The 58791-nt window shown below is 41.7% G+C and overlaps 1 protein-coding gene and 1 pseudogene across 2 annotated transcripts in view; both read left to right on the forward strand.

Annotated features, from left to right (window-relative positions):
- The first annotated feature begins 18007 nt into the window (after positions 1-18007).
- On the forward strand, positions 18008-42642 carry LOC148879392 (uncharacterized; annotated as a pseudogene). The gene is made up of 12 exons (XR_016108881.1): positions 18008-18062; positions 18231-18476; positions 18737-18829; positions 19725-19891; positions 20047-20317; positions 20807-21045; positions 29931-30174; positions 39691-39748; positions 39962-40165; positions 41262-41428; positions 41664-41937; positions 42378-42642. The product of XR_016108881.1 is annotated as an uncharacterized LOC148879392 (transcript).
- Positions 42643-57895: 15253 nt separating this feature from the next.
- LOC148879393 (GDSL esterase/lipase At1g54790-like) overlaps positions 57896-58791 on the forward strand; it is a 4332-nt gene continuing 3436 nt past the window's right edge. Inside the window, exon 1 of the mRNA XM_088960919.1 lies at positions 57896-58536. Coding sequence (XP_088817045.1) covers positions 58302-58536 — 235 coding nt within the window. The 5' untranslated portion in view covers positions 57896-58301. The remainder of the gene's footprint in view (positions 58537-58791) is intronic.

Genomic DNA, 58791 nt, shown 5'->3' on the forward strand with positions numbered 1-58791 from the left:
CATAGCCATTACAGGCAGCGCTGAGGTGGCATGGGCGGGGCCGTCAATAATCTCTTAGCCGAATGGGTAAAGTAATTGTGTGGGAAAATTAAATAACTAAAATTAAAAGAATAACAAACTAAGAGAAAAATCAGTCTTACCGAATTCTTGTTCAAGGGTTCAGGTTGAATCGATTGACCATCGATCCTAGGTACACTTCATCATTCTTGCAATTTAGACATTTAACCTTAGATTTATTAGGATAGTCATAATAAACCTTGTGTTTTCCTAATTCAGTTGACCAAACCCAGCATTCGATCAACACTTATCACCACTCAACTGGGTACGACAGCGTTCCATGTTAAACAATGATAGCATTAAGATTTGTGAAAACAGTTAAACCAAAATAACAATAATTGAGATAGCTGCAATTACTGAATTTTGTTCCATCGATTCTTTTAGGTTGAACCATGTTAAAACATTGGTCAAAGGCTGTCACGAACAATTGACCCAAAAAGATATCAACCTAATTGCTACTTGTACCATTATTCGTGACAATTACGGATCACCGAAATCATGGATAGTAGTAGGAAAATCAACATTAATTCAGTTTGTCAGACTAATTAACATTAACATCCAATAAAAATGTGCACAAGAACCAATGAATACTTGAATTAAAAAGAAAGGAAATAAAGTAACTACAGAACCTCACAATGGCACAATCGAACCTCCCCCCTTGAACCAGAAAAAGAAGCTTAGCTGCTCATGATCTACGCAATCTCCATGCTTTGCTTCTCCATGGCCGAACTAATTTTCTTGAGTTGCTTGATGCTTGATTGCTGGATGATTGAGTGATTTCTAGAGCTGGTCTGCCCCCTCTTTATATATCCAACGGAGATGGCTGTTTTCCAACTCCTTCTAGGAGATCATCTTATCTTTAGGGTGTTTTGATCTTATCTTGAACTAATCCTATCCTATCTCTTATCTAATGCTCTAATCTCAATCTTCTTATCTCTCTAGGATTACATTCAAGACTTTAAATCTGATAAAACTCTCTCCTTGAAGATTACATTCGAAATTCAGACTCTTAACTCTTGAATTCGAGTTGGGCTGCTTTAAGGTACTTCTGCGAGTTGGGCTTGAGTTGTGAAATGGGCCTGGCTGCGAACTTGCTCCGACTTTGGGCTCGCTTTCGTGCTCGATGCGGGCCGAATCTGTCAAAACCCAAAACATAAAAGTTGTGGGTATTCCTTTTATCTTTCTAATGCTTCTTGAATTGTCCAATTCGGTGTCCAGAATTGAGAGTTAGGCCCAGATTACTGACTATCGCCGAAACTGTGCAAAATCACCCGATTTGCCCTGTTTTCTTCCAATTGTCTTCTTTATTGCCCTGAATCGAAATACAAGAGTAATGAGTCTATTTAAGTGCTAAATAAACGTAAAAGAGTGAATATTAGGGGATAAAATTAGGGTTCGTTTTGGTCTCATCACACGGGCGGGGCCGTCGTGCAAGGTACGTGTTTGTCAGGTGTGGGACGCCTTCCTAAAGGTGGCAGGCGCGACGATGGGACATGCTTGCAATTCGCAGGTTTGTTAGGTACGGCGGTCGGGCAGGAAGCACTCCTATGGTATACCGAGTTGTTCTCCTATGAATTGCCCTGAACTGGGTCGTCCCTTAAGTGACGGGCTGCCTGCAGCTGGTTATGCCGAAATAGCCGACCCGAGGTCTTTGTGCCTCGGGGCGTCCAAAGAAGAATCGGTGCGTTCTTGCTTAGGAGTGGCCCGAGGTCCATTGGGAAGAGCTCGGATCTCAAAAGGGGTCAGGGTGCCCCGAACTCGGGACTCCTCGAAGTCCCTTGACCCCAGCGAGGAGGTGCGGGCGAGGCGGCTTTCGGCAAGTAGTTTACCTGCCAAGTTGTCGTGCTGAACTCGGTGGAACTTCCCCACCGAGTTGTGCTCTTGTCCGTTGTGCTGTCATGCTGAGTCACTGTTTGAGCTAGGTCACGCCTACGTGTACCTGAGCTACGAGGTCGAGCCAAATCACCCTCCATCAATTGCCCCCCACTCCCTGCACTGGCGGCGGTGACCCAACGTGGGGAGGTCATGGCATGCCGGGTGGATTTGGCTTCGGTGTTTGTGCTGCGTCATCGTGCGATCCGTCCAGCTGTACCGGTCTAGCGCCTAGCTCGACCGAATAGAGATTCGGGTCGTGTCCGGGTTACGCGCAGACTTCACGCGACTTGGACTTTGCGGACGTCAAAAGCACGCTAAATCATTTTTGCCTCGAAAAGCCCGTGGTTGCGGCTATAAATAAGGGGTCCCTTGGCCATTTTCTTCACCACAAAACCTTCATCGTTAGCGTTTGAGCTCGTGCCAGAGGTTTCTTAGCTCGGGTCCTCCAATTCGTTCTATTCTTCCAATCCGGTATGTCGTCTAGTGTAGACGATCTCATCGATGAGCCCGAGGTAGGTACCTCAGCTCCGGATGTCCCCTCTGCTACCCGGCCATCCAAAGTACGGGTAGCTTCGGGTCATCTGGCATCTACCTCCCACCGAGGTCGGGAACCAGATCAGTTTGGGTCTTATGTAATGACCTCGAAGAGGCTTTAGGACCTCATACAGAGGTTCCGCCTCCCTAGCGAGTACGGTCCCAACGAGATCGTGATCTTCAGGGAGCAGTTGATAGCCGGGCTCAGACTTCCACTTCACCCTTTAATCATTGAGGTGTTGGTACACTTTAACATTACCCTAGACCAACTCCACCCAAACTCCATACGGAATGTGGTGGGGTCCATTTCTCTTTGTTTTGACTGTTCCCTTTCCATAGATTTAGATGTTCTTAGTACGATCTTGGCTATATAGAAGAGTGCTTCGGGCACTCTCCCCGGGCATAGGTGGTCTTACTACTTGTCCCCCCCCCCCCGGGTTTTAAACTCATGCACAAGCTCTCAAGCAAAGTCCCAGCTTGGAAGGGGGACTACTTCGTACTCCGGAGTAGCACGGGGTGGCCCTTCCCCACCGATTGGAGGATAGTCGTTCAAGACACTGGTGTCATCCTAGACGTGAAGACCAAGAAGGAGCTCTAGTCACTGGCTAAGCTCGAGTTGCATTATAAAGACTTCACCTCTAAGGAGAAGCTCGTTCGAGTGGGCTTGAGTCTGGGTAGGTTTTTCCCACTTCGGCTTTTCCGCTCATATATTTGCTTCGAGTTACTGATGTCATATTTCACCGAAAGTCCCATGGAGGCGGAAAAGATAGACAACCAAAAACCCTTCCACCAGATGAAGAGGAAGAAACGCGTGGTAAAGAAGGCGCACGTTGGGTCCCCGCCAGCTCTAGCTGAGCCTCGACCTCCGCAGACCTCTGCCTCGGGGCCCGATGTGGCAGCCATGCCCATCGTAGACTTGGAAGAGGGGGATGTGCCCAAGGGGCCCGAGGTGATGGCGAACCTGTCGTTAAGCCTGTCGAGCCCGTTGCTAAGCCTACCCGACTTGCCAGGGAAAGCATCACCGAGGCTAACGCCGCTACTACCGGGGCTCATCCTGCTGAAGATGCCGCCAAGACCTCCGAGAGATCCACTCACGATGTGGAGATGACGGCTTCCAGCTCGGAGGGTCAGGGGAGCCAATCCATCCTGAACCCCAAGTGCATCCTGAAGAAGAGTACACTTGTTGCATACCCGGGGGAGGTTAGCAAGTGGGTCGAACTCACTCTTGGTCAGCTTGGCGACCGAGCTGCCACTCATACTATGGTGGTGAGTTTCTCCGTTTTCTTTCTTTTTCCTTTTTTTTTGTTGACTGGTTTCCCTTTCGCATGTGAACACCGCCATTCACGCCTTGACCCTCCAATCAAATAGGCACCTGAGGCAGGCTCTAGAGGCTGAGAAGTCGTCTCGCGCAGCCCATACTGAGTTGAGGGCAGCTCGTTGTCAGGTTCACCGCCTGGAGAGTGATGCCTTGGCTCAAAAGAGCTTCATCGAGATGTTAATGGCAGAGAAGGGGGAGCTGGCCCGAGACAAGGACAAGTTGAGGGCTAAGGTGAACGGCCTAAAGGTCGGTCAGGAGGCCTTAGGGCTCGAGGTGAGCAGCCTCAAGGCTGAGCGGGATGCCTTGAAGCTCGATGTGCAAGGCCTCAAGGAGGCAAAGGGGAAGCTGGAGCATGAAGTGGGGTACATCTAGGAGGACATATGGGAGAAGACTACAATCTTCGAAGGTGCTCTTGAGGAGGCCGAGACCCAAGCCGTCATTGACTATGTCAAATCTTCGAGATTTGATGATGTGATGACGGAGGGCTACCGTAAGTGCTTCAAGCTCAGTCGGTGGCTGATTAGGCACCTCTACCCCGAGCTAGACACGAGTGCCATCACTACTTTGCGGATTACTGACAACATCGTGCATCAGTCAAAAGATGACCCTGATTCCAAGGATGAAGGTTCGGAAGATGGAGCAGAGGACGCCGGTCCAGACACTGTCCCCGAGGGGGTCCCTGATAGAGGCAGCGAGTCCCCGAAGTAGTTTGCTCCTTATATTTGTAACTTAATCTTTTCCCTTTCTGAACTGTGAATGTACCATCCTGAGCCTTCGAGCTCGGCTAAAAACTCTTGTACCTGAACTCTCTTTTTAATGAAATATAGTTTCTTTCGAGTATCTCTGAGTGCAAAAATACTTCTAAGTGTGAGCGGACTCCAAGCTGGTCAATTTAATGTATGGGTTACCCGAGCTGTTAAGCCACTAAGTTGGCGGTAGGGGTGACTGAGTGAAGTTGTGTTACTTCGGGTTGTGCAGGTTACCCCGGACTATCGGGTTACCGAGCTGAGTAAGAGCGGCAAGGGTATAAACACCGTAGGGTTCATACCCGAGCTGTTTTTCCCTTAAAGGTTAGAGATAACCATGTTTTTGTTAGCTTGTTGTGCCGAAGTGGCAGCTGGGGTTTTCTTGTGGCCCTTAGGCTTAAGAAGGGACCCATAGTTTGTTCTTAGATTTCACCCAGGACAAAGTGGCAATTGGGGTCTTCTTGTGGCCCTTAGGCTTAGGGAGGGACCCGTAGTCCGCTCCTCAATTTCATCCAGGCCGAAGTGCCGGCTGGGTCTTATGTGTCGAGGTCATGTTAACTCGGTATTCTGGCCCTTAGGCTTGGGAGTGGCTCGTGGCCTACTCGATTCTTACAAATAATATTGTCTTAAATTGACAATATTCCATGCTCGAGGTATTTGTTTCCCTTCGAGGGTCTCGAGCTCGTATGTTCCTTCCCCGAACACTCATTTCACTCGGTAAGGACCTTCCTAGTTGGACCCGAGCTTGCCAGCGTCGGGCTCAGGTACCATAACTTTACGAAGGACCAAGTCGCCAACACGGAGGTTCTGCTTCTTGACCCTAGCGTTATAGTACCGAGCTACTCTCTGTTGGTAGGCTGTGGTCCTAATGTACGCAAGGTCCCTTACTTCGTCGAGTAGATCGAGGTTGGTACGTAGCTCATCTTCGTTTGTCTGATCACTGTATTCTTCTAGTCGTAGCGTAGGTACTTCAATCTCTGCGAGGATCACTACTTTAGTGTCGTAGGTTAGATTGAAGGGTGTTTCTCCCATGGTGGTCATCTCCGTGGTCCGGTAGGCCCACAGGACACTGGGTAGTTCATCTGCCCACAATCCTTTAGTTCAGTCCAATCGTGCCTTTAGTCCGCGGATGATGGCTCTGTTCGTGACTTCTGCTTGGTTGTTTGCTTGAGGGTGCGCGACTGAAGTAAATTTCTGTTGGATTCCCATGTCTCGACACCAGTCTTGAAATTTAATGTCCTCAAACTGCTTGCCGTTGTCGGAGATCAATACTCGAGGTAATCTGAAGCAGCACACGATGTTCTTCCAAAAGAAGTTTTGAACATTTCGGGCTGTGATTGTTACGAGGGGTTCGGCTTCTACCCACTTGGTAGATCGATGCCCCGCTGCGCAAAGGGCCACGGGCTAGTGAGATACTTGAGGTCGGCAGGGGTTGGTGGTAAATATTGGCATGTCTCTGACATTTGTCACATTTTCTGACGAGTTCAATGGCATCTGCCTTCATTATTGGCCAATAATACCCTTGCCGAAGCGCTTTCTGGGCAAGGGCCCTGCCCCGCAAGTGTCTGCTGCACAGACCCTCATGAGTGTTGCGGAGTACGAGCTCGGCTTCGGTAGGTCGCAAGCAACGCAGGTAGGGGAGCGTGTAAGATCTCCTGTATAGCCGCTCGTCTATCATAACGTATTTAGCTGCTTGGCGTTGCAATCTTCTGGCTGCATTGCGATCTGCAGAGAGGGTCCCGTGTAACAAGAAGCTCATGAGTGGGTCAATCCAGCTTGGTTCTGCTCGAACGACGGGAGCGACCTCCTCTGCCCCTTCGAGAATGCTAGGTCGAGGCAAGTCCTCTATGTACACGGTTCTCATGGTGATGTCACTGGTATTGGCTAACCTGGATAGGGTGTCGGCCTTGGCGTTCTCTGACCTAGGGATTTGTCTGATTAAGTGTGACTGGAAGTTGAGCAGGGCCTCTCTGACTTTAGCTAAGTAGGTGATCACGGTTGGCTCGCGAGCTTCGTACTCGTCGGTGACTTGGTTAACCACAAGCTGGGAGTCGCTGCGGATAACGATGTGCTTGACTTTTACTTCTCTGGCTAGAGCTAGTCCAGCTATCAACGTCTCGCACTCCGCTTCATTGTTAGAAGCCGCGAACTCGAAGCATAGCGCGTACTTCAGTTTTGTGTCAGTTGGGCCGTGCAGAACTATTTCGGCACCGCTGCCCTATTGGTTCGAGGAGCCATCTACGTGAAGGATCCAGGGCTCCTCATCCCAGTTCGCGGTTGGCCAAGATAGGAGAGGTGCCACACTGGCTAATACTTCACGGGGTTCGGACTCGACCGATCTGGGAGCTTCAAGCTCACCCGAGGTTGGAGCCTCGCGCTCAACCGAACTGGGAACTTCGGAGCTAAATGTGCATTCGGCTATGAAATTTGCTTGCGACTTGTACTGAAGGTCGTACTCGCTGAGCTCAATGGCTCACTTCGTCAACTGACCAGAGACCTCGGGTTTAAGCAAGACTTGCTTCAGAGGTTTGTTGGTAAGGACGATAACAATATGAGCTTGCAAGTACGGGCGAAGCTTCCGAGCTGCAATTATCAATGCATATGCTAGCTTCTCCATCTCTAGGCATCTCGTTTCTGCTCCCTGCAATACTTTACAAACATAATAGATGGGTCATTGGACCCGATCTACTTCCTTTATTAGTACCGAACTGACCACTTCGTCGCTCGCCGAGAGGTACAGTTCTAAAACGTCACCCTCCTCGGGCCGGGTTAAGATCGGCACACTAGCGAGGTAATTATTGAGCTCGTCAAGTGCGAGCTGATAGTCTCGGGTCCACTCGAACCCTTTGCTCTTGATTGTCTTAAAGAACGGCAAACAGTGGTCCGCCGATTTGGACATGAAGCGGCTCAGGGTGGTTATGCGGCCATTCAACCTCTGAACCTCCTTCAACTTCCGGGGTGGTCTCATGTCTAAAATGGCCTTAATTTTATCCGGGTTGGCTTCGATGCCATGCCGGTTAACGATGTATACCCAGGAATTTACCTGAGGTCACACCGAACACACACTTGTTCGGATTTAATCTCATGTTAAACTTACGCAAAAATTCAAAAACGGAATGCAAGTCTTGTATTAATTCATATGATAATTGAGTTATGATGACCATGTTGTCTACATAGCATTCTACTTTTCTGTCGATTAACGGCGCAAACAATTTATTTACAAGCTTTTGAAAGGTTGCCCTTGCGTTTTTCAACCCTAAGGGCATAACCTTGTAACAGTATAGGCCGAACTCCGTGATGAAGGTAGTCTTTTCTTCGTCCACCGGGTCCATCTTGATCTGGTTATAGCCCGAATAGGTGTCCAAGAAACCTAGCAACTCATGCCCTGAGGTCGCGTCCACCAAACGGTCAATTCTGGGGAGCGGGAAGCAGTCTTTCGGGTAGGCCTAGTTCAGGTCGGTGTAGTCGACGCACATGCACCACTTGCCATTGGCCTTCTTTACTAGGACGGGGTTGGCTACCCAGCTTGGGTAGTGGGACTTCTCTTATGAAATCCGCTGCGAGGAGCTTCTCGACTTCTTCATCGATCGCTTTCCACCGTTCCAAGACTAGGTTGCGTTACTTCTGTCTAACAGGCCTAACTATAGGATCTGTGTTCAGTTTGTGAATTATGAGTTCAGGATTTACACCAGGCATTTCTGCCATGGACAATGCAAAAATATCTAAATTTTGAAGTAAAAAACTTACTAGTTTGGATCATAGGGGCTCCTGGATGGAAGCGCCGATCTGAAGTGTCTGAGCTGGGTCTGCTGTTGAGGTTGGGACCACAACTATTTCTTCTATAGGCGCGACTCGCTCTTCCCCTTGCTTCGTGAGTCGTTCCAGTTCGATGTCATCAACCACCTTGGTTTTCCCCTTTAGGGCGAAAATGTAGCACTTGTGGGACTCGAGCTGGTCGCCCCGCGCTACTCCCACACCGAAATCTGTTGGGAACTTCATAGCCAAGTAGTAAGTGGAGACCACCACCCGTAGGACATGGGTGATTGGTCGACCTATTATGGCATTGTAGGGAGAGGGGGTCACTACCACCAGGAAGTTGTGTTTGAATCTGACCACACAAGGCCATGTGCCGATCACTACAGGTACTGTTATTTTCCCAAGGGGGCGGACTTCCTCTCCGCTGAAGCCCACTAAAGGGTGTCCGTAGTCCTCAGATCGCTTCTGTACAACTGAAGCTGGTCAAACGTAGCTTTGAAGAGGATGTCGGTTGAGCTGCCTAAGTCCACGAGTACGTGCCTGACCTCGAAGTCGTTGATTCTTAGCTTTATTACGAGTGTGTCATCATGGGGGTAGTGGACCCCTCGTGCATCGTCTTCTATGAAGAAAATTGAATCTTCAGTCTTCGACCACTTTGGGGGGTTCTGCTCTTCCCGAGTGGCCTCACGAACTAACGTCCGAGCTACTGCTGAGGTGCAACCCGCAATGATCGAACCTCCCACTATCATGTGGATGGTCCCCTGAACTGGCCTCTCCTCCGGAGGCTGCCTCTACGGTTGTTCGGTCGGCTTGCTGCTGGACTCGGGAGCATCTTTACCGTGCTCTCCTTGCCGACCTGTTCTATTACTATTGTTATTATTTTGTACAAAGTTTCTCAAATATCCGCGACGGATGAGCTCCTCTATCTCATTGCGGAGGTTTTTACAACTCTCGGTACTATGACCGTGGTCTTTGTGAAAACTGCAATACAAACTCTTATTTCTTTCATTGGGTTTCCCCCTCAGACAGGGTGGCCACTTCACGTATGGGGCATCCTTGATCGCCATCAGGATTTCGGCCCGCTTTGCATTCAGTGGGGTGTAATCAGCTCGGTCCGGTGCAGGAGCTCGTAACAATTGACCCGGCTTTGCACCCCGAACTGTTTCTTTTTTTCTTCGGGTGTCCCCTTGACTTGAAGGCTCTCCTTCTCTCTTTCTTTTTTCGGGTGCGCCCTTGCCCTTCTGGTTGATCTCCTCTTCAGTGGCTATGAACTTATCTGCAAGCTTTAGAAACTCGGTTATGGTCACGGGTTGGTTGACGACCATGTGCCACTTGAACTCTTTGTGCATCATGCTCAGGTCCAAGCGTGGTATCTGCATACAAGCATCGTTGAGCCACTTGATATAGTTTCGGATGGACTCTCCCTCTCTTTGTGCTACGTTGAAGATGCTTTCTTCAGTTCGCGGGCACCGTTTGCTGGTGACGAAGTGGGACGTGAAAGCTTGTGCGAACTGCGCCCAACTTCTTATTGACCCGGGCGCCAAGTTTTGGTACCACGTGCGGACTGCTCCCCTAAAAGTAGTGGAGAAGGCCACGCACATGCACGACTCGCTGGCTCATGCCAGGTGCACCTGTGACTGAAAGGCGTCTACATGATCATTCGGGTTGAATGGCCCGTCATACTTATCAAGAGGGGGGAGCTTGAAATCCTTTGGCATCAGGACTACTAAGAGTTCAAAAAACAGGGGGGACAAAACCGAGAGGAGGGGAGCTTTGGCTTCGGCCGAGCATACCTCTTCTTTGCCCATTAGCTCAAGCAAATCGCGGGTGACAGATCGGCGAGCTCAGCGGCGACGTCTCTGCTTCTTGATGGCTCGGTGTTCATGCTGCTCACCTCCGTGCTATCCAGAATGGTTTGCGCTGGGAGTAGCCCGGTCCGCTGGTGATGGCTACGGACAGAAGGATCCTGCTTGGAATCAGTTTCCAGGATCTCGAACTAGTTTTCAAGGATCGAGGTTCCAAACTTTGATTGTCGAGGTGATGTAGGCCTGCCGAGCCGGGGTCCTTCCAACCTGTCCACCTGCGGCGAGATCGAGGTAGCCAGTCTCTCCCATTTGCCATGGGGGGAGGCTTGGTTTTTCGAGAGATTTTGGGGGGCCTCTCCTCGGCCGAAGTGCTCGTTCTGGCGGTGAGATTTGGTTTGCTGCGAAGCTAGGCGCTGAGGCGAGAGTTGAGGCTGCTGAAGCTGAGGTTGGGGCAGCTGGGGGAATTGCTGCTGAAGCTGAGTTTGGGGTAGTTGGGGGAACTGCTGCTGATATTGATACTGGGAGACCTAGTGCAGTACGTGTTGTTGATAGAGTTGAAGTTGTTGGAACTGTTGCATTTGAGCCTGCATGGCCCTCATGCACTGCACTAGGTCCTCCAGCTGGTTCAGGTTGGCCGTTGTGGGCACGACCGAAGGCTCGGTGGACGTTGTTCTGACTGTAGCGGGGAGTGGGGCGATGACAGGTGCCATTGTGAGAGGCATGTTCAAGCTGGGGATTCCGTCTACTGAGAGGGGAACGATGAACTGTTCGATACATACAGTAGGAAGCTGGGGTTGTTCCCTGGAGTTATCTATCTCCGTGCTTCGTCCGACGTTGCTAGGGGAAGCCATGAGCGTTGGATTGTTTCAAGGAAGAAGAAGGAACTGAAAAAGTTTAGAAAGAAAGGCTTTTTGAAGCGATTCCCACAGACGACGCCAAATGATGTAGCACAATCCGGTCACTCCTAGCTGGCGCTCGCGTGGCTCCTTAGATGTCCCTGAAACAAGAGGAAGGAAGAATAACTCCCAGGGGGTTTCCGGCGGGAACGCTCTGATGCTTAAGTTAGTATTGTGTCTAGGAAGCAAAGAGAGAACGAAGGCTAAGAGTGTAGGTTGTGCTAGTGATTTCAGATACCTTGTTCCTTAAGGATAAGTTCCTTATAGCTGAATTCCGTTTCTCCCGGCCCTCTGACTTCTGACAGGGCAGGTATAACCGCCACTGTCAGTCTGCCATAGCCATTACAGGCAGGGCTGAGGTGGCGCGCACGGGGCTGTCATGCAGGGTATGTGTCTGTCAGGTGTGGGACGTCTTCCTAAAGGTGGCAGGCGTGACAAGGGGACATGCCTGCAATTCGCCGGTTTGTCAAGTACGGCGGTCGGGCAGGAAGCCCTCCTATGGTATACCGAGTTGTTCTCCTGCGAATTGCCCTGAGCTGAGACGTCCCTTAAGTGACAGGCTGCCTGCAACCGGTTATGCCGAGCTAGCGGACTCGAGGTCTTTGTGCCTCGGGGCGTCCAAAGAAGAATCGGTGTGTTCTTGCTTGGGAGTGGCCCGAGGTCCATTGGGAGGAGCTCGGGTCTCAAAAGGGGTCAGGGTGCCCCGAACTCGGGACCCCCCGAGGTCACTTGACCCTGGGGAGGAGGTGCGGGCGAGGCGGCTTTAGGTGAGTAGTTTACCTGTCGAGTTGCCGTGCTGAACTCGGTGGGACTTCCCCACCGAGTTGTGCTCTTGTCTGTTGTTCTGTCATGCTGAGTCACTGTTTGAGCTAGGTCACACCTACGTGTACCTGAGCTACGAGATCGAGCCAATTCACCTTCCATCATGTACTATTGGACACGTTTAGGGGAGCTCAATTAAATTAATAATTCCAATATGATATCTGAAAATGTAATCCCCCTTGTTCATGAATTTGCATTGGCTCCCCATAAGCATGCCCCATGGCCAGAGTTGTTCATAAGTTGGGCCAAGCTGGTTTTAGGTTAGGCTTTGCCTCTTTATTAACATAATATGTTTATTTAGGCCCAAATCTGACCCCGCCCTCGTATAAAGCTCAGTTCGAAGTCCAGCATGGAAATTGGGCAAGAAGATATTTTAGTTTTTAATCAATAACAAAACTGATTTATTTATATCAAACGACCTTAGAATCCAAAAATACTGAAAAATCTCACTTATAACTTGAGAAAAGAGGAGAAAAACAAAGAAAAATATATTATAAATTTATTGTATATAAAATACTATTAGACCTGGTTTAGGTCAGGCTTTTTGGGAAAACTCGAGTCCAGCTAAAAGAAAATCACAAACATTATGTTTTGGGCCCAATCTAATCCGCGAGCCTAAATCATGTTCAAACCAGACAAAGAATGGGCTAAACCAGGGTAACCCATTTGATTACCTGGCCCATGAACATATTTAGCTAGAGGACATTCCAACTGTGCATTGGGAACATCTCCCCGCCATGCATTAATTAATATATTCCACGTCAACACAAGATTTCAACAAATCATGTTAAAAAAATTGCAAGATTTATTTATTTTTGTTGATTCATGTTTTAAAAAATGTATTTACTATCAATTTTTTTAAGAACGTGAAAAAATGTAGGGAGATTTAAGTAATTTTCGGTTCGGGTGACGCTGATGCGTACACAGAGAGAAGGTAGTAAGCACAAACAAGAGGCTCAAATTCATGCGAGCTGTCACCACATCATCATGTGGCCCGAATTCAAAGCACATCGAGGTTTGTATTCGTAACCCAAAAGATGTACAGTGCTTATTGTTGATTCGTTGACATATAAATTGTGTTCATATTATTATAATTACTAGTGGAATGGCCAGCACGGGGTATCTGATATTAATGATAATATTTGACTATTCTTTTATATATTTTGGGTATAGATTTGTAATTTATGTTATTTTTTAAAATTTTTATGATTTTTTAATTTTTTTATATTATAAATTTTCTATTTATTTCTTTGTTTTTTATAATTTATATTATTTTTTTTATTTTACATATTTTTTCATAATTATTTTGCAATAACATATATATAATGGGAAAAATAGAAAGTTGAGGGTAAAGTTGGAAAGTAAAATTAGTGTTTTGACCAAACCAATTGCACCATTCTCATTTTTGAGTATGATATATAAGTTTCTATGATTTTCTACATTTTTTGTAAATTTTTAATATATTTATTTGTTTTTTGTAATTTATATTGTTTTCTTCGTTTTATATTTTTTATAATTATTTTGTAGTGACAATATATATAATGGAAAAAATAGAAAGTTGGGGGTAAAGTTGAAAAGTAAAATCATGGTGTTTTGGCTAAATCAATTGCAACATTTTCATTTTTTAGTATATAAGATTTATTAGAAACGTTAATTGTCCTCACTTAATAGATTCTAACTATAATGATAAGGGGGTATAGGGTTGAGCTCTCTCCGTGCAAGAAATGGAATTTACTTGTGCGAGTAGATTCCCATATGAGAGCAACCCATTTCCTATTAATTATATAAATATTATTAGACTATTAGATATATATAATTATCTAATTATATAAATATATAATAGTTATTATAAATATTATTAATAACTAGATATCGAACCGTTCAAGCGGTTTTAATCATTTTTTTTTATTTTTGTCAAAATGGTTAGACAGTTTGACCTGATAACCAGACCCTTGACTGGTTCGGTCTCGGGGTCGGTTTTAAAAACCATGATGATATATCATTCGAGCGTGTGACCCATACGGCCCGAAAATGGAATCATTTTAGCCACTGTTTTTTGGATTGACGATTTGACCGTCTGGTTCGAACAGATGACCCGTTTTGACAACAAAAACTATAAAAATAAAAAACCAACCAAAAGCCATTGAGCGGGTCAATGGGTTGACGATTCGACCACTCGGGTCAATGGGTCATTGACTGATTCAATGGTTTTTGGCCAGGGATTGGGATTGGGGTAAAACAGAACTGGTTGCCTAGATGATTCGCAATTAAAAAAAAAAAAAAAAACGAACAACCCGTTCTGACAACAAAAATTACAGGCAAAAAAGTAACTGTGTGAGGTCCATTAAGCAGTACCATATCTGTTATGTCATTCGAGCGTGTGACTCATACAACCTGAAAATGGAACCGTTCTGGTCACTGGTTTTTGGGTCGACGGTTCGACTACTTGGTTCGAACAAATGTCTTGTTCTGAGAACAAAAATAAAAAAAAGACCCAAAACCATTGAACGAGTCAATGGTTCAACCACCCAAGTAAATGGAATATGCTCGTGCAAGTAGATTCCCATGTAAGAGCAACCCATTTCCTATTAATTATATAAATATTGTTAGATAAATATATAATAGTTATTATATATAATTATAAATATTGTTATCATAATTATCTAATTATTGTTTATATAATTATCTAATTATATAAAATATATAATAGTTATTATAAATATTGTTAATAACTAGACATCGAACCGTTCAAACAGTTTTGACATTTTTTTTAAATTTTTGTCAAAACGGGCCAACCGTTCGACCTAGTAACCGGACCCCTGACCGGTTCGGTCTCTAGGTCGGTTTTAAAAACCATGATGTTATGTCATTCAAGTGTGTGACTCATACAACTCGAAAATGGAACTGTTCTGGCCACCCATTTTTTTTATCAATGGTTCAATTGTTCAGTTCGAACAAATGGACTGTTTTGACAAAAAAAAAAAAAGCCAAAAACCTTTGAATGGGTCAACGGGTTGATAGGTCAACCACTTGGGTCAATGGGTTGTTAACTGATTCAACGGTTTTTGGTCAGGGACCAGGATTGGGGTAAAACAAAACTGGTTGCCAGGAAAGTTCCCAATTAAAAAAATAAAAAAAACAGACGATCCATTCTGACAACAAAAATTACACGCAAAAAATTGAGTGTGTGTGGTATATTAAACAGTACCATACATGTTATGTCATTCGAGCGTGTGACCCATACAACTTGAAAACAGAATCATTTCAGCCACTAGTTTTTGGGTCAACGGTTCGAACAGGGCCCATTATGACAATAAAAATTAAAAAAATAAAAAACGACCAAAAACCATTAAACAGGTCAATTGTTCGATTGCCCGAGTCAATGGATCATTGATCGATTCAATAATTTTTGGCTTGGACCAAGATTAGGATAAAACGGAACTGGTTACCTATATGATTCCCAATTAAAAAAATAAAAATGACCAAAAACCATTATATGAATCAACGGAACGAATCAATCATTCAACCGCTCAGATCAATGAATCATTAACGGATTCAACGATTTTTAGCCAAGAATCAAGTCAACGATTTCATTTTAGCCCCTGCGAAGCAGGGCCCCTCCGCTAGTTGTAATTATTATTATTATAAAATGAAAAATAAGCAATTACAGATAATGTAAAAAAAATAATAGATAGAATTGCAAAAAATGCAATAAGATAATGTAATTTAGCATTCTTAATTTTATAATTTCGATATTTTTCTTCTCTCAGTTCATTGAAGCTCAAATGAACATTTTAGTATTTCAGCTTTGCCATCAAGACAATAAAAACAAAAGCATTGTAATCTTAAATTTAAGGATCTTATTATATCTATATATTAATACGATATGGGTGCGCTCTCCGTTTAGCTCGTGCGAGTAGATCCAAAATCCCACGTGAGAGCAATTTGTGAAGTATTGTAACTTACTAATTGTAACCGATATACAATTTGGGGAAGAAGTAAATTCGTGGTTAACACGTGGCACCACTCAAATTAGAAACCCATTCACGTGCCCATGCTTCTTCATTGCATTGCATGATACGACACTTCTCCGAGCATCTCCGTCTCCTTCATTCTATCAAACCACTTCCCTTGTCTCCCTTTCCGTCTCTTTTTCCTTCTCTCTCTTCCCCCTCCTCTCTTTTCTTTGAACCACTTTCTCTTCCCACTCTCCCTCTCTTCTCTACCTCTTTTCTCGTTTCATCGTTTTCCTCACTTTTGTCTCTCTTCCCACTCTCACTCTGTCTCTCCCTATTGTTTTCCCCTTTCGTCGCCCTTCCACTCTGACCAACTCTGACCGAAACTTCACGAGCTGAGTGTTGTGGAGAGAGTTATTGTGCTTCTGTCTCATCAAGGTTTTTTGCTGGAGAGGGTTTTTGAGGGTTGGGTGTTGTAGAGGGGGTTTTGGGGCTTCCATCTGTTGCTGGGGTGTTGCCGGAGAGGGTTTTCGAGGGTTGGGTGTTGCGGAATGCGAAGAGGGTTTTTGGGGTTCCATTTGCTACTGGGGTGTTGCGGAGAGGGTTTTTGGGCTTCCGGCTGCTACTGTAGTTTTTGTTCACTGGTTGTTTGCCTACTTCGAAGGTTTTTTGTTCACCGGTTGCTGGAGAAGGGGACTCTTCATGCATTGGCTGTTGTGGGTCTCTGCCATCTACTCTTTGTCCCTAACGTGCAATGCAATGATCTGATCCCATACTCACCATTCTTCTCAATCATCTTCGCCTCTCTCGAAAACCCTGAGCTTCGATCAGTGAGTAAGGGGTGAGAGCGAAGTGGTAAAAACAAAATGAATGGGTGGCTACTATCATGGTTCTGGTGAGTGGTGGCTCTGCTTCTGCCATGCCTCCTTACTTTTGCCAGCTAAGGTATGGGTGGGCATTGTGGTTCTGGTGAGTGGTTTCGATCCCATGTGAGATCGTGGGTCTCTACCATTCTTCTGCTACTTTCTAATTATCTTATTAGTGCAACTCGAGTTGCTCAGTCTCAGCTCGATCATCAATCCCTTGACTTAGCCCAGTCAATCGATTTTTAATTTGATTTACTTAATTTATTGACTCCCCAGTGAACCGATGGATTTCTGTTGTTAAGTATTCATAAGCCCTTGAAACCAACCAACTATCCTTGTTTTTTGGTTCAGACGCCTTGACAACGACCGCCAAACTGCAACCCAGCAGTACTGTATAACATGGACCTCATTGATCGTCATTTACAAATTGTTTATTTGTTCACTTTTTTGAATTTATTTTGTAATATCTGAATTTAGTATATTCTTCTACAATTGCTATAATTATGTATGTTCTTTCCGCACTTGCTGTAATTATGTATGTTCTTGTAGACTTCTTTTAGATGGATCAATGGTGCGTTGAGCTAATTAAAAAGATTTTCCTGCTTTTTACATGCTGTTTTCTTGTTAATTTTTTAAGTCTTCTTGTTTTAATTAGGTATATTCTTCTACTCTCGTCCTAACGAGTCATTGCAACTTTCAAAGTGCAATTATTACTGCTGTTTAGTTTTCCTTTTTAGGGTTAATACTTGGTTCTTTAATTTTTTCATTTCCTTGATTAGTCATTCCAACTTTATGTGATTAATCATGATCATCTTCATCAAGCAGGGAAATTTTCCAGATAGTGATAATTAAGCTCACCCTGTATGTAATCTTGTTGGGACTGATGTTTTGCCAATGGCGACATGGTATGGTAATTGTCTGAGAATTTCCAGTGAAAAGAGAATAGCCAAATGAAAATCAATGGACCTTTTGAGTCCTTTCCTCCCAAATGAAATAAAATTACCTATAGATTTTTTCAAAGAAATAAGAATTGGGAAAGTTGTTTCTTAGTTGTGAGAATCTATAGTTTTTTTATCAAATGTTATTTCTTTCTTTTACCTTTCCTTTAACAAAAAAGCAAGAACTCCACAGATTTCCTTTATTTTTCTATAATCTTTTCCCTTATAAGTTGTTTTAATAATTTATTTTCCCTTATTGAGCAGGTTTTGTTTTTATTGATCTTGTCCATTGAGAAGCATGTCTGCTATACAAAGCGATTCAAATAGCTCACCATGTTTTTGTAAAGAACGAGTTTTGTTTTTGTTTTTTTTTTTAAATTTTGTAAGAAGCATATGGGTCGAAACCTTACATCTTAATGTTTCTCTCTTTAAATTCATATGGGCATTGCTTATTACACCATTTCCAAATATTTAATTAAGTTCTTTCAAAAACGTATTCTTGCAATCCACAATTAATTTGCTCACTATTTGTAATTTAATTTACTGTGACAATATAATTTTAAGATTTATTTTTCTACACTCCTTAGCCCCTGCCACCCTGCAGTTGCACTGAAAATTGGAGTTCGGGTCCCCATCACGCTCTTGCGACCTTTCTTATAAGGTAGTTGCTCACTTCTGGGGATCTCTCTTCCGTTGCTAGCTTCAGCTTTCTTCTTGTTTTCGCCCCTCGGGTTGGCTATTGATTTCAAATATCCGGCTGTGTTCAACTTTGGAGATTCCAACTCCGACACGGGTGGGCTTATTGCAGCAGGGATCGGGAACCCTCTTAACCCACCTAACAGACAGACCTACTTCCTCAAGCCGTCTGGTCGATTCTGCGATGGCCGCCTCATCATTGATTTCCTAAGTAATTTCTCTCCAACTGTATTGCAGGTTTTGTACTAGTCTAAATCTAAACAGTGTGTAATACATTGGATTATAGCCTTTTTTTGGGGGAATTATCTATTCGTTTTATGCAAATGAAATCACTAATAGCTTTCATACATCCACTTGTAATTTATGATCATACATGGCAAACCTTCCTACTGTTTTCCCTGCAAAAACATAAAATAGTTCAATCTACTTTAACTGTTTATTATTGCTTTGTATTTTGAATTTTTGATGTAGTGGATGCAATGAACCTACCGTCTCTAAATGCCTACTTGGACTCTGTCGGAGCACCATCTTTCAAAGCTCGTGTTCTTGACTTGCTGTCTAAAGGTATGATTTGTTTACTTGGTTTTCTTAATATGGTTTTTTGGAGTTGTCTGGTTGCTGCTGATAACCAGAACAATGATCTCCTTCACAAACATGGTTAAGCCTCTCTCTCAGAATGGGGTTAAATAAGTTTTAGTTCAAGTAAAAATTGCATATATAGTGATGTGGGTACCAAGCTACCAATCTAGATCATAAAATGTGATGTTTCTTTTAGTTCAGATTAGCAATATAGCTCATATCCTTTAAATTACAAATCAACTCTAATGTAATTTTTTAAGTCAAATAAAAAACCCAGGTCAAAGATTTTATGACCTGGCACATGGATAGTAGGTCCCACTCAAAATAACTTGCAATAATGTGGGTCCCATTTTACATTTAAAGCATATTTTTAAATCATAAATTGAACTTAGCTTAGTTTCTCTAGTCAAAATGTCAAATAAAAAATCCAACTCAAGGCTTTCCACATGGTTAGTGGGTCCAAAATGAAACACACATATAGTTGCCCTGTCCTAAAAACACAGAAAAAAGCAATCAAATCTATCATTTATATCAAACATTGATACTTCTATGGACCAAAAAAACTTGGTAAATACTTGTATAATAACTACAATATGAAAGCTGTACAGTATGCTTAGAGATGACTTCTATGGTAAATAATAAAAGAATCCAGCTTTTGAAGAAATTAAGAATGGAATATCATTCTGTTTCGCTCCAGTGAAATAATGATGCTAGTATCAGACATCTCCAAGAGAAAATACACTCCAAATATACTGGAATATCTAAAACTTTACAATAATGAAATCTATTTGACACCATGCATCTGCTCTTGAATCTCGCACTTGAGTTTTGCTACAACTATAAAAGTTCATTGACAGTCACATTCTTGAATTGATTGTAGGCAAGGAGCTAAACAAATACCTTCCCCAGAAAAGTTATTTCGATCAGGGGCTTTACATGTTTGACATAGGCCAGAACGATCTTAATAGGGAATTTTATTCTAAGACTGAGGATCAAGTCATTGCTTCAATTCCAACCATTTTGTCGGAGTTTAAAGCTGGAATTATGGTAAGGTGGACTTTTCCTTAATGTATAAAGCCTTATCCCTTCATTTCAAATAAAATTTGTCCCCAAATTTCTCAATCCATATTAATGTAGTTATATGACTAAGTAATTGAATGCAAAGTTTCCGAATGTGCTCTCACTTTTTGTTCTTCTTTCAGAGGTTATATGACCAAGGGGCAAGGAGGTTTTGGATCCATAATACCGGTCCTCTAGGATGTGTAGCTCGAAATGTTGCCATATTTGGAAAAGATCCATCTGAGCTTGATGAGCTAGGATGTGTCAGCTCTCTTAATCATGCTGCTAATCTTTTCAACTTGCAGCTTCATGCTCTCTGTAAAAAACTACAGGGTCAATTTCCAGATACAAATGTCATTTATGTTGATGTTTACTCAATAAAGGCCAACCTTATCACCAATCATTCTCAATACGGTAAGTACAGTATCATTTATAAATCTGTCTCACACACACACACAACATGCACATATTTATGATTATTGGTTTCTCTGTTAAGACAATGATTGTGTACTTGCCTGGATTGTCAAATGGCTTTTTGAGTTTCAGAAATGAGCTTCTTTTTGTACAAGGAGGGTTATCTACCAGCAAGAATGTTGAGTTTGCCTTCACCCTAATTCAGTAAATTAAAAAAGATTCAAATGTTGTGAAGGTCTAGGACTCTAGCAGTTTTTTCCTTTAATATTAACACATACAATCTCCTGCTAGATATTTTGCTTCTTCAAGGAAATTGGGCCCTGAGAATTCTCAATCAAATATTGGTAATACTGCTAGAAAGTTGAGAAAGTGACAATTTTTGTAAAAGAGCTAGGGGTCCAACTGGTCAAGTCTTGAGCTCAATTATTCTTTTTATCAGTATTGTTCCAAAATTAGAGCCTTTGATCGTGTAAAATTGACAATTTTCAGGGTTTGAGCAACCCATAATGGCTTGCTGTGAGTACGGAGGTGCACCATTGAACTATGACTATCGGATCCTCTGTGGCCAGACGAAGACCTTGAATGGGAGCTCAGTTACAGCCAAAGGTTGCAATGATACAACTAAATATGTAAATTGGGATGGAGTCCACTACACTGAGGCTGCAAATCAATGTCTCTTCTCAAATACTGGCTGGAAAATATTCTGATCCAACTTTCTCGGACAGGATGCCATTCACTTTCAAACTCAAATTCTGACATCTGAGGGGCTAATTTGCTTCTTCACTTCATGATCTAATAAGTTCTATTTATGTTTTTATTTCTAAGTACTATTATCCATCTCTATACTATTTGCCTTTGTTTTGGTGTAGGTCATAAATGTCAAAAGTTTGCTAAAACCAGCCGGCAGAGGCTTGACCACATTATGTTTCAAATGAAGGTGCAGAGTGGTACATTCCTCCTACCAATTATTCTAAGAAAGTATTCTTAGAATTGCTGAAAGCAACAGAGTACAAAGAACACCCACCCAGCCTAGGAGTGCGAAGAGTAGAAATACAGAATGCCTAACACGGCTTACCCTCAAGGCCCCAATACAGAAAACCTGTAGGATATCCAAGGATTCATCATCATCTAAGCTTTATCCTAATTATACGGGGTCAGTTACATGAATCCTATTTCACTGTTCTGTTTAATGACATATTCATCGTTAAATTATGAACACTTAAATCTTTTCTTACTAATTCGACCTATTATCCTTTTTGATCTACTCCTAGCCCTTGAGCAATCGATAGTTCTAGCCCCTTCAACTTCAAAGTTCAAACTGTTCACTTCTTTCTGGGCCAATGAATTGATAGGTTCCATGATGAGGAAAGCTGAGAATAAGTGGAGACAAGCAGGATTCAAAGGCTCTAGGTCCTTGGTCTTGGTGTTCCTCCATTATTCCTTGTCTGAAAATCAAGGCCTACACAAACTATATAGGTTTAGTTTGCACTACTTGGTTGCGAAACCATTTGAGGGGAGTTTGAATGAAGGGAAGATTTTGGTATGGTTTTTAGGTGTGTGATTCAAAAGTTTAGGAAGGATAGTTTTGTTTTTTTTTTAACTTTTTGTGTTTTTGCTCTTAATTGCACACACCCACACGTCGCATGCTCACATAAGCCATTTTGACTTTTGCCAAAATTCAAAATGTTGTTTCCCTCCGCTCTTTGAGCCCACTTTTCTCCCCTAGCTTTGCTTGAATTCCACAAGGAAAAATTAAGAAAAGTGTCGAGTTTATTACTAGGAGTGGTTGGGAATTCTATTTCACATGCGACTGAGCCAAAATTTTGATTAAGAATAGTGTTACAGACACCTCAGCTGATAACTCTTCTAACTCTCTATTTACATTTTGGCCCTTTGCACACTCAAGTAGCATCCTCCAACAACTTAATCAGAATCAGTTCCCTTTTTGTTTGTGTTTGCTCCGTTACTCCAATGGATGTTACTAGAATTGTTATCCCTAATGTCTCAAAAATTGAACATTTTGATGCAACTCATTTTGTACACTGAAAACACAAAGACATCCATGGTGTTGCCTACGTACTTGATGATTCTCCACCAAAGGACTTATATGAACATGTTAAATTTGCGTTATTCAAACTTAGACCATCACTAATAAGATCTGTTAGCATGCACTACTAAATGCTATGACCAACAAACTATTTGACGTTTACCAATTGATGAGGAGTAATTTGGTGTGACCTAGTAAATAAAAGCCACGTGGACGTGATTTGCATGTAGGATGACAATTCAGCAAGAGGAACTTAGTCAGCGGTATGCAGAGCTCGGTGTAAAGTTACTTCAACATAAAGTCACTTCGGCAACAAGTCACATCGACATAATACCATCTCGGCGGTTAATCGAGTTTGGGGCTCAGGAATCGAAGTGACGTAATAAATTCTATTAGCTTCCCAGTAGACTTCGGATATTGCGGGATCATACCGCATAACGATAAGTCTTATCTTTTCCCTGTCCGAATCGGACAGTGATAATGAAGTTCATTGACTGATACGTTACTCCTCACTAAAGCGGAAACGGATCTCGTCCATTCAGATTGTAGATTTAGGAACTGTTTTGGGTAACTAGCAATAACTCAATTATATAAAGGCATCAACCCCTCCATGGTCCAGGTACACACGATTACTTGCATCCAAGTTCTCTAGCACTCAGATTCTAGCTTGCAGTCACAACACAGTACTGGCTTAAGCATCGGAGCGACCTCACCGGGTTAACTGCCCTGAGTGCTCTAATCCTCTGTCTTACAGCTTGGTCTATCTCGCTACACGACTAAGGTCCAGATCATCCTCTAGTTAGGAGCTTCCAGATCGCGCACTATCAATTGGCGTCGTAAGTGGGAAAACGATCGAAAGGTTATCCCAATTTCTTTACAATTTCAAACTCAGTCTCAACCTCAATGGCATCTTCCAGCCACAACGGTAAGGATAACATGAACATCACAAGGGGGCAAGAGCAGTAGATAGTTGTTCCCCAAGGACCATTGGTGACAATCGACCAGTTCACCATTCCTTTGACCGTATCTAGAGTCCCATCATTGTCCGCACCCCATGTTGCCTAACAGGTCAGTATCTCGTTCCCCCAGGTGGGCACCACATTCTCGAAGCCTTTTGCGATTCCCCCTGGGATTGGACACTCCCAGTTCAGTGACATCATCCAGAGTGTCCGAACTATATAGATTCAAATGCAACATATTCATCAGTTCTAGCAATATTACTTTTATCACCTGTATCAGTAGCAGTTCCCACCACTGTAACCAAACTAGCCAGCGAACAACCAATGCCAATCCCCGCCTCACAGGGAGAAAACTTCGCAAGCACTGGCCCCCAATTCGGGACGCACTCTGCCCCGGGGTGTTGTAGGTGACCGACATACTCCCCCTGCCTCTCGAAGAGAAAGCCCGAGGAATAGACCCGAACCCAGCCAGCTTGAGAGGCACAACTGACAAATTTCCCATGTGGAGCACCGATGTCCAAGGTGCGGGCTCCAGGAGAGACTCCTCAATTCCTCGTAGCAGCCAGCATTGAACACATGACGAAGAGGAGGAGGCAAGAAGAATCTCTGAACCAGCTCGCCTACTATTCGAAGTAAGATCGAAGTGCCTAACAGCACGGAGGCCGACAATACAAATATCACTCCACGGAAAAAGAAGTAGCGACGACGTCGCAAGACTTGCGTTCATTAGCAAGAAATGATCCAACAGCAAAGCCCAATCATCCGACTGATCAAGGTTGGGAAAGAGAGGAGGTGAGCTTGGTGGCCGCAAGAACAACGCCTGCTCTTTTGAGCGGACCTTCTCCCCTGACACCCGAGCTCCTAGTAGCCCCCATGCCGAAAGATTTCAAGGTCCCATCACTAGACAAGTACGATGGGTCCTTTGATCCCAATGATGGACACATTCCATTCCCAAATGCACCTCATCGGGGCCGATGAGGCTTGTATGTGCGTGGCTTTCTCCACCACGTTCAAAGGAGTAGCTCGAAACTTGGCGCCGGGTTCCATCCGAAGTTGGGCGCAGTTCGCAGACATGTTCATGCCCCACTTCATCACTAGTAAGAAGTGCCCAAAGTCACAAGAGAGCCTTCTGAACGTGGTGCAGAAGAGGGAGAGTCAATCCGCAACTATATCAAACGCTTCAACGAGACATGCCTGCAAGTACCGAACCTTGACCCTATAGTACGTCTCATTGCAACACGTAAAGGCATCACCCATAAAGAGTTCAAGTGGCACATTGTATCCAACAAACCAAAAAACATCATCGATTTCCTCTAGTTGGTAGACCAGTTTATCAACACTTAAGAGGAAATAAATTAGAAAACTAACAACCAGCCAAGAGAAAAAAGGAAGAGGGGACCAACAACAAAAAAAGAAATAAAAGTAAGTCCCCCAAGATCGAGAAGCAAATCCCCCTCGTGGAGCTACAAGTTGGGTTGGCGTTCCAGGACCCCTCTAGTGGAGAGGATGAACTACACCCCTTTGAACACGAAGTGAGGAGATATCCTAATGGCAATAAAGGATTCCCTTATCGTCAGATGGCCACCCAGACTTTGCGGAGACCCAACGACCAGGAACCCGAACATCTATTGTCATTTTCATCGGGACCATGGTCACAACACAGAAAACTGTAGAAACCTCCGCGAAAAAATTGAAGAGCTGATCTGTTGTGGATACTTGAAAAAGTACATTCTACACTAAGAAAAGGAACAAGGGGAACTGACAAGGAGACCGAAAAAAGGACACCCCAGGGAGTAGCAGACAGAATGAACAACTACCTTGCCCGCTACTAGAAGAGAGACTGGTCCGTGGAGTGATTAATGTGATCACCGGGGATCTATTGTAGCGGGGTGCACAGTGGCAGCTAGGAGAACATCATTTCGAGAGCTAAAGCACGAAGCAGAGAACCTACCCAAACTACTTTACGGAGGATGACGCCCACGGGATCTAATATCCTCATGATGATGCTCTGGTCATAAAGATGGTTATCAATGACTTTGAAGTTAGACGGATCTTGGTGGACTCAGGTAGTTCGGCAGATATCCTCTTCAAGGAAACCTTTAACAAGCTACAATTACAACATAGCGACCTAATGCCGGTAGACGCCCCACTAGTAGTGTTCAACAGAGAAGAAGTTAGGTCTATAAGTCGTGTCACAGTACCGGTGGAAGCAGGAACATGACAAAATATTGTCCGATTTGAGCACACATTCTTGGTGGTCACTACCCCATCCTTGTACAACGTAATCATAGGTCGGCCTATTATGCATGTTTTATGCGCAGTAGTGTTGACCTACTACTTCGCGATGAAGTTCCCAACATATTATAGAGTGGGAGTAGTACGAGGCGATCAACTCGAGTCCTGGAGGTGTTATGTGGCTGCTCTTAAAAGAAAAGCAAAGATAATAGATGACGCCGAACTAGAATGACCGACAGACTACAGTGAGGAGCGAGCTACCCCGATGGAAGAGACGATCCACATACTAGTGTCTGAGATAGAACCGACTAAGACTCTCTAGATCAGAGCACTCATAAGCGAACCACTACGAAATAAGCTAATAAGTTTTCTACTTAACAATTTAGATGTTTTTGCCTTGTCTGCGACAGAAATTCCCGAAATTGACCCACGTGTCATAGCTCACAAACTGAATGTAGACCCTTTATTTAGGTCAGTCCGACAAAGAAAACGCAACCTCACCCCGGAACGGTGGAGGCTAATTGATGAGGTGGTTGGGAAGCTCCTCGTTACAGACTTCATCAGGGAGGTCCATTACCAAAGATGGGTCGCAAACCCGGTGCTCGTGAAGAAAGACAATGGCAAGTGGTGCATGTCGTCCATTACACTAACCTGAGCAGAGCCTGCCCAAATGATTGCTTTCCCCTACCTAGAATTGACCGCTTGGTAGATGTGACCTCAGGTCATGAGTTGCTGAGTTTCATGGATGCCTATTCTGGCTATAATCAAATTAGGATGGACACGGTTGACCAAGACAAAAGTACCTTTGTAACCGAACTAGGGCTATACTGCTATAAAGTTATGCCCTTTGGTTTGAAAAATGCTGTAGCAACCTTCTAGCGTCTTGTAAATAAAATTTTTGAGCCTTTGATTGGAAATAAAGTGGAGTGTTATGTTGACGATATGGTTGTAAAGACCCAGTTCTCTGAATCTTTAATTAATGATTTAGACATTTTCCAAAATTTAAGAAAATATAATATGAAATTAAATCCGAATGTGTGTTTTCGGAATCATCTCGGGAAAATTTTTATGCTACATAGTCAACTGGCATGGTATCGAAGCCAACCTAGAAAAGATAAAGGCAATTATGGACATGAGTCCATCTCGGAAAATAAAAGAAGTCTAGAGGCTAACTGGTCGGGTAGCAGCCCTAAGCCGGTTCATGTCCAAGTCGGTAGGTCGATGCTTCATCTTTTTTAAAGCCATTAAAAAGAATGAGACTTTCGAATGGATTGAAGAATGCTAGCTCACGTTTGACGAGCTCAAAAGGTATCTAAGTACCGCCCCAGTTTTAACCTGACCTGAGGAAGGTGATGTCTTGAAGTTGTACCACTCCGCGAGTGATGAGGTAGTCAGCTTTGTACTAATTAAGGAGGTAGACCGGGTCCAACGGCCCGTTGATGAGAATAAAAGTTATCATATTTTTATCCCTCAATATTCAGTTTTTTATACTTAATTAGAACCTAATTGGACTCACTATTCTTGTATTTCGATTTAGGGCACGAAAGAAGGCGTCAGGAGAAAAACAAGGCTAATCGGGTAATTTTACACAGTTTCGGCACCGTAAGATAAATTGGGCAGAACTCTCCCATCCGGACTCCGATTGAGAAGATTCAAGATGCATTGGAAAGATAATGAAAAACTCTACAATTTTCATGTTATGAGTTTTGATAGATTCGGACTGCATCGAGGTCAAAATTGGGCCCGAAGTATAAGCAAATTCGTAGAGAAGACCAATTCGCAGCTGAAGCCCATTTCGCAGAGAAGCCTTGCGGCGGTCCAATTCGTTAAAGAAGCACAATACGAATGCAAGAATAAGAAACATCAAAGAATCCTATCAGATTCAATTTCCTATTGTATTTCTAGAAGGATAAAAGAAGATTAGGATTATCAGTTAAGAGATAAGGATAGACTAGATCTAATCTAAACATTATCTATTAGAGAACTGATCTCCCAAAGGAGAAAGAACTCCTTAGAGGAGTAGGAGACAGCTCCCTCCTAAAGCTATAAAAGTGGGTGGGGGGGGACTAGCACCTAGGGCATCATCAAATCCTCCAATAGAGCTTCGGCCTTTAGAGAGAGACATCAGCAACCAAGGAGGAAGAAGCAGAGTTCGCCCCCCCTCATTTGGAAGTTGCGATTTTATCATGGAGTGTCTATAAGTTTTTATTTCTGGTTGAAGTGTTAGGGAAGCTTTGATTCTTTAAACATTTTGAGATCTAATTGATTCTTATGTCAGTTCATTGTTTATGGGTATTCATATGTTTTCGGCGATTAATTGTGAGGATCATTTTTATTGATTAAGTAAGAAGGGCCCATTGCTCATTCAATGCAAATAATCTATGGCCGATTGAACCTCCAGTTTCGTATATGATTGGAGGTTCAATCATGGTGGAAATTAACAGAAATTGATTGCAAAAAAGTTTTCGATCTATGTTAGGAAAATGTATGATCTGGTTTAAATGGTCCAAGCTTGTGAGATTAAATCCTAAGAGCTTGTTTAGGACTGTCTATTAATAAGAGAAGCAATCAAAGATCTTGTTTTGGTTGTCGAATAATATGAGTAGAGGCTGGCTGTTAGAGCTTGTTAATGGTTATAACCAATTTATTTGTAAACATATGAATCTATCTTTGCATCGATGATCAATGATAAGAATCAAAGCTGAACTTGTCCCTTCAACTAGAAGCTACCTCCCATCAATTTGATCTCTTTCTTTTTGTTAATTCCTGTTATTTTCCTTATCTGCACAACCCCCCTACTTCGATTACTTGGAAATAAATCCACCCAATCCCTGTGGAGACGACCTTGCTCATCACTATTTACAAGTTATTTAATTGGAGCAAGACTATTTATCTTTGGTTGGATTTGACACCCACCATCCGTCTACTATGTAAGTAAGGTACTGCAGGACATAGAGAACAGATACCCCGACATCGAGAAGCTAGCGTATGCGCTAGTGGTAGCAGCTCAAAAATTACGCCCCTACTTCCAAGCCCATACCATTGTTGTCCTTACAAAAAGACCTCTGAGGTACATTCTACTTAAACCCGAGGTGTTCGGGTGGCTGACGAAGTGGTCCATCGAGCTCAACGAATACGACCTCCGGTTCGAGCCACGACCAGCGATAAAAGCCCAAGTCTTGGCAGATTTCATAGCAGAATGCATGTTCAGCGCACCAATCCCTGAACTGACTGAACCCGCTCGCACGTTGGAGGCATCAACCTGGGATGAGGAGCCCTGGATCCTCCATGTCGATGGCTCATCTAACCATTGATGAAGCAGAGCGGGATTGATACTGTACAACTCGAGCAAGGTGAAGCTGGAGTATGCTCTTCATTTCGGATTCGAAGCATTGAAGAACGTGGCGGAGTATGAGGCGCCAATTGCCGGGCTCAACTTAGCAAAGGAGATGGGAACAAAGCACCTCATCGTTTGCAGTGACTCTCAATTGGTAGTTAACAAAGTCAGTGGTGACTACGAAGCTCGTGACTCAACCATGGCAGCCTACTTAACTAGAGTCAGAGATATCCTACCGAACTTCCGCTCCTGCTTCATCAGGAAAATCTTGAGGTCTGAGAATGACGAGGCTGACGCCCTGTCATGACTTGCAAGTATGAGCGACAACACTATGTGGACTATGTACATAGAGGACCTACCTCGGCACAACATTCTTAGAGGGGCAGAAGAGGCCGCTCCCGTGTTGCAAGCGGAACCAAGATGGATTGACTCGCTCATTGATTATCTGCTCCACTAGACCCTACTTGCAGAACACAATGAAACTCAAAGGGTAGAGCAACAATCGGCCAAATATGTCCTCATAGACGAACGACTATATGGGAGATCATTCGCTCTCCCCTACCTATGTTGCCTGCGACCCACAGAAGCTGAGATTGTACTTTGTGATATCCATGAAGGTCTATGTGGACGACACCTGGGGGGTAGGGCCCTTGCCCAAAGGCATTAAGGCAGGGCTACTATTGGCCCACAATGAACGCATACACACTCAAACTTGTAAAGAAATGTGATAGATGTCAAAGGCATGCCAACATCCTCCATCAACCTGCTACCGATTTAAAGTATTTTACTAGTCCGTAGCCCTTCGTGCAGTGGGGAATTGACATCCTTGATCCATTTTTGCTGGCAACCGGACAGAGGAAGATTTTAGTCATGGCGGTAGACTACTTCACAAAGTGGGTGGAAGCCAAACCGCTAGTAAGCATTATAGCCCAGAATGTGCTAAATTTCTTTTGGAAAAACATCGTATGCCGTTTCGGACTCCCCAAAATCTTGATTTTGGATAATGGGATGCAATTTGAAGATATTAAATTCCAGAATTGGTGCACTGAAAGCTCATCTTGCACGAGCTAAAGGGTTGTGGGCGGATGAGCTACCCGTCGTTCTTTGGGCTTACCAGATTACCATTAAGACAACGATAGGTGATACCCACTTTAACCTCACATATGGTATAGAAGTGGTTATCTCAGCAGAAATCAAAGAGCCCTCGTTGCGACTTGAGGCTTATGATGAAGAGGCAAATAATGACGAGCTCCGTATCAACCTGGACCTTGTAGAGGAGGTATGAGACTTGGCCTACACTAAAGTAGCTCGGTATTATAACGCCCGGGTCAAGAAGCGGCAGTTTCATGTCGGCGATGTAGTCCTACGGAAAGTTATGGTGCCTGAGCCCGGCATGGGTGAGTTCGGACTGAATTGGGAAGGCCTGTATCATATAAGACGGGTGTATAGGGAAGACACGTATGAACTCGAGACTTTGGAAGGAAAGCTAGTACCTCGAGCATGGAACATCGACAACTTAAGAAGATACTATGTATGAATCCACAACTCCAAGTATAAGTCACTCATGAAATCACCAAACTGGTCAAATAGACGATGAGCTGGAGAGAGGACCATAATTCACTCCCAGAAGCCTAAGGGCTATGGTGCCGAGCTGATAACAGACATTGGCATGATAAAAGTCCTAGTCGCCTCTTCGGCATAGGCAAGTTAAAACCCAGTCACTTTGGCATGGGCAAAGCAAAGTGACCCAGGTACAGACATGTCAGATATGTACCCTACAGTGTCTGTTCGCTCTGGCATACAATGGCGATTAGATTATTCATACTAGTGTTGAGCTTGCCAGTTCGGGAGTAATCTATACTTAAAAAGAAGTTCCTATTTGGTTCAGCTCGCCAGCTCGAGAGTAATCTACACTTAGAAAAGCTTGCACACAAAGATTACAAAACACTTGTATTTCATTGATAAAGAACTTTAAGTACAAAAAAAAAGAAAAAAAAGGAGAAGAAGAGAAAGATTACAATTAACCAAACTCGGAGGCTCGGAACATTGAGCATTGCAAAAGGAGGGGGTCTAGGAAAAGAGGCTTCAATCTATTTGGGGCTCTTCATCCTTATTAGAGACTTCGACAGGACGATCTATCTCCATATGGTCCTCGGAAGCACTGGTCTCCTCTTCCTCATCATCAAGCAGGTCATCATCACTCTCCACTTCGGAGTCTGAATCCTTGGCAACTTTGATGGCCATCTCCTTGGTGATCTTTGATGTTGTTATGGCGCTGAGGTCAAGGTGAGGAAATTCATGTTGGGTCAACCACTTGCTGAGCTTGAACCCCTTGCGGTAACCCGCTGTCCCTGCCTCGACCAACCTTTCCCGAAGCTCCACTAAGGATTTGTACTTCTTAATTGCCTTAACCTTGGACTCCTCCGTTGCCTGAAGTAGTAGTTCGGTTCATTCCTTCACGTGGGCCTTGAGGTTCTCAACCTCCCTCTTCAATGCCTTTTCTCGCTCTTCGAGCTTCTTCTTCTCTAACATTAGCAGAGTTAGCAGCTCCTTCTTATGGTACGCATCGTTCTTCAGTTGGTTGATTTCGTTGCAAGCTAAGTTAAGTTAGGCGTGGGATTTTCGAGAAGACTCCTCATTTTTGAGAGCCCGCTTTACGCTCACCTCGGATGATAAGCCAAGGCATGGATGGAGGAGTTCACTTTCCAAGAGAAGAAAATGAGTATCACTATACAAAAAATCAAAGTACAAGACAATTTGAAAGCCAAGTTCAAGAACATACCACCATATAGTGTGTGGCCACTCGGGCCTTGAGCTGAGCAACTGACAAGTCAGTCCCACGAGCGACCTCCTTAGTGAACACCGCATCCTTGCTTTTGAGAAGGCCGGACTTCGGAGTCAAAATGCTTTGAACTGGAGCATCACTGCCCAAAGAAGTGGCGGTTGTTGGGATGGGCTCTGAAGACATAGCCTCCTCAGGCATGTGGGGTGGGGTGGCCTTGCCCGAGTCCTCCTCGACTTGACTGATTACGGCTCGGCAACTGGTGGGTGCTCGGGCTCAGGAGCGATAACCTCAGTTGTGACTGCTTCAGTCTCGACGCGAGCCTTTTTGGAGGCTCTCTTCTTCTTCTTCCCCTTCTTCATGCTCTCGAAGAGCTCATCGGTAGGGATGTCGTCCATGGCACCTGTGATAAAAAATGAGTTAAGTCATATACAGTACAGAAGTAAAACAAATAGAAAAAGTACAATAAATAGCGACCCACTAGGAGAACTTAGGCCGTCTTGTACGAGCTTTTCCTCGGTTATGAAGTTTTTGAATTTCAGGCCAAGCTCCACCCAATATCAGACGTCCTCCCTTGTCTTCAGGTTTAGTCTAACACTGGGGTCATGGATGGCTGCCCTCTAGTGAGTTGGGAAGGGCCACTCCTTGGTTTTGCAGACCACAAAGTAACGCCTCTTACGAGCCGGGACCTTATTTGGAAGCTCGTGCAATAGTTTGTACCTGGGATGAGGAGACAAGTAGTAAGCTCGCCTGTGCTCGGGCAGAATGCAGGAAGCGTTTTTCTTAATGAAAAGAGTCAAAGAGAAGACGTCGAGATCAAGGGGATGGTTGTAATCATGGAAAAGAGAAATGGTCCCTATGATATTATGGATAGAGTTCGGGTGTAGTTGGTCTATGATAATGTGAAAGAATTTAACGATCTCGACTATAAGAGGGTGAAGCGGAAGATGCAGACTGGCTACGAGCTGCTCTTCGAAGATCATGATCTTGTTGTGATCATGATCCCAAGAAAAGTTGCCTAAGGGGATGTTGTATACAAGGTCATTAGGGAGTTTGTACCGGTCTACTAAGGCTAGGAGCCATCATTATCGACAGACCAAAGTTTTTTTGGCAACTGACCTCGATGTGAGGTGGAAGCTGATTTACCAGAAGCCTCTCGCTCTCGCCGAGGTGAGTCCACCTCGGGCGGATTGTGGACCACGTCCTGTTCTAAAGTGACCACCTCGATAGGACGAGGATCCATGGTCTGAGCCGAGGTACCCACTTCGGCCCTAGTGGACTCACTGCTCCTGTCTAGAAGGCTATCTAAGCTAAGGCTAGGCATATTAAAGGAAGGGACAACGAAATCAAAAAGAAAAAGTAAATGGAGGTGGACTCAACAAAAGGAAGACCGAAGAAAAGGAGGCGACCTCGGACCCAGAAAAGGATGATACCGAATTGGAAGACTTGAGCGCGACCTCAAAGATTGTGGATTTGCAGACTTGTGATGAAGAAAGTGGGCCCTTTGGCCCCTATTTATAGCTAGTATATCCGGGAATCAATGGTTAAGATCAATTTGATCCAACAACTCCTAGGAAAACTGGTTGTACACTCCCCGAGGTTAAAATCGATTTAGTGTGTATTTTGATGTCCGCGCATAACGGGTATGCGATCTGGGTTACTTCCTGGTTGAACGAACGATCAAACAGGTCCGACCAGCGACTTCCCCTCTACATCACCTAGATTTTGCGCCAAATCCACCAAAGCTCGTCATGAACTCCCCGCGTTGTGTTAGGACCCCTGCCACGAGGAGTGGGGGGCCTAGTCAGTGGATGCAATCTACATGTAGGATGGCAACTCAACAAGGGCAGCCTAGTCAGTGGTATGCGGAGCTCAGTGTAAAGTCACTTTGGCAACAGGTCACCTCGGTGTAATACCACCTGAAGGGATGAGAGATCCATCATATGGATGGCCAAACCCTGCAGGAAGGTAGGGCGAAATTTCAAAAATTTCTCTCTCTCCCATATGGGAATGACATTCCCTGTTTTAGAAAACTGCTTTTCAATGATCAATCTTGAACCAAGAACCGAACCAGATCTGAACAAAATCAGTAGGAGAGGGATGTATTTGATACGAAGATGTAGTATCTCCCAACGAAGGTGTTCACACCCAAAGAAAAACTCCAAAGACTGCTTCCACTGAAGCTGACACAGTGAATGGTGGAGCAGAATCAACACTGTCCGTTCAACGAACTGAATTCTTTAGCAAGAATTCGATGGAGGCAGTGAGTACAACTTCAGATCAGCCTTTCTCCAAAGACTGATATCAAGACTCTTCTTGATCACTCCTACAATGGAGATCGAACTGGCAGTATGGCTGCAACTGGAGGAGAACGCAAGAGTAGAAGATGGCATAGTTATCTTCTCTCTTGGTGATCTGAGATCTGATCTCTGGATTCTTGGATGAGATGAATGGTTTGCCCCCTCCTCCTTTTATAGCCTTAAAGAGAGCTCATAATCTCATTAGGAGTTTCCTAATCCAAATCTGTATTTGGATAGGGAGTTCTCTTTAAGAGATAATGATAAGTCCTTATCTTATCTGCAGATTAGATAAGCTCTCTCCTAATCTCATTAGGAGGTTTTCAGATCCAAATTCAGATATGAACTCTCTGAGTGGATAGGGTAAGACCCCATCCTATCTGCTAATCCAATCCTAGTTTTGCCCCCTTATTTAACTAATCAAATTAGGCCAGTTCAAAATGGGCTTTAGGCCTAATAAGTCTAAGTGCTTAGAAGGCTTCCAAACTACTGCCCAGTTGGGCTTCTTTGTATGGCGTGGGACCCAAACATTGATCTACACATCAGCTACATGGGTTCAGCCCAACCTCTTTTACAAGGCCTGGCCGAATTCATTGAAAAGACAGTGAACCCCTTGAAGCCCATCACATGGACTCCTAATGGGCCCAACACTTACCCTAAGTGGTCCCTGGGCCAAGCCACCTTATAAAAACCCAGGGACTGTGGGCAGATGCAAGATTAGCCCATCAGGTATTACCCTCAATGGTCTTACACTTAACCTCTCAACCCATAATGATCAAGCACTGCCCGACAAGAGAGGACCTCTCCCTCGGCTGCAAGGAACAGTGATGCACTCTCTGCTCACATGGATCCCGGGAATTAAAACCTTTTTGCAATTATATATATATATATACACACACACACACCAATTGCTTTTACCCCGGGGGACGGATCTACTAGAGTCCAGACTCCATTGGTCTCCACTGAGTCCATCTCAGCTCTCATGGCATCTACCCACTTCTAGGAATCTATGTCCAACATAGCTTTCGCATAAGTCACGGGATCCTCCTCACTAATCAAGGCTTCCACCAGGTAACTATCCTGATCATAGCCAAAATGAACTGGTGGCCTTGAAACCCGGGTAGATTTTCTAGGTTGGTCATTACCTGGAACTTTTGGGACATCTCCCACTACTATTGAGCTCTCCTCATCAGGAACTATTTCCTGACGACGGGTGTCCAGGATGTAATCATTTTCCAAGAACTATGCATTCCGACTGCAGAACACCTTCTGCTCACTTGGGTCATAGAACAGGTAACCTATAGAGCCTTTTAGATAGCCTATGAATAGGCAACGATTTGTCTTGGATTCCAACTTGTCCGCACTCGTTCTATTAATGTGCGTTGGACAACCCCAAATCTTCAAGTGTCTGACACTTGGTTTCTTTTCGGTCCAAAGTTGAATGGATTATTCAGAACCGATTTGGTTGGAACCCGATTCAACACATATATCGCAGTCTCTAATGCGTATCCCCAAAAGGATGTGGGTAACTTTGAGTGTACGAGAAGTGACCAGACCGTATCCAATAAGGTTTTGTTCCTCCTCTCTGAAACACCGTTAAGCTGTGGTGTAGCAGGAGGAACTAACTGTGATACTATCCCGTTGACCTTCAAGTAGTCCCTAAATTCGTCGGAGAGATATTCGCCACCTCGATCTGATTGAATGGCCTTAATTTCTCTCTCTAACTGTTTCTCGACCTCTTTTCTGAACTCCTTGAACTTTTCAAAGGATTTGGACTTGTGTCTCATTAGGTACACATAGCCGTATCGAGAATAATCATTGGTAAATGTAATGAAATACACGTGCTGGTTACGAGTCCTAACACTCAGGGGACCACATATATCACTATGTATAAGGTCAAGTGTGCCCTATACATCTTTCAGGCTTATCGTTAAATGGTCGTTTCGTCATCTTACCCTGAATGCAAGGCTCACAAGTGGGAAGATCTTCTACAGTTAGAAAATCCAAAGGACCAACCTTTACCAACCTTGTGATATGATCAGTACTGATATGGCCAAGTCGGTAATGCCATAGGCATGTGGGATTAACTGTTTCACGAGTCATTTTCTTGTGGATATCAGCCAACATAGTTTCGGCTATGTTAGTTTCTAGAGAGGGATGTAGAATATAGAGATCATTCTCCAGTTCCTTATATGCGATGAATTTGTTGTTTCTTTTGATAGTAATCGTATTATTAAAGAAGACAGAATATCCATCCACACATAGTTTCCAAATTTCAAATCGTACACTATGACTAACTGTATTGAAATTTGGAATGCCCATAAAACTAAATATATTATTGATAATGTTGGGGACAAAAAAATGTGTCATTAGCAATTTCTTATCCTTTGCCATGATTGATGAGAAGTCTATCTCATCACAAATTCTTGATTACCATATGATTAAAAATGGTCTTCAAAATGAAGTTATCACACTCCAAGAATAATTTATTACTAGGGCACTCATTGAGAAGATCTATGCATTTTGGAAGCACTATAAAAATAATTTGAAACAGAGGCAAAAGGAAATGACACTGCAAGAATTGGTAATTTACATCAGATTTGAAGAAAAGAACTGAGAAAAGGAACGGGTTGATGAACTTAGTGAAATGGCCTTGAAGGACAATCTGATTGAAGATAAAGTAGGTGAAAAGCATGAAAGAACCAAAGGGGAAAATGGAGAGAAACACCACCAAGGCAAGAAATTCAAGAAAATCTTTAACCCCAACTTCAAGAAGAAATGTACTTGTTATAGATGTAGAAAGCAAGGACATTGGGAACCATAATGCAAACTCAATAAGAAGAACTCGAGCAATGGCAACAATAACAAAAATTTAGTTGATTTGACTAAATCAAATGTGATTGATGCAGTTGTTGTTTCTGAGGTTAATATGATCGCAAATTCTAAGGAATGGATTTGGATACAGGAGCTACAAGACACATTTGTAGGAACAAAAGTTATTTCCAATCCTATACTCCCATTGGGGAAGGTGAGCAGGTATTCTTGGGCGATTCTAGTCCTGCTCCAGTTATTGGCAAATGAAAGGTTCCCTTAAAACCGACTTCTAGGAAAATTCTATCCCTTTCTAATAGGGTTGTAAACGGTATCCAATTATCCGATTCTAAATTCGAATTTGATCCTATTAAGCATGATCCAAATTTGATTTATTTATAATTAGATCAAATATGGATCTACCCATATCCAATCTGATATAATCCAATTTGATTTGATTTAAATATATATTTTCATATATACTTAAAAAGTATCTTATATTTATCATGGAAGTTGGTCTAAATGTTGTATTTTCACTAAATTGTCATATGTTTAAGTTTTATACAAGTAATTTTCAATTCATTTTGTTGATAAAGTATATTGTTAAAGTCATTTATAGCTCATCTTATGAATAATATATAATATTTTGGTTATTTATAGTCTAATTTGTTTATACCATTTACTAATAATATATACAATGTAAATTTCAAAATTATAGAAGTAGTTCACCACATCATGACTTTCACGATAATATATAGATGCCCCTTTGGTTATCCCAATCCTATGTAAATTAGTAATACTCGTATTTTAAAAGGGTGTATATATAAATCAAACACTATACCTGTATGCATATATCTATATCTATAATATTCTAAAAGGTGGGAATAGTTACTGATGGTTTCTGGAATATTTTTACCACAATGCCCCCGTTTTTGAATTTACTCCATCTTTATTTTGAAGGTAGAAATTGTAATTCCAATACATCTATTAAATTCATTTTATTCCCTCACATTAAGCTTATACATACACACACCTTTCAAATGATATTAGATTTATTCTCTTTGCACCCGGAAATAAAACTTTCATTTAGAATCCATCATGTGGGAGGGATCCATATTTGATCCAATTATAAAAACGGAATTGAATTTGGATTTGCAGCCCTAATTGGAAGCCTCCATTTAGATCCTCTCGTAGGGCCGAAAAATGGATCAAATTCAATGAATAATAGCTGATTCAATTTTGATTTATTTATATTGGATTTGAATCAAATTATGATGATTGCAATAAGATATTAATAGTATAAACAAATTTTTATTAGTATAATAATTTGTTTATACCATTTAAATTATATAGTATATAATATATTAATAAAATAAATATTTTTTTTCAATTTTATTATACTAATTTATTTAACTGTTGTATATATAAACAATTGTATACATCAAAATTCATATAAAATTAAAATTTTAAGTTTTTTTATTTTTATTTTTTAGATAAATAGGCAAAAATAATTTTGGCCCGACCCCCAAAATTTTTACCAGGAAGGGCGGCATGGCCTGCAATTTGCAGGGGCCGCTATTTGAGCTTGAAAGTTTTCAAGTTCCAGGCTGAACTTGGGCCTAAAAACTAGACTTAGGCTTGGGTTAGTTCAAATAAAACCAACCCAAGTCTGCCCAGCCCAATAACCAGTGGTTGCTATCAAGGTTGAAAAAATTGGCACGTATTGGCTGATACGTATCGTATCGGGAGCATCCCAATCTGCCCTTAAAGAGGGTGTATCGGGGTTTTGACTGATTCAAGGGGTGGAGGAACCTTAAACCGGTTTAAAAAAAAAATAAAAAATGTTAAAAAAGTATCGATACACTCTTTTTGGTGTATTAGTGTATCGATATTTAGAACCTTGGGCTACACACAGATACAACTCAATATCCAGTAGCCCGAGACTATTTTGTTGAAATGTATTTTGGTGGGAAATGAATCTAGTAATGACAATATAGTAAGCATATTCAATGAGTGTTTCATAATACTCTGACAACTGTTAAAAGTGATTTTTGATTATTTGGCTGTAGATATTTTAAGAAACAGGTGTGAAAAAGAAAAAAAAAAATTCTAAGTACTATTAAACGTTGTTACAACATTCTGCCCACCTGATCCGGACTGATTTTGGTGATATCAAACTCACTAAAACTATGTGAGCTTTAAACTTTGTTTGAAGCTTTGCAGTGGTATCCTACAAGTTTTCTACAGTATTTTTTTTATTATACCCGATTCAATTATGATTCAGTCCGGTTGAAGTGATTAACTTTTTAAAGCTTTAATTGCTTTTTATTTGAAAAAAAAAAAGAAGCAGACTCGGACAAAGTCCGAATCCAATCCGAGACCCCTAGATTCAATCGCATATCAGGTTGAATTCGGATTTGCGTTCTAAAATGGGTACGACTGAATCTTATCATAATCAGCTCCGATTATCGCCTTACTTTAAGGTCCGTTTAGATCATGAGGCTGTATGGTGCATTTTTTTGGGAATATGTTTGGTAGTTTTAACGTTAAAAGATGTATTAAGCTTTTGCATAAAGATTTGAATAATCTGAAGTTAGTGAGAGATGATATCTTTCTCTGCATCTTTTCATATAAGAATAAAATGTAAAAGAGTTGAAAAGTTTTTCGAAAAACGCGACAATATACGTCAAACGGGCCCCATTGCTTTGTGGACAGTGGATGACTTTTCCGTCCGTAATGTTGACTGTTGAGAGGAAGCGATAGAGTGTAGACAACAAGGTGGACCCTGAAAATGTCCGGAAAGGGCTGATACCGGCACTCCTTTGCCGCTTCAGAATTTGTGAGTGTCTTATACAAACAAAGGGAGAATTAAGATTTGAGAGTATGATTGTTGTCTTATTTTAAGAGAATATATTTCATGGAGGAGTTGAGGCTCCATGGCCACAAGGGCTCAAGTCATACTGGTAATTCCTTTGAATTGCCTTAGGCTGTTTTTGGAACCAATGACGTTTCGAGGAGTTATGTATTTGTTTTAGGCAAACGAAATGACTAATACCTTTCACACATTCACTTTTAACTTATGATCATACATGGCAAATCTCCCTACTGTTTCCTCTGCAAAAAACATAACAAGTTAAATCGACCTTATTGTTTTGTATTTTGAATTTTTTATGTAGTGGATGCAATGGGCCAACCGTCTCTAAATGCCTACTTGGACTCTGTTGGAGCACCATCTTTCAGCAGGGGCTGTAATTTTGCAGCTGCAGCCTCTACTATACTCCCACCAACAGTAACAATGACTATCAGTCCATTTTCATTTGGGGTTCAGGTGACTCAATTCCTTCAATTCAAAGCTCGTGTTCTTGACTTGCGGTCTAAAGGTATAATTTGTTTACTTGGCTTTCTTAGTTTTTTTTGGAGTTACTATTGAGTTGCTGTATGCAGAGCAATCTTCTCCTTCAGAAACTCCTTCAGAAACTCTTTCAGAAAAGGGTTAAATAAGTTTTAATTCAAGACAAAAAAAAAATATATATATACATAAAATGATGTGGGTACCAATATAGGTCATAAAATGTGATGTTTCCTAGTTCAAATTAGCAATGTTATGAATCATATTGAGTTTTCTTCAGCTTGTGCTTGCTATGGTGAGTGATTCCCCTGCACCCTGTGAGTGATTCCAGGTATTTTCTTTCTTCTTTCTCTTCCTATTTTCTCTCTTATTCCTTTAAGAAGCCATTACAGCCATAAAATTCTGATTAAGAAGAACATTCAACATTCTCTAAGGACTAGAACTGAACTGGTCCTACATCAATGTAGCTCATATCATTTAAATCATAAAGGTTTTATTTTATCGCATAGATAGTAGGTCCCACTCAAAATACACTGGCAATGATGTTGGTCTCATTTTATATTTAAAGCATATTTTTAAATCATAAATTGAACTTAGCTTAGTTTCTCAAGTCAAAATGTCAAATAAAAAATCCAACTCAAAGGCTTTCCACATAGATAGTGGGTCCAAAATAAAACACATATAGTTGCCCTGCGCTGAGGACAAGGTCCTCATTCCTTAGCTAGTGGATATATTAGTCTGGAATGTAGTTAAGAACCCAGAAAAAAGCAATAAACATTTATATCAAATATTGATACTTCTACGCACCAACTTGGTAAATACTTGTATAATAACTGCAAAGTGTAAGTTGTACAGTTTGTTTAGAAATGATTGCTATGGTAAAGAATAAAAGAATCCAGCTTCTGAAGAAATTGAGAATGGAAATCTCATTCTGTTTCACTCAGTGAAGTAGTGACGCTATCAGACCCAACTGCAAGAGAAAATACACTCCAAATCTACTGAAATATTTGAAGCTTTACAGTAATGAAATATCTGTTCAACACCATGTATCTACTCTTGAATACCTATTGCTCGCACTTCAGTTTTGCTAAAGCTCATTGACAGACACATTCTTGAATTGATTGTAGGCAAGAAACTAAATAAATACCTTCCCCAGAAAAATTATTTCGAGCAGGGGCTTTACACGTTTGACATAGGCCAGAATGATGTTAATAGTGCATTTTACTCTAAGACAGAGGATCAAGTTATTGATTTTATTCCAACCATTTTGTTGGAGTTTGAAGCTGGAATTAATGTAAGTGAAGTTCTCCTTTCATGTATAAAGCCTTGTCCCTTCTTCCTTTCGGTTTTCCCTTTATTTTATATTCAGAAAAAAAAAAAAGAGTTTAGAACTTTAGATATTAATTACTTCCACATCTCTAATAAATTTTTGTCCCCATCTTTCTCCATTCATATTAATGTAGTTATATGATCAAGTAATTGAATGCAAAATTTTCCAATGTGTTTCTTACTTTCTGCTCTTCTTTCAGAGGTTATATGACCAAGGGGCAAGAAGGTTTTGGATCCATAATACTGGTCCTCTAGGATGCTTAGCTCGAAATATTGCCATATTTGGAAAAGATCCATCTAAGCTTGATGAGCTAGGATGTGTCAGCTCGCTTAATCTGCTGCTGATCTTTTTAATTTGCAGCTTCATACTCTCTGAAAAAAATTACAGGGACAATTTCTAGATGCAAATTTCACTTATGTTGATATTTACTCAATAAAGGCCAACCTTATCGCCAATTATTCTCAATATGGTAAGTAGAGCATTATTTATTATAGCTTGCTTATTCAAACCAATAAATCTGTGTCTCACACCCACACAACATGCGCATATTTATGGTTCTTGATTTCTCTGCCTGAATTGTCAAAATGCTTTTTGATTTGTTTCAGAAATGAGCTTCTTTTTGTATAAGGAGGGTTATCTATTAGCTTGAATGTTGGGCTTGTCTTCACCCTAATTCAGTAAATTAAAGGAGATTCAAATGTTGTGAAGGTCTAGCAGTTTTTTCTTTAATTATTAATACATACAATCTCCTGCTAGGTATTTTGTTTCTTCAAGGAAATTGGGACTTGAGAATTCTCAAGAAAGTATTAACTAATACTGCTAGAAAGCTGAGAACATGAGAACTTTGTAAAAGGGCCAAAGGATCATGTCTAGAACCCAATTGTTTTTTTTATCAGTAATGTTCAAATTAAAGACCTTTGATCTTGCAAGATTGACAATTTTCAGGGTTTCAACAACCAATAATGGCTTGCTGTGGGTATGGAGGTGCACCATTGAACTATGACAGTCGGATCTCCTGTGGCCAGACGAAGACTTTGAATGGGAGCTCAGTTACAGCCAAAGGTTGCAATGATTCAACTAAATATGTAAACTGGGATGGAATCCACTACACTGAGGCTGCAAATCAATTTGTCTCAACTCAAATACTGACTGGAAAATATTCTGACCCACCTTTCTGAGGGGCCAATTTGCTTCTTGTTATTTCCATGATCTAATAAATTCTATTTATTTATTTATTTTTTAATTTCTAAGTACTATTATCCATATGTAAGAGAAACTTTATCTGCAAATTAGAGCTATAAATCTAGTTGTAGCATCTCATTCTTCGTGATCAGACATAAAATGTCGAAGTTTGGGCTTAGGCCTACCATAAACTATGGAAGTTTGGTAAAACCACCCAGAAGAGGTTTGACCACAATATGTTGCAAATGAAGGTGCAGAGTGCTACATTCCTACCAATTATTTCCAATTACTTTGCATTTTCGCCCCCCCCCCCCAAAAAAAAAAAAAAAAAGAAAAAGAAAAAAGATTTTGAATGGAAGTCCAGAGTGCTACACTCCTACCCTTTTCCCATTGATATAACTGTATTTTGAAAGCTGCAACTGATTATTAGATTCATTGATGCCACCGCTGAATTGTTACCTTCCTCTTGATTTTTATTTTCTTTTGCTGCTAATCACTCCAAGCAGATATTATGTTTTATGATTCATTGCCACATATCCCCATATACATTTTAGTTTGTTTGATCATCGTCATCATCCAAGTCTTATCCCAATTATATGGAGTCGACTACATGAATCTAGTTTTTTCATTCCATTCTGTTTAAAGCCATGGGTTCTTAAATCACTTCTTATTATTTCAATCCATGTCCTTTTTGGTCTACCCTTAGCCTTTCTAACCCCTTCAGTTTGGAATATATCACACTTTTTACGGGGTCTATTGATGATCTTCTGTGCATGTGACAAAATCATATTGGTCTATTTTCTTTTATTTTAACACTTAGTGAAGCTATACTTGGTTTTTTTTTTTTTTTCAAATGACTTCATTTCTGATGCTATCTTTTCTAATTTGTTTGATAGTTACAAATGAAGTATATGCCCAAAAAACAAGAGGGTTGCGGAAAGGATGAACATGTGGAGACATTAATTTGCTAAATCCCTAGATTTAGGGGTGTTTAGCAATATGTATCATTTTGCTTTTCCATACAAAAGCAACTGAAACATCAACTGATCAACAAAATCATTTGTTGATATAAGGGCCTTGTTTTCATTATTTTTTCTTGGGGGCCTTTGTAATGGAAAAACGTTAGCCTTTAATAGGGCAATTATATGCTTTCTTGGACATTTCCAAGTCTATTTATGGCCCACTTATCATTGTCATCATTTAAGTCTTGTCCTCTGTTGATAGTTTTTCAAGTAGTGGGTGACTTACTTCCTAAATGTTAGGCACTATGATAATGCTTCAAACTAAGTGGACTTAGTGGGTGATTTACTTACTAATTGTTAGGCATTATGTTAGTGGACTTAGTGGGTGAGTTACTTCAAAATTGTTAGGCATTATTTTGAGTTAGTGAGCCATGTTATCCACTTTCTAATTTAGTTGCTTATTTGCAGCTAAGGTTAGTTCAACTGTAAGTCTATATATTTGGATCTCTCATGTTGTTTTTTGATATGAAGAAAATTGAATTCAAGTGGCTTTGTTTTCAAATTAGAATTTCTGTTCTTTTTCCCAACATGGTCTACATGAATCCTGTTTCGTCATTTCGTTCTATTCATTGTCATATCCATTGTTAAAGTATGGGCATTAAAATAATTTCTTATTACTTCCACCCAAGTCCTTTTAGGACTGCCTCTAGCTCTTCTCACCTTTCAACTCAGATCACTTCTATTACTATTTATGACCAACTATATACATTAAATAGAATCTGAATGAAGCAAAATAATTTTATAGTAATATTTATTTATATAGTTAATGCAAATATTAAAAAAAAAGAACCTAACTGTTCTTATCCCATGCTAACTGGTTTCTCTACATGATAATTTACACAACCAATAATGTACTCAATAGTGAACCGTCCATGTTTCTCCTGTGTCTCTTGGTTTTAAAGTAGGATTCTCACTCAATAAACACCAGGAAACAACAAGTTTAACTAGGAATGTCTGATACCACATATCCTCCTCGAAAATTTTGATTCAAGAAAAGGAGATTATAAACAACTGTATAGTAGACTGGTTTTTAAAATCGATCCAGAGATTAAACCAGTCAACGGTCCAGTTACATGACTACTATGCAATGATTTCTTCTTCCTTGTCTGGAAATTATCATAAGACAAGGCTAATAGCAAAATGGTACACTCAAACGTATAATATTTACTATATGGAGACTTTTGTTCCAGTGACTAAATAAATCCCATATTCTGATTCTGCTAATTGTTCATAGCCTTTGTATCAATTTGGATGCCAACAACCTCCTAAGTTTATCACATGATGGTAAAGGTAAGGTATGTAGACTTAAATCAATCTATGGGCTGGAACTAGGGATGGATGCCAACAGTTTGGGTTCAGCTTGGGTGTGGCCCACCCTGGAACCTACCTGAGGGCACACCAACCCAAACCAATCTGTCTAACTAAATGAAATGGGAAACCAATCTTGACCTGGCCTGCCCCATGACTAGTACCCCTATGCAATTAGCCCAATACTCATACATGTTTCAATGGTGCCATGTCAACGGGTAGATTTGCATATATATAGAATTTACCACTTAACTATTAGGTTTGACTTGATAATCAAATAATCCACATACAATGTCTCTTAAACCTACATTTGATGATGAAAAAATAAAATCAGTATCTGGTCTTAAATAACCTAAATAAATCATTTTCTAGCAAGGCCTTATCCCATGACAAAACCAAATAGAAACAAAGAAAAAACAATGTAGAGAACTAGCTCTTAATTGAATTATTTGAATTTCATGAATTTCATAAGAATAATCATGAGTCAAATCATAGGATTCAAATACAATATTCAAATCAAAACCCTTGGGATTCATGATTCAAAATTAGGGGTGTCAATAGACCGGTTTTGGATTGGATTCCGTCCAAATCAAAATCAATTTGGATGGATTGGACAGATCAATAAGACATGTTGAATTTGGATGGATTGGATGGACTAATATGACATATTGGATTGGACCTGGTCCATCCATAATGATATTATATTGGATTATAAACCATTATCTGGTCCATTGATAGAAGATAAGAACACAGGTGTCAATGGACCAGGTTTGAGTTGAAACCAATCTAAATTAACAGGAATTTAAACAAATTGGACAGTCTCTGGACCGGTCCAAAATGGTCATCTGACTGTATTGGACCAGGTCCATTTGTAATGAACTCATATTGAACTGGATCGGATTTTAACACCCCTAATTCAAATTATGAATTGTATTGTAAATGGTAAGATTTTGACAACATTGCCTGAAACCCGATTAAAGTTGGCCTAAGGTTACATTAAGAAAGGCTTACCATGTAGCCTGATCCATTGACGTCCCTTGATGAAACAATTACCAAGAGTTGGTTGTAAATGTTTAGTCAAACTGTGAAAAGAGATATATGGGGTATGCTTAAAGTCCTACAGATTATATATTTAGTTTATGTTAAACTTTAAACACATTGGGTTGCATTCCCATTTTAATCGTTTTTGTGGGACTCTGGATGACATGAGGAATGTTCAATACTATGGTGTTTGGTGTTGCATTCCCATTTCAATGCCACACCAGGGAGTCTCATTTAACTTGAAATGGGAACATATAATTTCATGCACAGACAAAATTAGAGAAATCTTTTTACCAGTAATCAGTAAATGATACAACTAGAGAACCATCAAAATGGAAATTCCTCGACCAGTGGAGCTTGTCTGCATCTTGCTGTCTTATGTCCAAGGCATCTCAATTATTTAATACATCATTTTCACGCTTAATGCTTCTATGTTAAACATTTATGCCTTAAAGATAAAACTACAGTTCCAAAATCCATCATACTGGTATCAAAGATTTCTAGTCCAATAATCAAAAGTATTTTTTTTAGCACCTGAATTTGAAATCAAGGACATCCAGGAACTTGAATAACTCGTAAGCATCAGGGCTGAGGAAATGCATCTTTATTTCCCAAAAAAATTCTTAATATTATTAAAAGAAACAAAGTACAAAGAGCCACGCAACCACCCAATCTAGGAGTGCAAAGAGTAGAGGACATACAGCATGCCTAAAACAGCTTACCCCCAATACAGAAAACCCAGAGGATATCTAAAAAATATTGATCTAATAAAATTCTCCATTCTCAAGTCTGAACTCCTCTAGCTGTGGATAGGGGATTGCCCAATCACTGGACCCAACAGAACAAGATGTTCACTTTTTATTCAAAAGATTTAATTTCCCTAGTAAAGTGATAAGAGTTCAAGGACCCTCACCTAGCCTGGTGAATGGTGATACAAAGTGAACATTAATCACAATCCCTGAAGCAAAAACATGATCTCAACTAGAACAAATCCCCTATCCATGAGTCAACGAGTAATATGCCCCTCCCCCAATGACCCTCACAAGCATCTCACACTCTAGAATGTAGCCATGCCAACCTTTCCATGGCATATTGCTCAACAAGAATTTGAAGCAGTTTCATGCCTCCATGCAATGGGTAGCCTTACATTAGTATCAGTATCACTAGGACATTGTAAAATTTCAACTGATGTCCACATTATTTATGTGGATATCAAGACGATCACATCCAACCATTATGTGAACACCATATTCATGTGCCACCATAGAAGAAAAACCAGGTCTTTCATATGCATGAGCATGAAGAAATCCGTTAAAAGGGTCTGCCATCTACCAATAAGGAACCAATTCAACTATAGATTTGTTTGTTCTTAATCGTAGTTATCTTTGAAATAATATAGGTAGTTGATTAAACAGGGGCCATGTTGCTGTCCGATTTGAGGTTTTTCAAACTGAAAACTTAGTCAGATAGTTTTGCCAACTAGACGAGGTCGAGATGGAAGGATGAAGCTGCACACCAAGATTTGCAACTAGGAGAAAGGTCAGAGGCCCGAGGTGTTGTCCCCTGGGTAGGGACTCCAACACTCAAGTCAGTAGAATAGAGAAGGATGTATCCAGGACTAGCAAGTTGAAATAATGCTGGTCCAAGCTGAAGATATAGTGCAAAGAAGTATTCAGAGAGTGCAATTCCAGAAGTCCCTTACCTCGAGTGGGGAATACCTATTTATAGTTGGATGTTCGTGACCTAGATGGATAGGGCTTATGGGGTTGTCGAGATGAGGGCATTCATCGAGGTCTTTGGGAGGTTTTTGAAGGAATGAGATATCCATCGTATGGATGCCTGAATCTTGTGGAATAGAATGGGTGAATTTCAAAATTTTTTCTCCATCATATTGGGAATCGTATTCCCTATTTTAGAAAAATCATATTTTTCAAGGATTAATCTTGAACCAAGAACCGAACAAGATCTGAACAAAAGCAATAGGAGAGGGATATACCTGATACAGAGAAATAGTATCTCCCAATGAAGGTATTCACGCCCAAGGAAGGAACAAAAATCTACTCCCACTAAAGATGGTGCAGTGCAGGATGGAGCAGAATTAACAACGTTCTTCACAAGAACCAGATCCTTCGCAAGAATCAGCTGGATGGCACGTGAGCACTACTTTTAATCAGCAATTTCACAAAGGACTGATATCAAGATCCAATCTTGATCACTCCTACTGGCAACATGAGATCAAACTGGCAGATGTGGCGGTGGTAGGAAGGAGGAGGTAAGAGAGATTTAGCGCAATGATGCTGAATTCTCTCTTCTGTGATTTTAGCTCTGAAGAGATTTGTGAATATGTATCTACTAAAGGTTGCTGTCCACTCCTCCTTTTATAAGCTTAAAGGGATCAGCTTCTAATCCCATTAGGAGTTGTTAATCCAAATCATATTTGGATCAGAATTCCCTTTAAGTGATAAGGGTAAACCCTTATCTTATATGCAGATTAGATCAGCCCCCTCCTAATCCTATTAGGAGGTTTCCAGATCTGAATCACATTAAGATCTGGACTCTTTGAGTGGATAGGGTTAATGTTCAATCCTATCTGCTAATCTAATATCAGAATTCACCCCTCATTTAACTAATCAAAGCAGCCTGGTTCGAAATGGGCTTTAGGCCTAATTAGGTTATGTGCTCACTTAGCCATCCAAACTGCTACCCAGTTGGGCTTCATTGTATGGCATGGAACCCAAACATTGATCTACACATCAGCCACATGGGTTCAACCCAGCCTTTGTTACAAGGCCTGTCCGAATACATTGTTATGGACAATGCACCCCCTGAAACCCATTACATGGGCTCTATGGGCCCAACACTTACCCTAAGTGGTCCCTGGGCCAAGCCAACTTGTAACACCCAAGGACTGTGGGCAGATGCAAGATTAGCCCATCAGGTATTACCCTCAATGGTCTTACACTTAACCTCTCAGCCCATAATGATCAAACATTGTCTGACAAGAGAGGACCTCTCCCTCGGCTGCAAGGAACAGTGTTGCACTCTCTACTCACATGGATCCCAGGAATTATTTTGCAAAACAAATCTCAACGATAATATATATACTTTTATATCTCATATAAAATATATTTTGCAAAACAAATCTCAACGATTGAAATCGACTGCCGATAGTCTTGGTTTCCATCAGAGAGAGTGCATCCCCGATGATTACCTTTGTCCGAAAAAGGGGCTGATTCTATCACTATGATCACCCACTCTGATGAATTTTCAGACTGTCCCAACATACTGAGATTTTGACCCCTGCTAAGGATCTCCCTGATTGGCATATCAAAGACAGCCCAATCCGACACCTAGTGTAGTATCATAATCGAGTCTAGGGGTCAGGTGTAACTTTCTAGTTTTGCCCATCAATCTCCAAGGTTTAGGGCAATACTGGAAACCTGGTCTGGTTCAAAGATTCAATTAATCCTACACTGCTTGTGCCTTGGGTCTCACCCTGGCGGCTGGGACAGACCACCCCAACATTTGGCAGCACACCAGTGTTGGCCTTGGCAGGATAAATCTTCCCTAGACTTATCCAATGGCTATGAACATTCTAAATTAACACGAGTCTCATAAGTGTCCAGTTTAAGGGTATTACACAGAAACACACCACAGGAACATGAATCAAATATGTACTCTATTCATTTACAATAAATTCATAATGTACATCATTCTGATTGGAGCTAAAGGCATACAACTGCCTAACATCTGATCCGACTTCATTTAAAAAATAATAATAAATTATTAAAAGAAAAAATATAACAATTTAAATAAATAAAGATAAAAGTATTTTCAACTATTTTTCTCATATATATACATGTTCTTTATAAAAAATTATGAAAATTCAATATAAATAACATATATGTGTGTGTGCATATATCGGATCGAATCCTTTCAGATCAGGTAGTGGTGATCCGAAGATCCGAAATAGGGATATTCGAATCCGGCAAAATAGGATCGAACTTCAGATCGGATTGGTTCATAATCCAATCCATTTGCACCCCTAGTTTCTAGATCTTTGGAACCATAACCCGCCATTAATGGTTGGTTCCTTTGGAATTTGTCCTTTCTTTACTCTCCCCCTTAAAAAGAAAATAAACATGTTCTTTAAAAACTTGATTTAATTTATAGTTTAAAATTTATATTATTTTATTGATTAAGTTGAGTAATTTAATATGTAGATTGTCATAATATATTAATAAATGGTTCAAAACTTATCATTATAATTTAAAATTTGTAAACATTACCTCCTACATTGCTTATTATATACATTCAAATATTAAAATGAAAACAAATGATTAAATCGCTTATATAATTCAACGGTTGAGTGTGATTGTGGCCTTTATAACCATGTGTACTTGAGTTCAAATCACGTCCTCAAAAATATTTTGGGTTTATTTCAAGCCGAATTCAGTTCCAAGGCTAGTTCCACCAAGGTCAGTTCTACTAATGCCAACCAAAGTCGATTCTTCGAGTCAATTTGAGTAGGATAAACCCCTAGATCCTAGAAGTAGATTGGATGGGGGTCGGTTTCTAATAATTTGGAACCAGACCTTACCTTATAACAAATTGGGTAGAGTCAGTTCAAGGCCAGTTCCATTCGATTCTAGATAAAACCTACCCATTTGCTCACAAAGAGATGCAACGGATCGGATCATATTCAAATCAGGGTACACCCGTATCCGATCCAATTGAATTCGATAAACATGGATCTGAATTCAAATCTGATGAGGAAGTTGGATTTTCGGATTTGATCCAGTCCGATTTGATTTTGTAAAAATGTTTAACAATTTATTAAAAGAAAATTAAAGTATAACAATTTAAATAACGAAAAACAAAAATTACAAGCATCTTTTCAACTATTTTCATCACATATATATATTATAAAAAATAATATAACAAATTTACGAAAGTACAATATAAATAATATATTTATAAATAAATTGGATATTCTTGGATTGGATAAGAGTGATCTAAATCCAATTCGATTCATGACCGGATCTTATTGTCCAACCCAATATGATCAAAGACCCGAGATGGAGCTATCCGAAACCAAAAATATAGGATCGAACTACGGATCAGATCGGATCATCATCTTATTTGCACCCTAAGATATTTTGCATCATTTTGATAATGTAGTATTTTCCCCATGTATCTAAATCTTAGAATTGTGTTGTTTATCGTATAGCTCAAAAGGCTAAACTACGAACATCTCAAGTGGTTCATTTTGTTTTGTTTTGTTTTGTTTTTAACCAAGTGGTTTGGTAATCTAATCCATCTCTTTTGTAAATCCTCAATTTAATAAATGATAATAGATGATTATATTTATTCGTCAAAATCAAAAAAGAGGTGTGAGATCTCAGTAGCTGGTTATTGGGCTGGGCAGGTCTGGGTTGAGTTTATTTGAATTCAGGCTATCTAAATCATCAACCCAACTACCCAAGCATAACCCGAATTTTTGGGCTCAGGTTCAATCATGAACTTGGAAAATTCAAGCTTGACCAGTGCGTGAAGATCGAGTTTAATTTTGGGTTCGGCCTGTCGAAGTTATGGATGTAAATGGATCATATTGGATTCGAATCATAGTATATATAGATCCGGTCCGATACTATTAGTTGTAGATCCGATCTCGATCCCGGTCATTTGAATCTAATGAAAAAGTTTGATTTTTGGATATAATCTGATTCGATTTTATTTTTTTAATTAATAAATTATTATAAGAAAAATAAAATATAACAATTTAAATAAAAAACAAAATTATAAATATCTTTTTCAACCATTTCTATCATATTTATGTATTTATAAAAATTAGATAATATAACAAATTTATAAAAAATATAATATAAATAATATATTTATAAATAAATAATATATATATCGGATTGGATAGGGGTGATCCGATCCGATTCAAAGACCAAAAATAGGACTATCCGAATTCAAAAATATAGGATCAGGCTTAAGATCGGATCAGATCAATCCATTTTCACCCCTAAAATATCTTTTTATCATGCCCAAAATATAACTCGTAACCGACATCCCAAATCCATATACATTGAAATCGCACACATGGCAAATTTTATGTCATATTTGATCGTGCAACAAAAGATATGATTGATTGAGCACAATGGTAAGTACATCCAAAAAAAAGCAGATTTAAACATAAATAGTTGAGATGTAAATTTAACATGCAACTAATATAAATGTATCATAATTAAATCCCAAATCTCTAGACATCAATATTACACACACTCATGTAGCAAAATATGAGATTTGAATCTCTCCTCCAAAGTATTCCAAACTTTTTCTCTCCCACTAATGGATAATTCTGTATTTTACCCAAAAAAAGTAATTGATTGTAATATGCAAATACTATATATTATATATAATTAATATTTAATAAAACATGTACATTAATCTACACTTGTATATTATACTATTATGTACAATACAATCCAACATTCATTTGTGCTTTTTTTGAGAAGATTTCCAATTAGTACCCTGTAATTTGGGCCTAGTGTCACTTTGGTCATTGAACTTTAAAATGCGACAATTTATTACTCAAACTTTTAAAACGTGTCAATGCAGAACCTTCCGTTAATCAATTGTTAATCAGCCATTAGGTGACATTTAAAAAAGACACAAATGCCCTTTAAGTATCACCTAATTTTTTTTTATCTACAATCCAAATTAATGAGGGCAGATTTGGCCCTCCAGTGAAATTGTGACACATTGCACCTCGTGACAACTAGGCAAACACCCACGCAATAACTTACCAAGTTGGTGTCCCACCCGGGCACCGGTCTGGCCGGCCTGGCGTAGCTTGGCGCGACCTGCACACGGCCTGCACGCGGCCTGCGCGACCTGACCGGATCAGCCTGGCACATGATCTGACCTGGCCGACCTAGCCGCCCATAAGACGCCCACCGATAAACTCGGCATGCATATCCCACGAGCTCAGTAGCTCACCAAGGAGCTCGGTAGCTCACCAAAGAGCTCACCAAGGAGCCAGGCAGCTCAGCAAAGCTCGCCACAAGCAGCTCGGCATAGCTCCCCCGGGCAGCTCGCCACTTGTAGGGTAGCTCGGTACAGAAGAGTAGTTTGGCGTACCGCAGGAAGATCTCCTGCCTGACAACCTGGCATAGACACCGACTCGCCGATTGACACAGGCGTCGACCTAACAACATGGCCTAGACACCAACTTGCCGACCCAACAACCTAGCCGCCTGACACAAGCGCCAGCCTGACAACCTCGAGGAGTTCACCACTGTACCCCGGTTCTGACGGGATGTGACGAGTCTTACCGTTTGAGGGCTTTTCACCCACCTAACCTGCGAGGACTCCAGTATATAAAGACCTCACCCCCCAAAGGGGAGGGGGAGAATGGAAAAAAATAGAGGTAATCCCTGCTCTCTAGCTTTCTCATATCATCTTCAAGCTCTCTACAATCAGAGTGCTAACTTAAGCATTGGAGAGTCCCCGCCGGGAAAATACCCCCGGATCCTCTGATTCAGTTCTCGTAGGTCCCTCAGCTCCCGCCGCCTACAAAGAGGAGGAAAAGATGGAGTTCTCACAGGTCCCTCAGCTCCCATTTCCTACAAAGGAAAGAAGATTACCTCATGCAAGTCGGGTTGCGCTACACCAGGGAGCTCCCCCACTTTCTGAGTCACAGGCCGCCTAGTAGGTAGCTCGCCACCAAGTAGCTCGCCACCTCACATGGAGCTTGTCACCAGGCAGTTCTCCACCAGGGAGTTTGTCACCATGTAGCTCTCCACCAGGGAGTTCACCACTAGGCAGTTCTCCACCAGGGAGTTCGCCACCAAGCAGCTCTCCACCAGGCCGTTCGTCGCCATGTATCTCTCCACTAGGGAGCTCACCACCAAACAGTTCTTCACCAGGGAGTTCGCCACCAAGTAGCTCATCACCAAGGCACTTCACCACTAGGTCAAATAACAAGGTACTTAGCCAAAAAAAATTGATACATCACAAAAATTGGTATGTGACCAGAAACGGTTACATCAATTGGCGCCGTCTGTGGGAACACGCTACAAAATGCTAAGTTCTCATCCTACAAAAGCTAAGTTCTCATCTTACCAAAGCTAAGTCTTCACTTTTTAGAAATTGAAGCTATCGCTTTATAGCTTATATTTTTTATGAGCTCAAAGACTATGCAGGGAGCTAGCAGACTAAGTAGCTCTACCAACCTTACTTTCAATTCAGATAAAGCCTCATCAGTCTTCTCTGCAAGGTCCCCCTACAAAGATGAATTCTTCGTGGCTTCCGCGGGAGCTGGCGGCCAACAGACTATGTAGGCGCCCTTACCGGTCGAGCCTTCCAAGGCTCCCGTGTGAGTTTGCGACCTAAAGTTAGTAGTGCTGCCCCTGAAGGTCGAGCTCCTAGTAGCTTCTTGTAGGAGTGGGTGACCGGCATTACGAAGCTGATGCAGCGCAACCACAGGTAGCTCGGCACCTTGTAGGTAGCTCAACAACTGGTCAGCTTGGCACCTTGCAGGTAGCTCAGTACCTGGTCAGCTCGACACCTTACAGGTAGCCCGGCCCCTTACAGGTAGCTCGACACGTGGTTAGCTCGGCACCTTGCAGGTAACTCAGCACCTGGTCATTTCGGCACCTGGTCAGCTTGGCACCTTACAGGTAGCTCGGCACCTTGCAGGTGACTCGGCATATTACAGGTAGCTCAACTCCTCACTGGTAGCTCAGCACTTGGTCAGTTCGGCACCTCACAGGCAAAACCTACGGGCCACATTACTGCTAAAGACCCAGTCGCCTCTCCGGCATGGGCAAAGTCAAAAAAGAGTAGACTACGAGTCACTCCCAAAGCCTACGAGCCACATTATTGCTAAATACCCAGACGCTTCCTCAGCATGAGCAAAATCAGCAAAAGTGAACTATAAGTTGCCCCCAGAGCCTATGGGCCACACTACTGAACTAGCGGAGACCTCCTCACCTTACTGGCAGCTCGCCACATACAGACTGCTCCCAAAGCCTAAGGAATTGGATCAACACTTACTAGCTCATCGACTTACGGGCCAAAAGAAATCTACTCCCTTCGCTGAGTTACTCTCAGCTCGGGAGTGGGGGGCAAATGATGAGGGCAGATTTGGCCCTCTAGTGAAATTGCAACATGTGGCACCTCATGACAACTAAGCAAACACCCAGGCAACAACTTACCAAGTTGGTGTCCCATCCAGGGCACCGATCTGGCTGGCCTGGTGCGACCTGCACGCGGCCTATGGGCGGCCTGGTGCGGCCTGACCGAATCAGTCTAGCACATGATCCGACCTGGCCGACCTAGCCGCCCATAAGACGCCCACTGGTAAACTCAACATGCATACCCCACGAGCTCGGTAGCTCACCAAAGAGCTCGCCAAGGAGCCAGGCAGCTCGGAAGAGCTCGCCACAAGCAGCTCGGCATAGCTCCCCTGGGCAGTTCGCCACTTGTAGGGTAGCTCGGTACAGAAGAGTAGTTTGGCGTATCGTAGGAAGATCTCATGCCTAACAACCTAGCCTAGACACCGACCTGTCGACTGACATAGGCGCCGACCTGACAACATGGCCTAGACACCGACCCACCGACTTGGGCGCCTGACACAAGCGCCATCCTGACAACCTCGAGGAGTTTAGCACCGTACCCTGGTTCTGACAGGATGTGACGAGTCTTACCGTTTGAGGGCTTTTCACCCACCTAACCCGCGAGGACTCCAGTATATAAATACCTCACCCCCCAAAGGGGAGGGGGAGAATGGAAAAAAAATGGAGGTAATCCCTGCTCTCTAGCTCTCTCATATCATCTTCAAGCTCTCTACAATCAAAGTGCTAACTTAAGCGTCAGAGAGTCCCCGCCGGGAAAATACCCCCGGATCCTCTGATTCAGTTCTCGTAGGTCTCTCAGCTCCTGCCGCCTACAAAGAGGAGGAAAAGGAGTTCTCGCATGTCCCTCAGCTCCCACTGCCTACAAAGGAAAGAAGATCACCTCATGCAGAGGGCAGTCGGGTGCGTTGCACCAGGGAGCTCCACCACTTTCTGAGTCACAGGCCGTCTAGTAGGGAGCTCACCATTAGGCAATTCGTCACCAGGGAGCTTGTCACCAAGCAGCTTGCCACCAAGCAGGGAGCTCGTCACCAGGCAACTCTCCACCAGGAAGTTCTCCACCAGGGAGTTCGTCACCATGTAGCTCTCCACCAGGGAGTTCGCCACCAGGCAGTTCTCCACCAGGGAGTTCGCCACCAAGCAGCTCTCCACCAGGCAGTTCGTCACCATATAGTTCTCCACTAGGGAGCTCGCCACTAGGCAGTTCTCCACCAGGGAGTTCGCCACCAAGTAGCTCATCACCAAGGCACTTCACCACCAGGTCAAATAACGATGTACTTAGCCAAAAAAAATTGATACATCACAAAAATTGGTACGTGACCAGAAGCGGTTACATCACAAATGTTGACAAGAAATTAATAGTCTCAAATTCTTATCTTTTCTATTCAAGAATACTAACAAAAAACTAACAAATTGGGGACTATTAATTTTTTGTCAACATGATTAATTAAAAAAATTAGATGACACGCAAACTCTTGACGAACATTTATATTTTTTCTCAAATATCACTTAACGTGTGATTAACAACTGATTAAGGACCGATACTAAATTAACACATTTTGAATGTTCAAATACTGAATTATCGCATTTTAATGTTCGAGGAGAAAAATGACACTAGGCCCAATTTTTTTTTTATAAAGTGAGGCCCGCACTGTAAGCGTAAACGGTACGAGGCCCGAGGCCCACACATTGGCTTCGACATTTTGATCCCCATTTTTCTTGGGCTGCACGCCCGTGATGCCGTTCACGCGAGAGACTGATACGCTGTTTTGCAGCAGTATCCCCCACACAAAGCTTCCACTTCCAGACGGTCATGGCTCACACAAAGCTTACTTTGCCGTCTACCGAAGCAACACTGGATCCTTTGCTTTCAAGATTGGATTTAATCCCCACTTACTTTTAGACCATTTGGTTCTCATAATACCGAAAACACCCCCTAAATCTTACCACAACAAAATAATGATCTCTCGTTGTAACAGACATCAGTGCATCCCACCCTACACTCTCTGCATCCTGACCGTTCCATGGCCTGATACATGACAAAACATACGGGGCCCAATTAGTAGGGTCCATCTCTCCTCCGTTAATTTTGGATGGTTGGGAATTGGGTCCAATCCACCGACCTAATTTGGGCCTCATAAACGTGATGAGAGATTGTAAATAAATCCACTTTCTTTATCATTAAATATTATTATTAATGCATGCATGCATGCAAAATATTTCTGAATAGGATTTTGTCGATTTCTACCCACCAGAACCCGCTGATTTGGTGGGTCTGGGCCTGAACCCTGGAATGGAATCTGGGTCTGCAGAGAATATATGGACTGGCCTGAATCCAATCTGCCGACACCGTATCATCCATTAAAATATATACATAAACAGACATCTGATATCGTATTGGGATGATCTATTTACAAAATTGGATCAAATTCGGATTTCGGAACTTATCTTTTAGTATTCGAATTGACGTCTATTCATCCGATCCGATTGAATTTTACAATACACATATTATCTAATTGTATAAATATATTTTATATGTATGCACAAGTTAAAATAATTAATCTTTTATTTAAAAATAATGAAACACCCTCGGGCTAATTTCGAATCCGACCCAAGACCCTTGGATCCAATCGGATTCCAGATCGGGATTTTCGGGTATAACTAAATCCTATCCTAATCCGATCCGATTACAGGTCCGTCTAGATTATAGCTCTGTGGACTGTGGAAGACTTGGACACCATTGAAACAATATTTGCCTGGTGGCTGGTTATCACGGTATGACCAATACAAAGTGATTTACAAAGTCTGATTTGGGTTAATGGAGGTTTGAGATTGAATGTGAAATAAGTTGCAGAAGCGGGTTGCTCATGCCTTAAATCTTTTTTTCCTGCTTTTCAGTAAACTTAACATGCAAGGGTAATAAGGTAGTCACGAGAGAGCGAGAGAGAGAAGAGTGCAGAGAAGCTGGTCCTGTTTGCTGCTTCAGAATTCGTCAGTGTCTTATTACGACACACGCATCAAACCAAACTCATCGTCTTTTTGCGACCATTTTATAAGGTGGTTTCTCGATACATATGTCATGTAGCGTCTCTGAAGCCTGAAGCTTGAAGGAGTATAGTTCTATTGCAGCAATTGAACATGGTTCTCAGGATCTCTCTTCCGTTTCTGGCCTTAGCTTTCTTCCTGTCTTCACCCACCGGAGAGGCTGTTGTTTTCAAATATCCGGCCGTGTTCAACTTTGGAGATTCCAACTCCGACACGGGTGAGCTTGTTGCAGGGATGGGCGACCATCTTGACCCACCTAACGGACAGACCTACTTCTTCAAGCCGTCTGGACGATTCTGCGATGGCCGCCTGATTGTTGATTTCCTAAGTAATTTCTTTGGATCCGCATTGCAGGTTTTGTAGTAGTCTAGAACTCTAGATTTAGGTTTTCGGGCCTGGCTTGTTTGCAGTGCAATTCTTATTTGCATTGGTAGAAAAATATGGGAGTGCAAATGATTTGAGTGTATGTTCTGATTTATATTTGTTTCAGCTTTTGCCTTTTGTTTTTTGTTTGCATTGCAGAACTTGAAGCAAGGTAAGGTAAAATCCAAAGCATAAGTGAACCAGAATTTGCATTCTTCTC

This window comes from Nelumbo lutea, chromosome 1, assembly GCF_056320005.1.
Source record: "Nelumbo lutea isolate HS-2025 chromosome 1, American lotus-T2T, whole genome shotgun sequence".
In the NCBI taxonomy this organism is placed as follows: domain Eukaryota; kingdom Viridiplantae; phylum Streptophyta; class Magnoliopsida; order Proteales; family Nelumbonaceae; genus Nelumbo; species Nelumbo lutea.